Source organism: Apodemus sylvaticus, chromosome 3 (genome assembly GCF_947179515.1).
Source record: "Apodemus sylvaticus chromosome 3, mApoSyl1.1, whole genome shotgun sequence".
Lineage (NCBI taxonomy): Eukaryota > Metazoa > Chordata > Mammalia > Rodentia > Muridae > Apodemus > Apodemus sylvaticus.
This window is the reverse complement of record NC_067474.1, coordinates 151892391-151963475: the sequence shown is the minus strand read 5'-3', so window position 1 is coordinate 151963475 and position 71085 is coordinate 151892391. Positions and strand designations below refer to the sequence as shown.

Here is a 71085-nt window from a genome sequence, read left to right as displayed (position 1 = left end):
CATACATTGCAGGGCCCCAACAGCCAGTGGGGTCCCAATATTCAGCCATCCAAGAGGTCCCCAGGGGGTCCCCAATATCCAGCCATTCAACAGTTACCCAGCAGAGCCCCTATATCCAACCATCTAGCAGGTGTCCAGCGGGGCCCCAACATCCAACTTACTAGAACTCAGTATCAAAAACTCACTTAGTCAAATGTATCCTGACCCTTCCATGTCTCTTCATGCCCCACCCCTACCCTCAGCCACTGCCGCCACCACCACCACCACCACCACGTCTCCACTATCTCTGGGACTCCTTAATACTCCTCCTTTAAACACCCCCCTGCTTTGCTTCCGGTCTCAGAACATTCTATGAGCAGGATCTCCAAACACTAGTGGCTTCCAATGCCAGGCCTGGGGCTCTTCTCTTCCCCAGCCGTACATTACCACATAGAGACCCTGCCTTACTTAGGTTACTATTGCTATGATGAAATACCATGGAGAAAAGCAAGGTGGGGAGCAAAAGGTTAATCTGGCTTCCCCTTCCGCATCACCACGGTCGGTCCACCAGTAAAGGAAGTGAGGGCAGGAGCTGGAGTCAGGAGCTGATGCAGAGGCATGGCGGGTGCTGCGTACTGGCTTGTGCCTGCTTGTGGCTTGCTTACACCAATCATCCTGGACCACCAGCCCAGGGACGGCCCTTCCCTGCCAATCACTAATTAAGAAAATGCCCTATAGCCTGATCTTAGGAAGGCCTTTCCTTAATTCAGGCTCCATGCTGTCAAATAACTTTAGCTTGTGCCAAGGTGACATAAAACTGGCCAGGACACCCCACCCCAACACCTATTACATTCAAGAGTAACCTAAAGAAGTAACCCCTGCAGCAGAAGCTCCTCAAGAACTGGGGTCCTGGGGCTGGAGAGACGGCTCAGCAGTTAAGAGCTGGTCTTCCAGAGGTCCTGAGTTCAATTCCCAGCACCCACATGGTGGCTCACAGCCACCTATAACAGGATCTGGTGCTCTCTTCTCTTGCTTGGTCGCTAGAAACAGTATACCTGAGCAGGTTTCTGAGCCTTCATCTACAAAAAGAGGGAGGTTAATAAAGCCCACGTTATACAAAGAATTTGATCAGACTGTGCCTGGGGCACAGCCATTCTTACAAGCCTCCTTGGCGGTCTCCCCAGGCTTCCTGGCTTCTGCCTCTGACCTGAGGCAGTACCTGTGTGGGTGTCTAACTTGTTCCTAACTCACTGTATTCCCACAGAGATAAATGAAATGGGGTGCTATCCCGGGAGGAGCTGTAGCATTCCCAGGAGATCCAGGAAATCAATCACCAGAATTGGGGTAAAAGGTACAGTGTGGGAGGGGGCAGCTCAGGATGCTGGGCTTAGTTAAGAAGATTTCCTAGAGGGGAGCACCCCAAGCCAGTCCTCAGGGATGACTTAATATCAGGAGGGAAGAGAAAAAAAGAGGAAGGGTCTGGGGAGGAGGGGACAATGTCCCAGGAATGAAAGCAAACCTGGTCCCGTACAGGAAGTGCAGTCTACTTGGATAACCAGAGCAGAAGGCGATGGTGAAAGGGACCAGGGACCAGCTAGAGCTAAACAGAGGTCAGACCATTGCCAAGGGTTTCTGGTACCCACTTGACAAGTCAGTCTGGTGTCCTGACCCGAACCTTAGACAGAAACAAGACAACCCTGGAAACGCTGGTGAGGTGTGGGTAACATATGCCATCAGCATCTTTCCTGGGTGTTTAGTGAAAGGCAGGCCGGGGTCTGGTTGAGCAAGGCTTACTCCGGAGACCCAGTAGAATATTCTACAAGAGATGGGACCAGTGAGCCGTGCTCCCAGATACTCAGGCTCACACTCCCGGCTCCTCAGCTCCATACTCCTGTGGCCATCAGTCACGAGGCGCCAGCCCCTACTCCACCCCCACAGTCACCTGGCTACAGCCAGGTTCCCCACCCCCTTGCCCCACAGTTACCTGGCAACAGCCAGGTAACCCAGCCCACATTATAAGGGGGTGCCAGGCCCCTCCTCGCTCTCTTGTTTTTCTCTCTTGCCCTTGCTCTTGTCCCCCTGTCCCCCCTCTCTCCCCATTCTTCTCCCCTCTTTCCATGTGGCCATGGCCAGTTCTCACCCCTCTGTCTCTTCTTTCTCTCTTTACTTTTCTATCTCTTTTTCTCTTCCTACTTCTCTATAATAAAGCTTTGAAACTATGGACTGTCTCTTCTTATCAAAACCCGTTGTGTAGGAGCATGGAGCAGGCCTCAGCATCTCCAGCCACCGGAAAGGACCAAGACTCTTCCCAGCCAGGCTTCCTCTACAGGTACCCGGGGCCATGAAAGAACGGCCCAGCCTTCTGGGCAAAGACCTTGTTCCCAGCAGCTGAGCAGGTTCCCCTCCGTAGGTATATGGGCACCCGCCATCCCTATATGGGTACTCGGGCCCTGCTCGTTTTCCCTACAGGTGTTCATTCTGATTTTTTGCTTTTGATGACCACACCACACTTGTATAAGAAGGCGGCACTGGGGAGAGCCGGGTAAAGAGCCATAAATTCAAAATGAATGAGAAACTGGAAGGGAGGCGTGGGGGTTTGGGAACCGTGGCTTGGGGGTTAAAAACACCTGCTGTTCTTGCAGAGGACCCAGATTTGGTTCCCAGCACCTACATGTTGGCTCACAGCTCCTTAAGCCTCATTCCAAAGGATGTGATGGCCTCTTCTGCCTTCCACAGGCACGTGACACGAATGTGGTGCATATGCATACATACAGACAAAACACTCATACACATAAACTAAAAATTACTACGCGATTTTAATGAGACGCAGACGCATTAAAGGCTGGTGAGATGACTCTGTCCGTAAAGAGCTGCCATCAAGCATGAAGATGTGACCTCAGATCCCCCCAATAGTCACATATAAAGCCAGGCACATAACTGTGATCCCAGGGATGGACAGGACAGAGGCAGGAAGATCCCTGGACTCATCTGTCAGCCAACTTAGATAAATGGATGCGTTTCGGGGTCAATGAGAGAACCCTGCTTCAAAAAATAAGATGAAGGGCAAAATTGAAAAAGACATATGATATTAACCTTTATCCTCTGTGTGCGCGCGCGCGCGCGCACACACACACACACACATGTGCATACACATTTGCATGTATGCACCACACACGTGTTCAAACAAATTTGCTTGTATGAACCACAAACATGTGCATACATATTTGCATGTATGTACCACACACATGTTCAAACAAATTTGCATGTATGAACCACACACATATGTGTGTGCATACACATTTGCATATATGCACCATACACGTGTGTGCACACACATTTGCATGTATGAACCACACACAGATATATGCATGCATACACTTTTGCATATATGCACCACATACATATGTACATGCATGCACATTTGCATGTGTGCACCACACACATATGTACATGCATACACATTTGCATGTGTGCATTACACACACAAAGTATACACCACACACACATATATGCAAACATGCACATTTGCCTGTATGCACCACACACACAAAGTGAGGCAAGCTAAAAAGTTGAGAAATTAAAGTGACATGAGAAAGAGGGAAAGCCCTTCACTCTGGGATCTAGCTTGTGTTTCCTGTTGGCTGAGAATCAAGAAACTTCAGCACAAGTGATCAAATCAAGCTGTCCAGGGAGAGGGAATTTCTGCCCTAAAGACATCTCAAATAAGGGCGCACCAAGTGACGGGTGAGCTGTGATTTCTCAGGGCCCAAATGCGTGACCCTGAGTTTCAGTAAATTAATGCACCTCTCTCCTCTCTAAATCGAAACGACGCATGTTCTAAAAGTACATTACAGTTTAGGAAAGTCTTTAAGATAGAGAAAGCTGCCTCATATGTTTTTACTTAATTTTTAAACTTTGCTTAAGATTCAAACCACTGCTGGGGTTTTTGTTCGTTTTGTTTTGTCTTGTCTTTTGTACTATTAGTTTGGAGTTTGTTTTTTTGTTTTGTTTTGTTTTGTTTTTTTAGGTTTAATCGTTTATTTTATGTGTATGCGTGTTTCTTTAAAGATTTATTCATTATACAGTGTTCTGCCTGCATGTGTGCCTGTATGCCAGAAGAGGGCGTTCAGATGGTTCCGAACCTGTGGTTGCTGGGAATCAAACACAGGGCCTCTAGAGCCCTCTGAGCCATCTCTCCAGCCCAGGTATGCGTGTTTGGCCTGTAAATAAGTATGTGCCTATAAGTATGTCTCAGTTTGTGTGTGTATGGTACATTCATGCAAAGGTGTACGCACATACATACCTGTGTATTTGTAGAGTTGACATTAGGCGTCTTCTTCAGTTGCCCTTCATCTTATTATCTGGGTAAGTCCATCACATGTCTCCCTGGCGGTAACAGAGGCTAGAAGAGGGTGTCGGGTCCTCTGGAACTGGAGCTGCAGAGTTAGTTGTTAGCTGTGTGTTAAGAGTACTCTGTAGTGGCGCACACCTTTAATCCCAGCACTTGGGAAGCAGAGGCAGGCAGATTTCTGAGTTAAAGGCTACCCTGGTCTACAGAGTGAGTTCCAGGACAGCCAGGCTACACAGAGAAACCAGCCCCACAGTACAGAGTACTCTGCCAGCCCCACAGTTACTCTTAACCCGAGCCATCTTTTTAGCCCCTGCACTTTATTTTATTTGTGTGGTTGGTTTGCTTTGGTCTGGGAGGTTTTTGTTTGTTGGATTAGTTGTTGTTGTTTTGAGACAATCTTACTGTGTAGCTCCCGGATAGCATGGCACGAAACTTGCTATGTAAACCAAACCGGCCTTGAGCTCACAGAGATCCACCTTCTTCTCTACCTCTATCTCCCAGGTGCTGAGATAAAATTATACACTACCACAACCAACTAAAAATTCATTTCTTAAAGGCAGGCTTTACCTTAAGAATAATGGGGAGATCTTCACGGGCGTACAGCATTATTATAACCAACAGGGTTATAATACTATTCAGCATAATCCAAGCATGAATACACACTCTATATGTGCTGAATACATATGGAGGGCAAGCCAGACCACAGAGAGAGGATCTCTGGGATTGCCGAGAGGAGTTTAAGAAACTGACGATACCTGGAGGGGCTGTGTATATATATTTAATCCCAGGGCTCAGGAGACAGAGGCAAGTGGATCTCTGAGTTCACGGGTAGTTTGAGCAAATTCCAGAACAGCCAAGGTTACACAGAGAAACTCTGTCTTGAAAAGAGACGATAAAAAGGAAACTGAGTGTGGTGGGGTGCAGACATGTGTAGCCGTCCAGCGGCCATGGACGAACTGGGTTTACCTGAAAGAGAGGCTGAAAATGGGGGATGGGGGTGATGAGAGAAGGATGAAGCCAAGACAAGGTTCTGACCAAGGCTCCAAGTTTAATAATCGGCTCTGCGTTTATATAGGGAAAGCCACAGACCCATCCTTTGTTTCCGCTGGATTATGTTGCAAGCAAGCACAGCGGGCTGTCCATTCTTCCAAGTTCCTGTAGGAAGTTGCACATGCAACCAAGGCAGATGACTCCACCTAGGTCATTAAGCCCCTTGAGGCAAGCACTCGAGGTCTGTTCAGCTCGCTCAAGGCTGGGAAAGGGCACAGACTTGGAAGAAAGGGTAGGGCCAGACAAGGGCTGTGGAAGCCAGGATGCTCCACCTAAAAGGGACAGAGAGCCCCGTTTCAACCTCGAGAGAGAGGGCCAGTTGCCCACCCATCCCTGCCCTAAAAACAAACCAAGAGTATCTAAAGTGGCATTGACCCAGGAGCCCCTGGAACACTGGTTCTCAGGCTCCGTCAAGACACCCTCTCTCATTTTCGGTGTCTGCTCACTGCTCAGCTGTGAAGACCTCGCATCTCTGAAGGGCCGGGAAGCCTGTGAACAAGCAACAAAAAACCGACATTCTCCCATCTGCTGCATTTAGAAAGCCCACAGAAGGCCTGGTCAGAACCGGTGACATCTACCTTGATGCCACACCCAAATGTACTCTAAGGAACTACGGTTGGCCCAGTTGGGTGGTGACCCACCACCTACCTGGAGTTAGAACCAGAATAAGATAGGAACAATTGCCCCACCACCAAAAAAAGGAGTCGCTGCTATCCAGACTCAGGAAAGTAGGGCGGGCAAATGAACAAGACATCATTCATGAGGAAATGAGCAGAGGATGTCGGGAGGCACAGCAAACAGGAAGTGGACTTACTGCTGGCTGTAAGAAGTGGAAGGTACCTCCAGGATGAGCTCTGCTGCCTCCTCTTGGCTGTAAAGTGGTCCAAGTTCTATTTGCCAGCACCCCGAGGCTTCCAGGTCCACAGGTCTTGGCATTGGTGGGTGTTCCAGGCCTTCCCTGGTACAGTGGCCTGGCCCCAAGCACAGGAACTGCATAGTTGGTAAGAGAGGTGCAAGGCTATGACGTTCCCCAGAGGAGACTCAACGAGAAGGAAGCAGGATTTTTTTCAAGGGTGGGAAGGGGTGCAGGCTGTCCTGGGAAAAGAGAGAAGACTGAAGGAGTAGAGGGAGGGGACGGTAACATCAGAATCTATTGATGAGGGAAGAATAAACTTTAAAATGTTCTGTAAAGACTGAAGTGGGGCGAAGGAAGCAGCCATTGGCCTGCATAGAGAGTTTTCTTCCTCCCACTGGCTGCATGACTGCTGGTCTCCTAGCTCTTCTCCCCTCCTGTCCCCAGGGGGAGCAAACTGATAATAGGCTCTGTAATCAGAAGCCAGTCTTTGAAGATCCCCCTTAAAGATGAGCTTGGTGACTAGAGAACCAGTTCCCAAGAGTTGTCTCTGACCTCCACATATACACCGTGGCACACATGTGCCCACACATGTGCAAACACACACACAACAAATGAATAAACAAACAAATAAAAATTCAAAGATGACCTTGGACAACTCACCCCCAAGTTTTCTGATTGCTTTCCTCAAATGAAATATGTGGATAGCAACCTCACTTCACAGAGTCTTCAGGAGTCTTAGGGTTCATTACCTTATTGGTCAATATTTTTCTTTTTTCTTTCTTTCTTTTTCTTTTTGCAAGTAGCACAGGACTTGGAACAAAGTAAACACTGGGGAAATGTATCTACTCTCTTGTTTGCTGCAGTTAGGTAGCTTTCTGTGGCTTTGAAAGGGTGAATAGATAGAGAAGGTTTCATTTTGGGTGATTTCATAGACACATAGTTGTATGAATAGTTGGTTTGGCAAATACCTGGATATAGATGAGCATGGGTGGACAGGACTAAGCACTAGGCTAGAGAGGAATTTGGTTGGGTGGATATTTTGTTTGGTAGTAGAAGACAAAAGACTTGTTGGATGGGTGGATGGCATGTGGATGCTTGGATGGACATTGGGCTGAGTGTGTATTCAGCTGGTGGGATGTTTGGCTTATTGGTGGATGGACGACTTATAAAATGGATGGATGCTCAGATGATCCGTGTATGATATATGTACTGACTGTGATCATGTATGATGTATGTACTGAACTGTGATCCATGTATGATATATATACTGACTGAGATCCATGTATAAGTACTGACTGTGATCCATGTATGATGTATGTACTGACTGTGATCATGTATGATGTGTGTACTGACTGAGATCCATGTATGATGTATGTACTGACTGTGATCCATGTATGATGTATGTACTGACTGTGATCCATGTATGATGTATGTACTGACTGAGATCCATGTATGATGTATGTACTGACTGAGATCCATGTATGATGTATGTACTGACTGTGATCCATGTATGATGTATGTACTGACTGTGATCCATGTATATGTACTGATTGTGATCCATGTATGATATAAGTACTGAGGTTCATGTATGATATATGTACTGATTGTGATCCATATATGATATAAGTACTGACTGAGATCTATGTATGATATATGTACTGACTGAGATCCATGTATGATATATGTATTGACTGTGATCCATGTATGATGTATGTACTGACTGTGATCCATGTATGATGTATGTACTGACTGTGATCCATGTATGATATATGTACTGACTGTGATCCATGTATAATGTATGTACTGACTATGATCCATGTATGATATATGTACTGACTGTGATTCGTGTATGATGTATGTACTGATTGTGATCCATGTATGATATAAGTACTAACTGAGATCCATGTATGATATATGCACTGACTGAGATCACACTTCTATGAAGAACAAAGGCACAGACACAGAACATTTCAACCAAGGACCCAGCTGGGGAGGGGAGCTGGGCGTAAGTGGGAGTTAGCCCTTCAGAAAACCGGAACAACAAAGGCATTTCCTGCCTTGAAGGAGCTCATGATCTGATTGAATAATTACCCGCTTTGGAATCTTTTTGAAACGGAGCCAGGTATAAATAAATCCATAAACACAACTGTTAAGTAAACACGGTGTTCTTTAAAAAGCTTCGGGCACAGACGGATAATAACTCTTGATTCCAAACATCATTTTCTCCTTGGAGCAACCTCAGAGCTTAATTCCCCCAATTCCCCAGAACACACACACTTCTTCATCCCTGCTGCTGGGCCTGCCATCCTCCCTGGCCCCCTGTGCAACTGTGAGAGGAAAATAAATACAAGAGCCTGTCTCCACCTCACAGGCCCACAGCTTGATTTGCTTGCAGGGTGAACTGGCCTAATATTCTGCTCAAGTTCTGCCTCAGCCAAACGGGCAATCAGAACCAGGGGTTTCTGCATAGCCTCTCTTCCATCTGACAGAGAACCACATGCATTCTTATTCATGTGCCTCGTGTGTGTTTGGGGGAGGGGAATGCATGTACATGTGTGTACCTGTAATGCAGAAGCCAGAGGCCAGTGATGAGTGCTTTCTCAGTTATTCTCTACCATTTTTGAGACAGAGTCCCTTACTGAGCTTGTAACACACCAAATGCAGCCAACTGACTGGCCCGCCAGCCCCAGACATCCTCCTGGGTCCATCTCCGGGGGGCTGGGACCACGAGTGTGTGCCATCATGCATGGCTTTTTATGTAAGTGCTGGGTACCTGAACTCAGACCTTCAGGCTAGCAAGGCAAGTACTTTAGCCCCTGGGCGATCTCTCCAGAGCTTTTCCACAGACTAAATGTAACTTAAGAGAGAGCTTTTCCATTTTCTTTGTCTGGTCTTAGCATCGCACACAAGAAAGCCATCCTGTGGGCCTCCGCCTATGGCTGTGGACCATGTCTGTCCAGATGGGTAACCAACGACAGAGCTCTGCGCCCCTTCTCATGTGCGAGGAACAACGGATGATCCCACATGAAGATAAGCCCCTCACATCAGCCTGCAAGACCCCTAGCCACCCACTGGCTACCTCTAAAAGGAAATCTGCTCCCCCTCCCCATCCAATGCCATTCCACCGAGCTCAGGTCTTATCACAGGCAGGACTCTACCTGTCCTAGCTCAGGCTTGGCCAGAGACCTGGGTTCTGGGAGGAAGGGGGTGGGGAGGAGAGGACTGGGCTCGCTCAGAGTGCTCTAAAGGAGGGTGAGATCACATTCAGAGTCTCTTCTCTTCTCCTCAGCAGGTTTCGCAGCTGCTCCATCCACATGTGAGGCAGAGCACAGGCGAAGACACCACCCACCTCGATTGGCCGTGGTAACAATGGTGTTGGAGAAGCAGCTGGGGAGTGGGCGGCTGGCGGAGGTGTTGTTTTCCACGGAGATGCTGGCACGCTGGGAGGGGCTGGAAGACTGCTGCGGCTGCTACTATCTTGGCTACTGGCATGACTGGAGGGCACAGGGACTCAGGGAACGTGGCAGGGATCCACACCGAGCCACCCTCAACTATAATGCCGATAACATCATCCTTGCTGACTGCTTGTCATTGGCTGGGCCCCGCATGCACGCACGCACGCACACATGCACGCACACACACATGCACGGCAGCTAGGAGCTGAGATTCAAGACCACCATGTTCAAATCCAGACTCCATTGGCTCTTCCCAGTGCGGCTGCAAACAGATTGATTGAAGCTCTTTCCTCTGTGGTTTACAAGTACTTGGTGCCTCTGTCAAATGGCTGTTAAGAGGGTCACATGACACTGGACGGGCTAAGAGCCATGCTAGGTGTCATCAGCACACAGAAAGCTCATCAGAAAGGGCTCTTAGAAAGCACTTAGTAGAGTAGAGGAACAGGGCGGAGCAGAGGGATGCTTGGAATGTCTTCACCATGCTACAAATGAGCTTGGGGCAGAAACCAACAAAGACTGTGTGCAGCCAAGGAGTGTGGCTTTGACTTTAACCAAAGACAACCCCAGGGAGACACTCATTAGACAACTCCTGGAGACTGCGGGGGTGGGGGGGGGTGGGAGCTCATTCCTAACAAGGGGCTGCAGCAGTGTACAGCACCCTCCACTAAATGTTTACAAACAAGTGTTGGTATCTCCACCACCTCAACATCACCCCAGTCACCACCATCATCACCTTCTCTATCACCACCTCCACTGGCAGCAGCACCACATGACCATAACCTTCACCATCATCATGACCGCTACTATCACCATAATCACCATCGTGATCATCACCATCACTAGCGACACCACCATCGCTGCATCACCATAACTACAAGCATTACCATCGCCAACCAGCTCCATGTCTTCCACCATCATCAATATCATCACCATTACCACCTACACCATCTTTATTATAACAGCTATCACAACCGCCACCATCAGCAACATTACTATCACCACAATCAAAACCAGCATCATCACCACCATCTATTTAACCTCCAAAATCACCTTGGGAAGTAGATGCAAGAAACATCGTTTTACAAAGAAAGCAACCAGGGCTCAAAGAGATCAGCTGGCTTTCCTAAGGACGCACAGTTGGACATGATAGAGCAGCCTTAGGGAGCTGGACTTATCCCATGATGACTCTGGTCCTCATGCCTCTTCACCTCGAGGTCCAAGTCCATCCGTCCCTTCCTTCCAGGGCTGCAGAGCCATCCGACTCTTCCATGCTCAGACACTTGCTCCCACCGGGTGAGCTCCAGCATGGCAACACTGTTACAGAGACAAAGTCTGCCGATGCGGATGCCCTAGGTACAAGCCAGGGGAGTCGAGCTCCCACACACACATACGTTCTAAACCTGATTGTGCTTACTTCCCGGAAGCAAAAAAATGGCACTGTGGAACAGAGGCATTAAGAACCTGGGTGACGTGGAGGCACCCAAAGTCCTGAGATGTCCCAGACCAATCTTCCTAGTGAGATGCTACTGAGACCACTGAGGGCTCCAAGTAACAAGGCGTGGACTCCTCTCCACCCACATAGTCCCACCGCTTTCCATCACAACACCAGTCTTCACTCCCATTCGGCCTGAAAGCTCTCTCGTCTCCTCTCTGCAGAAGTCCCCTCCTCCTCCATCCCTGCTCCTTCCCCTGACTATAACTCTTTGGGCCTGTCCTGGCTTGCTTTCTGTCGCTGTGATAGACACGATACCCAGAACAGTCTGAGGAGAAAAGGGTTTATTGGTTTAATTGTCCCATTTGATCACAGTCCATCAGGGCAGGAATTCAGGGCAGGAACCGGAAATCAGGAATTGAGGCAGAGACCATAAAGGGCACACTTACTAGCTGCCCAGGGCTTCCCTAGCTTGCTTTGTTTGTATAATCCAGGACCATCTGCCCAGGGCTGGCACTACCCATAGTAGCCTGGGCCCTCCCATGTCAATCATTAGTCAAAAAAAAAAAAAAAAAAAAAAAAAAAAAAAACCACCCCAACACACGTGCCTACAGGCCAGTCTAATGGAGACGTTTTCTCAATTGAGATTCCCTATCCCCAGATAACCCGAGCTAGTGTCAAATCGACAAAAAATAAATTGACAGGAAGCACAGGGTCCCAGATAGATACCAGCTTCCCTAGGAAGCCTCCTTTGAGCGCCCCTTGTGGTCCCAGTACCCTCTGCTTGCCCCTTTCCTGATACCCTGAAGGCTTTGTGAGGGCAGCAGCCAGTAAGGAAGGGACAGCCTTTTCCAGAAGCAGGATCAAGGGAGCTCAGAATACAAACTCTTTTTTTGAGCTCCTAGATACCCCTCTGCCTTACCTGTACAACCCTAGCATGGTGTCCTGAGGATATCTGTGGCTAATGTGAGTGGATGGATGAATGGTGTGGATGTTAAAGGGATGGGAGAGGGGGATCCGGTATGATTGACCCCAGTACCATGAGATGGTCTCATGGGAGAAAACCCTTGATCCAGTCAGTGCCTGGATCCTTCAGCCAGAGGAAGGTGAGCTTGGCATGGTGGTGCATAAAGCCAGCCTTGGCTACGTGGTGAGTTACAGGCTATATAAGACCCTCTCTGAAAGGAGGGAAGGAAGGAAGGAAGGAAGGAAAGAAGGAAGGAAGGAAGGAAGGAAGGAAGGAAGGAAGGAAGGAAGGAAGGAAGGAAGGAAGGAAGGAAGGAAGCTAACCATCAAGGTCCAACAGCTACCTCAGATCACACAGCAAACTCTGTGTCAAGCTTGCCCACTTCTCCTAGCTGCCCACAGAGCTTAAATCTGTGCAAACCTTCTTTGGAAAAGCAGGTGGAGGATTCGCCTCCTCCCTGAATTCCTGCCAAGAGGAATTACAGGTCCTCCAGAAGTTTCAGGAGCCTTCAGGTCCCACTGCTCCCCACTTGTCAGCCTTCCCCCCACCATGTGCCCCGCCTCTGGGCAGCTCTGCTCTGCTGGGGTGGTGAGCGTGGGAGGCTGGCACCAGGGAGGTTGCAGGTTGGAAGTAAAATTCTAATCAAATACAGAATCCCTCGGTCTTCTCCCTCTGTGCTGAGGAAGGTGTTTTGACTGAGTTATTACTAGTTTGTTCTCAGAGAACTCTCTGTGGCTTTGGAGTTTAAGGGGAACTTGCAAGGTTGGGGGAGGATAAAAATCTCTTCCCTGCCCCCCTCCCCCGGGCTGCTTCTTGCTTTTATTGTTGCCTCTGTCTGTCTCTCATTGTGGCAGGACTTCCAAGGAGATGGCTGCATTTGGCCCATCTTTAAAGGCACAAGTGGCTGGAGGTGCCAAGCTGTTAGAATCCACTGCTGGGGACAGCTCCGGGTGAGGGGTCATCTCAGTGAGCCTGTCACACTGGGGAAGTTGCCAGGGCCACTGGGGAAGGGACAGCCTTTCTCGGAAGCAAATATCAAAGGGGTTTGAGATGAAAGCTGTCTCTTTGTTGTTTGCTTTTGGAACAGTCTTCTATGTCTAGAACTCACAACATACCTGAGGATGACCTTGAACTCCTGACCCCCACCTCCACGCCCACTAAGTATTGAAATCACAAGGACTCATCACTATCCCTGGCTTATGTCACTGTTGAAAGTCAAACCCAGGCACTCTACCAATAGAGGTACATCTCTAACCCCTCCCCCAAACCAAGAAGCCCTTGAGAGTCCTATCTTCACAGATCTACCTTGATCTGAGTCACCTTTGAAGTCCCTCCTAGATCTGGGCACCCCAGTTTCCAGTCTTACCCTGACACCCACTCCCTAGTCTACCCAGGAGGCTCAAATGAGCTTCAGAAAGCTTACAACATGGCCCGCGTTAACCTCTCCCCACTGAGGCCAGAACTGAATCCAGGGTCCTGGCCTGGCCTGGCCGGTACTGCCTGTCAGGCTCCTCTCAGACCTGACTCTCTCAGACTCCCTCTCGGTCCTCACCTGACTCCAAGCCGGAGATGCCCCATTTCTTCCTGTGCCCAGAACATGCCAACTCTCTTCCTCAGGTCTTGTTGCAAAAGCCACTTCCAAAAGGGGCTTTCTCCCACCCACCTGTTCTAAAGTGACACCGATTTGTCACCATGGGCCTGGTTACTCGTCCCCAACACTGGGCTCGATTTGCATAGCATCGGTAAGACTCACAGAGTGAAATGAATTAACTAAGTTGGAGTCATATTCCCTAAATACCCTTCCCTGGGTGGTACAGGGGCGGAGCACGGGCTGGAGGGAGAGGGTGTGCAGCTTTGAGACAACATTTGTGTGAGATCAGGGAGCAGAGTGAAGGGACAACAGCTAGGTTTGCAAGTCACTACTCTTGTTGGCCCGTCAGCAAATGCCCCACCCCCACCGGCCATCTCTCCCTTCCATTGCCCAGCCCTGGTAAGTAAGTGGAGCTCTGTGGTAAAGGGTGTCAGGAGATCACCTGGGAAGAGGTTGGAGGTCACACGAGACATGTGCAGCAGGTTCCCATTTGTGAGGTTTTGTCAGCTTGTCCCCGATCTAGATATACCTGGGAAGAAGGAACCTGGATGGAAGTGTGACCTCCATCAGATTGGCCTGCTGCCTCCATTAGATTGGCCTGTGCACATGTGATGTGTATAGGGCTTTTTGTTGATTACCGATGGATGTGGCCAGGCCCAGCCCACTGCGGGTGGTACCATTCCCTAGGCAAGTGGCCCTGTGGCCTCTGCTTCAGTCGCTGCCTCCAGGCTCCTGCCTTGGCTTCCGCGATGATGGACATGTGAGCCAAATAAGCCCCTTTAGTCAGTGCTTATCACAGCAACAGAGAAGCCAGCTGGAACATCATTTTTCCTTCCCCTGCCACACCCAACTTTCCCTCCCTGCTGAACTGCAGCTACCCCTCCTAACCCCAGACACAGAGGCAGCTGCCTGCATAGCCACCCACTGGTTCCACATTCCAGTCAGCTCATAAGAAAGCCCAGATCCTGCCCCACCTGGGGTAACACCACAGGGCAGATGGGAGCCTCGGGCGGGGACGTGCCTTTCTGGCTAGCGTACAAGCGTGGTACTCCTTACTGCACTGTTGGTAAGGACCTTACCAGCAAAGGTCCCAGCTGCCTTTTCTCCACGGTGTCCCCAGCACTGAAAACGACATCTGGTACACAGCTGGATGCTCAATAGTTATGAAGGGCTGAGGAGTCCTGTGAGCTGGCACTCTGGTGACTAAAGCCACTGGGGAAGGGAAAGATGATCAATCTCAGACACACTGTGTACCAGCCTACCAGGTCCCCAGCCCCAGGGAGAGCTGCTCGTTCTGCTTCAGGCTGCATCCTTCTCAACGACGCTGGCCCTAGCTCTCGCTGCCTGTCCTCTCTAAGGAGCGGCTGTGGCCCCTGCCCCTTACTCCTTCTTCTCCCTCAGCGCGGTCCTCTGCAGATGTCCAGTCTTCCCTTTGAGTTTTCGCTTTTCATGGCACTTGAGATGGAACCCAGATGGAACCAGATGGTGCCAGGCAGGCAAGCGCTCTCCACGGAGCCGCACGCCCAGCCCCGGGTCTTTCCCTTGATTTCCCCCAGGTTCCTCCTTCCAGCCCTGCCCTACACGATAGACACCCCCCCCCTCTGCCCACCACCTGACCTATTGCCTACAAAGCCAATTTCAAAAGGAACTCCCGGTTTCTGCAGCTCTCCAGAGCCCCCCTGCTCCAACAGTCAAAGACAGCTGGGACTTGCTGACATCCTGAGACACAGATATGTCTAGTGGGGACCTGTTAGTGTAAGCTGATGTCCTAGCCATAAATCCCCATTCCTTATGCCGTTGCTGAGCTAAGCTGAGGCTTCAGAAAGATCTGTGGGTGGGAAGAGCCTAGAGCCATAGACTCTGTCGCCGGTGTCACCAGTGTCACCAGTGACTTAGACTCAGACATGGGAGGTGTCAGAGGCCTGCTGATTGAGTGTATGCCTGAATTAGCGCGAGAGGTAAGGGAGACCCATGCTTTTTTTCTTGCATAATCTAACCTGATAGACAGAGGCTGGGGTATTTGCTGGAAGCCAAAGCACACCTGAAGGCTGGGAACACTGCTGTCTCACACGTATATGACTTCTTTACTTCCCCAGGGGAGAAAGTAGGGGGGCATTCAGCAAAGGTGATGGAGACCCAAGGGACATCAGCACGGAAGCAGTGTTTGAAGATTTCCCTGAAAGGTCCTTGATAATTAGATCCAAGGGAGGGCAACCAAATGCCAATCAATCTATCTTAGCCCACTCTGTGGCAGGATGCTGTGCCCTAGACACCAGTCACAGCCCAGGGCGAGCTGGAAAAATCCCAGCTCACTACGAAGTGCTAACTCAGCCACCTGGGTCTCCGCCTCTGTGGAAGGGGACATCTGGTGGCCAGCAATCAGTGTTCCTGGCGTGGCACTTATACTCACCTGGTGCTTGGCAGTTTAAGGTAACCCTCTCTCATGCCCTGCACAGAAGAATCCCCATTTCTACCTAGCTGATGGGGAAAGGAAGCTCAGAAATGGCCAATGGCTGGACTAAGAACATAGAGCCTGTGAGAGGCGGGATCTAAACCAGGGCTGTCTGACTGGGACATGGCTCCACTCTCTCCCATCCTACCCTGCCTCCCTCCCTAGTAGGCTCCAATATTATACTTAATTTTTTTTAATTTTATCTTTATTAATGTATATGTGTCTGCGTGTATATATTATCAGGCATGATGTGTGTGTGTGTGTGTGTGTGTGTGTGTGTTCTCAGAGACTAGAGGAGGGTATCAGTGTTACTGGTGGTTGTAAGCTACCCAGGGTAGGTTCTCAGAACTGAACTTGGGTCCTCTGGAAAAGAAGCAAGTGCTTTCAACCACTGAGGCATCCCTCCAGCCCCACATGATGCCCCTGCAGCCTTCTTTAAGATTTGTGATGGATGTGTAACCCCTCCTCTCTGTGTCCATAGCATCTAGAACTTGCCCTGTGAGACCAGTGTCTGGCTGCCTGGCTGCCTCTAGGAATACAGGTGATGTAAAGATCAGACAGTCCCCCTAGAGGCCACTTACCTGGCAGCAGGTGACTGTTTCACAGTGGATAGATGGATAGATAGATAGATGGGCAGATGCATGACCTGTGTCTTAGTCAGGGCTTCTATTCCTGCACAAACATCATGACCAAGAAGCGAGTTGGGGAGGAAAGGGTTTATTCAGCTTACACTTCCACACAGCTGTTCATCACCAAAGGAAGTCAGGACTGGAACTCAAGCAGGTCATGAAGCAGGAGCTGATGCAGAGGCCATGGAGGGATGTTCCTTACTGTTTTGCTTCCCCTGGCTTGCTCAGCCTGCTCTCTTATAGAACCCAAGATCACCAGCCCAGGGATGGCCCCACCCACAAGGGGCCCTCCCTCCTTGATCACTAATTGAGAAAATGCCCCACAGCGGGATCACATGAAGGCGGTCCCTCAAGGGAGGCTCCTTTCTCTGTGATAACTCCAGCCTGGGTCAAGTTGACACACAAAACCAGCCAGTACAACCTGTACCCATGTATACGTAGAAAATGAGTGCATCTGTAAGTAGATGGATTCATGGATGGAAGGATGAATGAATGGATTCATGGATGCATAGATATGTGGGTGGAGTCAGTGGGTGCACACATGCATGTGTGCAAGGAAATGGAGGCTTACATGCATGCATAGGTAGGTAGATAGATGGATGAAAAATGAGGAAACGGTTACCCAGGCATAGTGACTCATATCTATAATCCAAGCTAAGTCAAGAGGCAGGGGCAATACTGTGCACAGGAGTTCAAGGCCAGCCTGAGCTACATGGCAATATCTTGTTTCCAAACAAAACAAGTTAAAAACCACTAAAGGTGGGAGACAACTGTTATCGTGGTTGTTTAAAGCAATATCCCAAGACAGGTCGAGAAAAGCTATATCCAAGTCTAAAGCAGACCCCTTGCACAGGGGCCACAAAAGTCTCAGAATCCACAGAAACCTTAGCAAAAAGGTCTGAAGGGGGCAGGGCTAGAGAGACTGCTTGAATTAAGAGTTAAGAGTGCTTCCTGCTCTTCCAGAGGACCTGAGTTCAAATCCCAGCATTCAGGTCAAGTGGCTCATAACCACCTGTAACTCTGGCTCCTGGTTATCTTGGGGGCCTGCTCCTGGCATCCTAGGGTGCCTGCTCTCATGGGCACATGCCCACATGCAGATACACGCACGCATACGTAATTTTAAAATAATAAAAAATAAATCCTTCAAAAAAAGAAGAACTACCTATGAGCATCGCTGTTCTTATGTCAGACAGACAGACTACCCAAGACAGACAGACTCACATGCACTGGATGCAAGTGACAAAATTCTAACTGGATTTGGTGAGGAGTCATTGCATGCCTACTATGTGCTTGGCACAGTAGTTTGCTGACCAGCTAGCCAGATGGCTGGCTTTCTCTGGCAGGCTGCCGGCCTGGCAAGCCAACAGATGAGGCCAGAATCACTTTCCCAGAAGTTGGCATTTCCTTCTCTGCCCATGCCCTTGTCTGCCCGGATCCTGGGAGTGTGAATGGCAGGAGTGGGCAGAGTGATTTAGTTTCATTTCTGGTCTGCTTGCCTAGGGAGCTGTCTCTGTCGTCAGGCGGTGACAGTTTATAGCTGTGGGTATTTAAACAGCCTGGCTATTTGTTTCAACAAGCATCGTTATAAAATTATTAAAGTGGCAGATGAGAGATGGAAGGCACAGCCCGGACTGTTTAGAGAAAGACTACCTGTGAGCTGTCATTCTGAAAAAGAAAAACATTGATGTGGGTGTGTTCCCGGGGTGTCCGGGTGCTGATGGCAGAGACACACCCCCTCTTACGTCTGAACAGAAGGTCCTCTCAAGTCTATCTTCCAGCAATTGTTGTGGGGGGGGGGGAGCTAAGGTTTATTCTTTCCTGATAATAAAGGCAATACACCCTCACCGTAGACAATCTAGAGAAGGCTATGATGTAGCTCGGCATGGAGGATGTGTCCAATACATGTGAGATACTGGGCTCCACCCCAGCACTGCAAAAAAAATTAAAAATAAAATATTTGGAATGGAGGGGAGATCAAGCTGCTTATTGTGGTGCACATATGTTACCTAACATTCAGGAAGCAGAGGCAAGAGGGCTAAAACTTCTAGGCAAGGGCCAATGAGAGAGCAGGTAAGGGTGCTTGCTACTAACCACCTGAGTTAGGTCCCCAGAACCCACTGATGGAAGAAGAGAACTGACTCAGGAGAGTCGTCCCCTGACCTCCACAAACCTGTGCCACACACACACTAAATAAATAAATAAAATAGCTACTGAAACATTTTCTCAGTCCCATTGTGATGATTTGACTTGAGAGCTCATTACAAGAAAGTAAATTTATTAAAACAAATTAATGAGTCAATGTTGCAGGCCCACCTGGGCTACATAGTGTTTTCCAGGCCAGCCTGGGCTATGAAACTGTCTCAAAGCTGGGTATAGTGGTAGGTGCCTCTAATTCCAGTACTTGAGAGGTAGAAGCAGGCGGATCTCTGTAATTCTGGTCTACTTACTGAGTTCCAGGACAGCCAGGGCTACATAGTGATACCCTGTCTACAAAACAAAAACAAAACCGTCCATCCCCACCCCCAATGAAAGTAAAAGAAAAAAAGAGAACAAAAACTATACATTAACACACACCCACAAAACTATGGCTGGCATTTCCCACCTCTTCATTTCTTCTTATACACATTTGACATAACTAAGATGAGAAATGTCATTTATAATACTGAATCTTAGCATGCAGTATGGAGTATCTTATATATCCTAACAAATAGTAACCCGTTTAATTTTAATGGTGCCCTTGGATAATTTTTTTCTCCATCCTTTACAAGAAGAAACTGAGGCACGGGGTAGCTGGGTTGTACAAGCGCAGGCAGCCGGCCTGTGACTTAGCCACCCCAATCACTGTTTCACCACAGGTGCCATCTGTTCCCCTTCACCCTGTACACACAACACACATATAGTGTGTCAACAGGCTTGTGTTTTTATTTATATTTTTTTCACACTAAAGATGGAACCCAGAGACTCCCACATTTTCAGCAAGCATCAGGCGCTAATTGACAACCTTGGCATCCATGTTTGAGGCAGGGTCACGTAGCCAAGGCTGTCCTCTAACTCATGAAGTAACTGAGGATAGCTTCAGGCTCCTGATCTTCCAGCTCCCAAGTACTGAGATTACAGGCGTGTACGACCTCTGGCTCTGCAATGTTATTTCTCCATTGTTGCCAATAATTCCGAGTGGATGCACTAGCTCATTTGGCCATCCACCCTCTTGTTCTGGGTTTTCCCCTGCATTTTTGGAATTCTGTGCCTTGCAATGACTGAACTGTCACAGAAGAGAGCCCCTGGCTCTTAAGGTGTGCATTCCTGAGAACACGCCCACTCTGGGCACCAGTTGGCAAAGCTGGCCCCAGCTCCTCCCCTGAGCCCTGAAAGCAAGAACTCCTGGCCTCCTCCCCACCCCCACCCTCCATGAAACAGCAAGCCTGGAATCAGAGCTCTGCAGAGACTCCCACTTGGAACTAAATATATTACAAGCATATCCCCGCCCACCTCCCGGGAGATGGGGGAGAAGGTGTGGGCAGTCAGCCTGTGCTGCAGGGGGCAAACACCTGATCCCCCACCGTACTTGCCCATCCCAAACCATGCTTCTTCTGTGAGCATCAGATGACAGGCATCTAAGAGGCTTTTGAAGCCAGAAAAGTACAGATGCAAGAGGTTGTTGTTGCTATAGCACAAACTCAACAGGATCCCCTGGGGAATGGCTCTGTGCCTGACATTTGTGCAAAGCCCCAAGGAAATAAAGACAAGCAAGAGAGAGTCCCAGCAACTGTCCCAAAGGGAAACACGGGCTGATGGTGGAGGACAGACCAGCAGCGAGGCATACCAAGGATGGGTACACAGGAGAGGGAGGCAATGGGCTTCCGGAGCCTAAGAAGAGACTCCATTCAGCTAGAGGGGATTCTTGAAAGGCTTCCTGGGGGCTGTGCTGTCTCGGCTGACACCAGCCCTTGATCTTACTTAGCCAGAAGGCTGAAAAACAATTCAATGAGCTCTAGAGGCCAAACCGGATTTAGCTGGATAGTAAGGGCAGGCAGGAGCTGAGACATAAGTAGGATATTCTAGAAAGAACAGTGTAGCCTGGGTATTGTAGACTCAATGAGAAGAAGAGAGAGATGAGGTAGATTGTTGTGTGACACCATTGCTGGGAGATTGGAATGAGTGTCTACCTACCCCAGATAAGTTAAGATAACCCAGGAGGTTAGGTCAGAAGACTTGTCCACTGTGGGTGGCATCATTCCCTAGCTGGGAGCCTGGACTGTAGAAGATGGAGAAGGGGCTAAGCAGCAGAGCATGCATTCAAAGACAAACCGAAGGATCCCACTCGTGAACCGATGAGCTTTGGAATGACAGCTCACATAAGCTAGAATCCTGGAGCACACCTTACGGTTTGACAGGTTGGAGAATGTGTCTTCCAGGCAGCTCACCTTGTCTGAGAGTGTTCCATCTGCTCTTGCTGCTTGAATAAGATTGGGGGAATAGAGGGATTAGTTCATATGATCAGTTTCAGGGAATTCCTGGGCCTTCTCACTCGTTTACTTCCTGCATCTTTTTTTTTCTTTATTAAACCATATTTCTTTTTTAAAAAAAACTCTTATTTTAATTATGTATATGAGGGACACATGGCCCTCAGAAGGCAGAGACACAGGACTGATCAGAGCTGAGGTTGTGAGCTACTCCATGTGAGTCCATTTGCTGGGAGTCAGATTTAAGTAGTCCTCCAAGAAGAGCAGTATATGCTCTTACAAAGGAACGCCTCTCCAGTCTGACTTCCTGATCTTAACAAGCTTGAGTCTTAACAAGTCTCCCTGCTGGATGGAATATTCCATCGCGCAGGAAATTACCACACTAATGAAGACCACACCCTCCCCATTTATCCCATTAACTGTGAGGAAAGCCTGCAAAAAGCACCACACGCTCCCTCCCCAGGCATTACCACTCTGTGGCCTAAGGTAGCCCAACACAGTGGAAAGGTTCACTGGACATCAGGGCCCTGGTTCATGGGACAGCCAAACCATCTCGGGAGGATCCCGCCTGACCTCTGATAGCTTCTGTGAAGGGTGGTGCTGTCAACCTGGAAGATGGGCCTCTTGAGCATACCCAGGGGGTTATCCTGATTGTGTTAATGGAGGTCAGCCGATCTGTCCACTGTGGGTGGCATCATTCCCTAGGTCGGATCCCGGACTGTAGAAGATGGAGAAGACGCTGAGCAGAGCATGCATTCATTCCTGATTGCTTCCAGATTGTGGGTGTGACCAGCTGCTTCACGCTCCAGCTTGCCTTCCCTTCCCTACCCTCGAACCTGAACCCCCTGAACCCTGAAATAAACCCTTCCTCCCTCAAGTTGTCTTTTTCACCCCCAAGCCCAGACCTAGGGATGGGTCCAAGAGCAGAGCCGATTATTCATTTTGTTGATGGTGCTGGACATCCATGATCATCGTGGTTCTTCAGACCTCTGAGGCTGGGGTCTATGGCTCTATTTCCCAGACGAGGATTAGGGACCTCAAATAGTAAGCCCCAACCATTCACACGCTGAGTTCAAGTTAATGGGCACATCAAGATGAATAGCTGGTCTTCAGCCTCCTCATGGATTCCCTTAGATAGAGCATTTCTCTAAGCTTCAACAAGTAACAATAGGACTGCCACCTCTGTGTGCTGCTGGCAGTGAGAGGCTCGCTGAGATGTCCGTCCAAAGGACACAGCATGGAGACTGCTTGGCATCTGAGTTAAATCTGGAAACTCTCCGAATTTTCACACTGCACTGACTGAGCTCCCTGCTTAGACTACAAGAAGCTCTGCTTTCCAGCTTGGTTGGGACTCCAGGAAGACCTACCCTGTAACCCTCTGAACATCTCAGACATGTCTCTCCGGCTGTGAGCCCCGCCCTGCCAGCGGTAGAAGCAGAGCCAGGTTCCAGTAGTCCAAGGAAACTGGCACTCCCGGGTATTCAGTAGGAAAACAAGGGAGAAGGTCCTGCGGCTGTGTGACTCCACAGGAGACCCTCCCCCTCTCTGTGCCTCCACTTCTTCACACTGACAGGAGATCTATGAACCCTGAAGCCATGGGGTTCATTTCCATCCCCACACGCACTGACTTAGACTCTGCTCTACAGACGGCCGCAAACAAGACACGCAGGTCTCCAAGAGTCTTCCAACAGGGCCTGTTTCCCTGAATGTCACATGGGGTTTACATCACTGAATCACTGTGAAGATCCTTAAGCGGGCAGGAACAGCTTAGTTCAGGGCCTGGCACCCCCTACACACCCACCTTTAAAGGCGTTCTTCCCTGGGAATAAGAATTAGAGGGCTGGAGAATGGCTCAGTTACATAGACGAGGCTCACTAGTGAAAATGTAGCAGTTGGGTAAGGGATCAAAGGGAAGGCATAGGGTATTTGGGTTAGAGCTGCACAAAGCGAGAGGGCCTGTCACAGCAGCCTGTGTCTGAGCAGACACGATCAATGGCCTTACTCCCATTGAAAAGTCTCCTAGACAGAATTTTCTTGTTGAGCACATGACTGGGGGGTAGCCTCTTGGTTCTGGGCATTATCCCTGTACTGAGATGTTTTCCCAGTGTCCCATAGTGGCCATTAGAAGCGTCTACAAACATTGACAAGTCCCCTGAAGGTGCCAGTCAGTCCCCACTGAGAACTACTGCTCCAGGACTCCCGAGGGTCTGGGGGATGTGGCGTCGGTAGAGTTCATACCTGGCGTACATAAAAGCCATACATAAAGGTTTGATCCCAGCATGTGTAAAATGGGTGTGCGGTGCATGACTGCATTATCAATGCTTGAGAAGTAGAGACAGGAGTTCAAGATAGTCCTCAGTCACATTGTAGGTACATAGCCATCCTGGGGTACAGGAGCCCCTGGAGATCGCACACCAACAGACAACCAACCGTCCCTTGAGCTCATATTTGAGAATCTCTGTGATCCATCCTCTTCCCCTCCAGAAACCCTGAGAGCCACCTTCATCTCCTCCAGAACCTCTCTGATCCACCTTCTTCCCCTCCAAAACTCCTGTGATCCACCCTCATCCCTCTAGAACCCCTGTGATCCACACCCTTCCTTTCCAAAACTCCTGTGATTCCCCCCTCATCCCTCCAGAACTCCAGTGGTCCACCCTTTCCCTTCCAGAACTCCTGTGATCAACCCTCATCCCTCTAGAACCCCTGTGATCCATCCTCATCCATCCAGAACCCCTGTGATCCTCTGTCATCCCTCCAGAACCCTGTGATTCACCCTCATCCCCTTTCCTCCCAATCCCTAAGGACCTGCCCTGGCTCAGGCTAGGCTCTGTCCTCTGTTCCTGGATGCTCCCACCAAGAGCTCCATTCCTACCTTTGCTCCCTTAAAGTTTTTTATTATTATACGTGAGACAGAGATTTACACACACACACACACACACACACACACACACACACACGTGTGGAGGTTAGAGGGCAGCGTTGGTTCTGCCTTCCCACCTTCTCATCCGGCTCACACAGCAAGCGCCTTTACCTACTGAGCCCCAAACTTTACCTGTGCCCTTCTGCCACCCTAGAGTGTCATCTCTGTGCAACCAGCCCTTTATCACACAAGGCACTAACTCCATCTTAAATGTAACTGTAGCAGGTGTCTGCCCTTTGCCTCCTGTCTCAGACACTGCCACCCCCACACTGCTACCAGTAGCAATTTGAAGAGGGGGGCAGGGAGCTCTTCTGGACTTCCTGGTGTCTATGTTGTGTTCCCAGCACTTAGGGCGGGTGTAGAGGCCAGCTGTGAGAATTGTAACTCACTCACACAGTGACATCTGTCACATTGTTACAGACAAAATGTAACTTGAATGCTCACACAGATACCAGGTACCAGCAAAGAAGCCTTGGAATCAGGGTTAAGCCCATAGAGGCGACAAAAGCATGAGTCCAGTCCAGCTGTTTCCATTTCTGGCTCCTTCCAGAGGACAGTCCCTCAACTTCTCCAAGCCTCAGTGCCTCGGTCACTGAAGAGCCGATCTATAGCATTCTCAGGCCGTAGGAATGCTAGGAGAATCTAGTGAAACACATGCAGAAAGCCCAGCGCTGTGGTGCATGTCCAAAACGAAAAGACACAGAATGGTGACATTGGGCTCGGGTACAATGCAAAGGCCACTTCTGATCAGCAGTCAGTCCTGGAAGCATCCGGAACAGGAATTACCATCCCGAGGCCACAGAAGAAGATGCTAGCATTCATAGGGAGCCAAGCGGTGCAGTCAATGCCCCTGGCACGAAGGGGACAGGGCAAAACTGCTTTGCCCGGGTTCCCCTTGGGGCCTAGCCCAGGAAACTTCTTGGACAGTGAGAAAGGGAAAAAAAAAAAAAAAAAAAAGGCTGCTGGAACCAGAAAGTGGAGACACAGCACGCGGGGGGAGGGGCGGGGAGGGCGGGAGGGAGGGAGGGAGGAGGGCGGAGGGCCCGCAGGGAGGCCTCCGGGGAGGCCGCCAGACGCGGTAAATAATTCACACAGAGGAACTGAAGATAGCCTTCAAGCTCAGGGGACTGGGCCAGGTCGCTGAAGCTCAGACGTCTGGAGGGGACTTGTGGTCTTTCCTGTCTGCGAGCCAAAAATTCTTGTGGCCTTAGCTGCCAGGAAAGCACTGTCCTAGGTGCCACTCCCCGCGCTGAGGGAGGGAGCTCCCCGGAACTGCCCTGGCGAGGCAACCTGCTTGCCTGGCCCACATCTCCGCCCAGCCGTCGCCATGGCAACCGCTTGGCCTGGTCCAGGGTTCATTGCCTAGTTGATCCTTGGCCTTCCCTTCCTCCGCTCCCCAGCACTGGGGTGAGGATGAGCCCCTCACAATCTATCCCTGAGCTCCGGGTGTGTGTGAGGGACGGCTGGGAGCCTCGAGCGTAAATAAACAAATATTAAATAGCCAGCTGCAATAACCCCTCCTTGCACTAGGCCTGTCGGAACCATGGGCATAAGGGACCAAACCTAGCTGTATTTCAGTCCCAGTGGGAAGGTAGGCAGCGCCATTCCTACTCCCAGCCTCAGTGTTCCTTATCTGTAGAATGGGGCTGAGAACAGTAACTACCTAGGAGAATTGCTGTAAAGATTCAGAAATTTTCATGGGGACAGACAGAGCAACCTTTGGTCTACAACTAGAGATGAGGAGAAAGTTTTGTTTTGTTTTTGTTTTTTGATGAGGGGGCAAAATATATTTTTTTCACATAGAGAAACGAGTCCCAGAGACAAGATACACTTGCCAGCGATGGTGGCCACACAGCCAGCCCTGGCCCTGAAACTCCTGAGCTCTTTGTGAAACTGCAAAGCTGTGTGCTGAGAGCAAGCTCCCTGGGACTCCCCTAGAGGTTGCCCACGCTTCCCCTGGGCCACCCTCACTCCCACCTTCTTGAAATTCAGTCACTGAAAGGTCACAGACCAGACACTGTGGTTTCTGAACCGGAAAAGGCCTCCCTCTAACAAGCACTGCCTCCCCAGTGCCAAGCGCAAGCCCCGCCCCCTCTCTGCCTGCCAGAAAAAAAAAATGGTTGAATGAATATGGACTTAATTAATGAATTCACTAAGTTCATTTCCTCCATAAAACACCCTCCCAGGGTAAACTCCTGAAACCCTTGGCCACCCAGCTGCGTCCCACAGGCCATCTCTTTCCCTGGCCATATCCTGGCTGTCCCTGTCCACCCTCCCCCCCACCTCTCCATCGGCTGCCCACCCCTCCCATCGACTATTCTCTTAGGATTTCCCAGGGCATACTTCCGGGTCCTCCCCAATACAGCCTGTCCTCCGGGTGACTTCCTCCCCTCTTGGTGACCCTTTGTCCTCAAAACAGCTGCCTCTAGGTCAAGGACCCTGTTCCAGGCTCTGGGGGTGTTCGTTCCAGGCCCCCCACCCCGAGTTAGGGACAAACGCTTCAGCATGAGGGGTGCCATGGTGAGGCAAAACTGTGGATCTGGGAACACTTGAGGGGAAGACTGGGGGCGGGGCATCTGTCTGTCTGTCTGTCTGTCCTCTTGGTCCCTCTGGGGTGGGGCCTGGGTCTTTGGACATAAGATCCTTGTCCCCGGGCCACCTAGCCCGCTTTAGTCCAGTTGCCAGGTTTCCTGGGTTACCGGCATTGCCTGAGATTTATTTTTGCATATCGTTTGGGAGAATCTCTGCTGTTGAATAAGGACAACGTGGTTTATTCCCCCTGCTCCTTCCCTCTGAGAGGCAGACGAGGCAGACTGTGTAGACCAGAGCAGCTGCCTGAGTTTCCAAGAAAAAGATTAGACGCTGCACAGTTTCTAACCAAGATGACAGTTTCTCTACAGGAAGTCGCTTCTATTAATTTGTTAAAAATCTTTTTTTTTTTTTTTTTGGATTTGGTTTTTTTGAGACAGGGTTTCTCTGTATAGCCCTGGCTGTCCTGGAACTCACTCTGTAGACCAGGCTGGCCTCGAACTCAGAAATCCGCCTGCCTCTGCCTCCCAGAGTGCTGGGATTACAGGCGTGCGCCACCACTGCCGGCCTAAAAATCATTTTTTTCTTTTTTCTTTTTTTTTTTTTTTTTGCACGTCTCCATCTACCGTCATCTCACTGCACCGTGGGGGAGGGTTGCAAACCCTGGGTCTTCTCCCACCCCGTGGTGGTGTGCGTGCCTGGAACTCATGGTTTCTCTGAACTTTTTGCCTCTTGCTGGACATGGAACTACTGGACAATGGCTCCCACGATAGCCCTGTGCAGAAGATCGCAAGACATGGCGGACTCCTGCTCCTAAAACATGCACTTTGCACAGTGATTGCCCTCCCAAAGAGGCAGTGTGCACAAAAGAAAACGGGGGAATTCTGCAACCCCAAATCCTGATGGACCGCACCGTCTCAGCCCAGACAACCCAGGCCAGTAACCTTAAGCGGCACCTCTCGCCTGTGCCTCTGATGTGATGTGGACAGCGGGACTCCCTGCCTCCTTCTAACCACCTATCACTCAAACCACTGGAAGGAAAATATCAGATCAGCCCTCCCTGAGGGGGTTGAGGACACAGCTTGATTGAAGCGTGTCTGCCTAGCGTGCACAAAGCCTTAGATTTTAAACTTGGACTTCAAAACCTGGAAATTGTGGTGCATGCTTATAATTCCAGCCCTTGGGAGGTGACAACAGGAAGATGAGAAGTACATGCTACCTGTTACACATTACATGCTACACGCTACATACTATATTCAAAACCAGCCTGTGCTTCATGAGAACTTTCTCAAAACAAACCACAGCACTGTAAGAAGGTACTTTATTTGGGGGCCAACCTACAAAACAGGTCTCCAGTGCTCCATCAGCAGGCAGGTCTAAGAAACTAACACAGTCAAGAGTTTCCCCGAGGAGACAGGCTGACTAACCATAACGTGCCCTCTGGTGTGGAATGCAGGAATACAAAGGGCTTACATAAAAACTAATATAGCCTAAATAAGCTGTGGGATTTAGCAACCGGCCATGGTCCCATATTGACTCCTTAGTTGGGCAAAATTTGCCAGAATGGCACCAAATGGTAGGAATAGAAGAAACTGAATCAGGATTATATATGCTGAGTTAACATTGTCTTCCCAACTTGTCTGCCATCATCATCATCATCATCATCATCATCACATTTCTTTATTGGAGGGTAGGAGCACACGCATGACACAGCATACATGTGAGGTCCAGAAGACAGCTTCTGAGAACTGGTTCTTCCCTTCTTCCGGTGCAGGTCCCGGGGATCAGACAGACTCTGTCCGGTTCTCAGACTCCATGGCCAGCGCCTTCACCTTGGTGAGCCTTCTTACCCACCATCTGTAGGTCACCTTAAACTAGTCTAGAGTTTTGCTGGTATTTTATGTTAAAGTGGGTCACAGGTTTGAGTGCCAGGCCATCCCCAAGACCCTGCTGTCCTTGATTCCCGTTGTTGACAGTACTAAGGAAGTGGACTGCTAAATCTTTAGAATCTCCAAGCTCCTGTCTCAGGGTTACAATCGTTGCAGCGAAACGCCATAACCAAAAAAAGCAACTTGGGGAGGAAAGAGGCTTTTTTTCTTGACTTACACATCCTGAGTCATAGTCTATTGAGGAAAGCTGAGGCAGGGACTGAAATAGGGCAGGAACCTGGAGGCAGGAGCAGATGCAGAGGCCATGGAGGGGTACTGCTGACTGACTTGCTCCTCACGGTTTGTCCAGCCTGCTTTCTTATAGAACCCAGGACCACCAACCCAGGGGTGGCCCCACCCACAGTGGGATGGACCCTCCCACATCAATCCCTAATTAAGAAAATGTCCTACGAGCTGGCCTACAGCTGGAGCTTATGGAGTCATTTTCCCCCCCAACGGAGGCTCCTTCCTGTCAGATGACTAGAGTTTGTGTCAAGTCGACATAAACCTAGTCAGCACAACCCCTCTGTCCCAGTCTCACGTCCCTGGAGGAGAACGATTATTTCTGAACCCAGGGCAAGCCCCTAGGTTGTTCTTCATTATACCAGGTAATACATGACAGGCACAAAATCAGTACTCACTAACTGAGGCCTGGGGGCTTGTCTAAGGAAGTGACGTATGCAGAGACCTAAGCTCATCCTTCCCCAGGGCAAGGCAGCCCCATGGCTCCCATCCAAAGAAGGAGGACTTCTGGCAGGCTGGGTGGAGGGGACAGCATAGCTTCTGGATACACAGCCTTTGGGGAGCAAGCGCAAACTCTATGTAGGAAACCTTGGGAAATGATGGAGGTCACGAAAGAAGCCGCCACCGCCGACGGATTCCCTCAAGCCATCCCCATCTCCTCAAGCAGACGCGTGCCCTTTCCACCCCCAGAGAGACCGTGTCTGTCTTTGAGTACAGAAGCTAAAACACGACACACGTCCTGTAAGAACTTCTCCAGGGATTTCGGCCACCCATTGCTTGCTGCATAGAAAGGACTTCCTGGATGCTCATACCGAGGACTGTCAGTTTCTGAGTATCAGGCCACAAACTGAGGAGATCGCACTTCCCGTTGACCCTTTCCTGATACTTCTTACCATCTTTATTTTATAGAAGAAGCAGAAAGGCAAAGACCTTGAGTCGTGCCCCAGCTCATAGCCAGGATAAACGGTTCAAATCCAAACCATCTAAGTCCTGAATCCACCTGCCACCTCAAGTCAGTTCTCCTCTCTTCTCCTGGGGTAGCCCTTGAACACCTAGAAATCGCTGCCTTCTCTGCAGAGGCATCCCAAGTTCATTCCTCCCTCTGTGGCAGACGGGAGTAATCTCCAAGCTTCTCTGTTTTCAAACTTAATTTGTCAGTTCTTTTTGTCAAGATACCTTTGATATTCCCGAAGCCCTGGACAGGCCACGGGATGTGGGATGCTTATTGGAAAATATTCAATTAGCTAAGTTTGAAGAACGCAGCCCTGGTTGCTTTGAGGTTTGGCGTCACCCTCCCCCCACCTCCATCTTTTAATAGCCTTTTCCATATTCATTGCTGCCCTCTCCAGCTACTTCAGACATACCCAGCACTCGGTATATCTGCTATCTGCACAGTCCCCAAAAAGTACCTTCTCAACAAAAGCTCACCCAATGCTATAGTATATTTAAGAGATTTCTTTTCCTTGTTACTGAATGGAGGCTTCTGGAAAGGCAGACTCACTCCGGGCTGAGGAGCTGCCTTCGCTGCCCAGAGGCCTCCAGCAGGAACATTTTAATCCATCACTTATTAAAATGGACCTTTAGTCTTGGCCCAGGGCGCCGGGCAGCTCCAGGCCACATCCACACGCTGCCCCCTTCTGACCCCTGATGCAGTCTGTTGTGCAGGATGATGGAGGCAGGCAGAGCTTGAGGAAAACACACCGACACAAGGACTTTTAAAGGCTGAAGGACAGCCCTTGACGCTGGGAACAGAGCCAAAGCCTGTCTGCATCCTTGTTCGTCCTGGATGGTGGACTCTGGGTTCCAATCCCGCCCTCGGAACTAACAAAACAAGGCACTTGGCAGGAATTACCCTGAGACTCACTTTCGACTGTGCCACCAGATAACAACAGCACCCATTGCTCGGGGTTGTTGTGAGCCTGGCGTTCAGGAACTGGCTTGAGTAATGCGAGTGGTCTTTGCTTCCCTGGGGTCTCAGCTTCCTTGGTGGCTGGTAAGCGAATGTCCCTTGGTTTCTCGAAGTGCTGAGACAACCCCATGAGACAGTATTCAGTGACTGTAGTACCAGAAACCACATCCCCAAAGCTACCTTTTGGCTTGGCCTCTGCCCCTCTTGGCAGATTATTTGAACAAAAAGTAGGCCTTAGCCCTAATCCTTTCTCCAGTAGCCCCCTTGGTCTTCTGAGGAGGGAACAGCACATTGCATTGCTTGGCTCTGTGGAGCCTATAGACCTTCTTCCAAAGGGAGTGCCTGGGGTCAAGAGGGAAGCCAGCCAGATTCAAGAAGAGGACCGTGTGCCTGGGGAAATGAAGTTGGCATCTGCCAGCATCCGCAGGCTGGGCACTGCCAGTTCCAGTTTCCCCCATCAGTCCCAGTAATGACCACAGGATGAAGAACTCCGGGCTGGGACCTGCTGAGGCTGTCAGACTTAAAAGGGGGGATGAGACATTCGCCCTCCCCTCCCTGCCCCCCTGGAGCCCCTCTTCTGCACCCCCCTCCTGTGGGGACTCTTACCTGATGTCTGAGTCACACTCGAGCTCCTGTCACTGTGAGCTGTGTTGTGACTCCTTGGCTGACAGCTTTACAACAAACACATTAGAAGCTCCAGGCAGTGGAGCATCTACATGCAAAACAGCCTAGGGGAGGGGGGCAGGCGGGACAGCACCTCTTCCTTGAGCCAAAAGCCTCCTCCCAAGTCCTCTCCCCACAGAACCCTGACCCATCACCCCCTCCAGCTTAACAAAAGCTGGAGCTACCCCCCCACCCCACCCAACAGGCTTTTCTAATGGGTGATTAGAGGCAGGTGTAGCAGGTGCATGGGACCTCCCCGCTATGCATCCCCAGAGAATAAACTCACCCTCAAGCTGGTGACAGTAAGCTCTAGAGGTTACAGAGAAGAGTCTATCCACAGCCCAGCCTCTAGTGATATTGAGTGGGTGCTACCGGTGGCCCAATATGGAAGGTTCTGGTGTACCAAGTACTGATATTCCTCTTCTTAGCCTATGGGGCGGAAGCTGAGTTCATCGGTCTTTGCAGATTAGGCAACTGAGGCTTACAAATGTTCCAGTTCTGAGAGTAAGGAAATCAGAGCTGGAACCTGCACCCATGTCCAGTCTCCTAGCTTCAGTCTCCACAGGCCCGGCAGCCTCCCAAGCCAAAGCCTCGGGGAAACCAGAAGGAGCCATCTGCAAAATTCAAAGTCAACCGATTCTGCCATTCTCAGGGGTATAGCCTGGCCCATCCAGCCCACTGGCTGGTACCTCCAACGCGCACAAACTGTTTCATTCTCCAGACCAAAGCTACCATCTCCTTATTCCAGTCAGATGGACAGCAAAGTCCCCGAAAAACAGGGCCAACAAAGAAGAGTAGACACAGGAAGAGATCTTTATTGTACATTGGAGAAATAGCCCTGTGTGCTGGTTCAAGGTGCAACATACAGAATATAGAATTAAGAAAAGAAGGAACTGGGAGGGAGGGATGGAACCTCTGGAGGTCCAAAGTTGCAAACAAATAAAAAAGAAAAAAAGTAAGATTCCTCACGCAAGAGGCATTTTTTTTTTTGCAAATATCATGCAAAACAGGCAGCTGGCGAGCCTTACGAGAACCCCTATAAATAACAGAAAAGACACTCCAAGCATTCCTATACAAGGACTCAGAGCACAGGAGAGAAAAGGAAACCAAAATGCCTTTTGGCGTTTCAAGGTATTTGGCACTCTTGTGATTACATGGTTGTTGTCGTTGTTGTTGTTGTTGTTTTACAGTCCATTAAAGAGAATGAATAAAGTGACACAAGATTGAAGAAGAAAGGGGTTCGTACAACAGACCCCGACGGAGAGGTTAGAAAAGGCTGAAGCATGGTCTTCTTCTTCTTCTTTTTCTTCTTCTTCTTCTCCTTCTCCTTCTTTCTGACATATAAAGCCCATCCATGGTGTTAAACTGGGCAAAGAGCTTTACTGCAACAAGGAAGCACCAGCTTTTCAGTTGTCTCTTGAAAAGAAGACAAGAAAGGGGCTTTCCCAAGCATCATTCCTTAGAAAAACTGACTTTTTGCTTTTAAAATGGGTTTCATTTCCGGGGAACTTCAAAGATGGCCAAAGTATAACAGTATCTACAGAGATCATCCCCCCTCCCCCAATTTTCTTTTGTACATCCAAGAATAAACAACATTTAAAAAAATAGAACTGGACTAGACGGCATGTCACATCCAAGTACACAGGATCAGTTTTGCAAGATTAAATAATGTAAACATTGGGGACAGCCAAATCAGCAAAGAGCACAAGCACCTTTCATGTGGTGCTGCTTTCAAAATCCAGACCTATAATTGCACAATATTTACCATATATAAAAAGAAACAGGTATTAATTTCGACAAATAGCTGCAACTGAGACTTTTTTCTTTTATATGTGTGTGTATATAGTGATTTTTATTTTTTATTTTATTTTTTTAACTTTTTGTGTGTTTTTTTTAAACTTTTATTTTTGTAGAGGAGCCCAGAGCTGCTGCCGCCGCCGCCGCCGCCGCCGCCTCCTCCTCCTCCTCCTCCTCCTCCTCCTCCTCCTCCTCCCCCCACCTCATCTGTCTCTGTCTCCCGGCCTGACTTGAGACACAGGTTGTCGATTTCATCGCAGGTAGCAGGCTAATAATGAATTTCAAAGTGCTTTCTCCTCCTCATGCTTTTTGTCAGTAACTGTCACAGCCCCTTCACTCTTCTTACGCTTTCCCTCAACACATTGTCTTTGGGGCAGTTAGACACCAGGAGGTGCCTTGTCGGTCATGGTTTTCAGCACGTCATCAATCCTATCATCTTCAATAACAACTGAAAAAAAAAAAAAAAGAGGGGAAGGGAAAGAAAGGTGAGATTGTAGCTTGGGCTAGCCAGGGGTCACAGATACCTTGTCTGTCTCCACTATGGGGGTGCAGGGGAGGGCGAGAAAGGAAGGCTGTCTGCTCCAGGTGGGTGAACAGCCCCATAGCCCTAGGCTCCCTTCCCTGCCTGGTTCTGAACTGCCCCACTGCCTAACCCCTCATCCTAGCTGGATTCTAAGAGCAAGCAAGAGGGAGCCATTGCCTGCAGCCCGATGCAACCATTCACAAAAAAGTCTTCTAGGCTTCTTAAGGAGAGGAAAGGGAAACTGAGGTCTTCAGGTCACTGGTGGCAGTAGCCCAGGCCGGGCTTGAAGAAGCCTGGAGCATGAAGGGAGACTGGAGTAGGTGGTGAGTTTAGGCCTGGCCTGCACGGGTGTCCCCATTCCGTGGTGCTCCCTTCTCTGTGCCCGGGGCCGGTGGCCTCCTCCTCTCCGCTCCCTGTACCACCGCAAAGGGCAGAGTCTCCCTTCGCTGCCGCCTAGGGCTTTGCCTCCAGCTGCCTCTTCCGCCTGCCTCACTGTCTCCACTTGGCCTCTCTCGGTCCCTCCACCGGTCCCAGTACTGTATGATCGATCAGATCACCTGTCCAAGACTCTGGGTCTCAACCCGTACGTAGGTCTCCCTGTCAGTCACCCTCATTGGCTTCAGCGTCCTCCCTAGACTTGAGTCCCAGGCTCGCTACAGCTCCCTCGCTGTAGTTCTCAGCCCACCTCGGTCCCCCACCCCCAACTATCTCCCCCCTTCACCTCGGCACCCCAGTCTTTTCCGGCAGCACCCTGCGTCTCGGTTTCTCTGGGGCTTCTCCAACTCAATATCCCAGGCTAGACCACCCTTTTCCCCTCTGGCAAATGACAGTGAAAAGCCTGTGCGACCTGAATGGGTCCTCGTCTTCCCCGCGGCGGTTAAGGTTCTTCCCCTGCAGCTCCCCACGCAGACCCCTAAGAAGCTCCGGGACCCCTTACCCCAGGGTGGCAGAGCAGAAAGAGTGCAGATGCGACTCCACTGCGCAAAAGGGGGGAGGGGTGTGAAATCTAAAAGCAAACTTTGCTGCGGTCGAGGACGCGGGAATAACCTTTGGGCCTCGGCTGCAAGTGAGGCTACCACGCCCCCGGGTGACCCCCCTGGTGGCCCGAGGCCCGATCCAGCTTCCGCCGCAGGAGGGATCCCTAGATCCCGCAGATGGTCCCCCCCCCACTACCGCGGGGACCCCTGCGCCCCTGCCAGGCTGCAGCACCAGCACTGCAGGGGGTAAGGGGCGGGGAACTCACCGCGCTTGCTCCGGCCGATCTGGCCCAGCTTGGGCGGCCGCTTGCTCTGCCCGGCGCCGAAGAAGTTGTTGGTGTCTTGCAGGCGGCACGAGAAGATCTGGCCCACGTCTCCGCCGTCGCCGTAGGGGCTCAGCTTCTCGTCGCCGTAGGGCAGGACCTCCGACATGGTCGCGTCCGGGGGCTCCGAGGCGGCACCTCCTCCGCCCGCGTCCCCGCCCGCGGAGGACAGGGTCAGCGGCGCTGGGGCCGGGGATGGCCGGCCGGGGACGGCCCTCGGGGCTGCCGCGGCGCTGGGGCCGGCGAGAGGCCGGGGAGGGACACCGCTTGGGGCAGGAGCGCGCAGCCCGCGCGAGCGACCCAACGAGCGCCCGCAGCTGAGCTGCGCTGCGCTCGGGCTCCGCGCGCGAGTGGCTGCTGCTCCGGCAGCGGCGGGCAGGACTCACATCCTCGGCGCTCTCGGGCGCGGGGCGGGGGCCGAGCCGGGCGGGGCCGCGACGCGCGGGGAGGAGGGTGTCCCTGCGAGCCCGGAGGGCGCGGGACCGAGGTGGGCGCACCCCGGGGAGCGCGCGGGCCGGTCCAGCCGCGGGTGCGGGCGGCGGCAGCGGCGACGACTCGGGGACTGGGAAGCAGCGAGCGGCTGAGGGGGAGGGGAGCGAGGAGGAGGGAGGGCAGGGGGAGGAAACCCGGAGGGAGGGAGGGAGGGAAGAAACCGAGAGGGCGACGGGGAGAAAAACAGAAAGACAGAAGAAGGCAAGGGACGCGGCGGGAGGAGGGAGGGTGAGGAAGGAGGGAGAAAAAGAAAAGGTGGGGAGACTAGAGCTGGATCGGAGAGGCAGAGCGGAGAAGCGAAAGGAGGGAAAAATAGAGGGTCGGAGAAGGAAGGAGGAGAGGGGGGGAGAAAGAGGGAGGCAGGGACCAAGGAGCAGCCTGCGAGCTGCTAGCGAGAATGCCAGCCCAGGCTGAAAGCGAGGCGCCGGAGGAGGGAGGGAGGAGGGGACCCGTGGGCCTCGGGGAGAGATCCCTGGAAGCTTAGCGACGTCACGGGGCCGCGCCGGACCGCGGTTGGCTTCCTGCCCCCGCCCCCTGTCCCCTCCGTCCGGACCGCGCTGAGAGGCCCCCGGTGCGCCCCGCCCCGCCCCGCACGGCCCGCGCCCCTCCCGCGCGGTGTTTACCCGACCCGGAGCCTGTGCGCGCCGGCTGGGCTGGCTGTGACTCCCGAGGGGAACCCGAAGCAGTGGGAGGGGAGGGGACCGAGGACGCAGAAGCCGGGAAGGACACGGATGCTGACCTCCCTGAAGGCCAGTTACAGAGGTCAAGGATCGGAGCGCACTGAGGGACCCGCGGGCACTCCTCTCCCTTCCCCCACCACACTTGTGCCCCACTTAGACCCTGCCGGGCATTCCTCTGCCCCCGTGCCCACTGGATCTGCCAGGAAGACTTTTTTTCTCACTTCTCGTCCCTCTGTGCTGGGCCCTGGCTCTCCACCCCCACCCCCCACCCCGGGGACCAGAAGGAGGGGAGGAGTGGGCAGCCCCGCCTCCCGCGGGATAGGGGAGAGCCTCATTACTCTGGGCTTGCCCGGGATGCCCGGCGCCTAGTGCCCTCTGACTCGCTGGGGACGCCCCAGGCCTGCGGCCCTCTGCCCTCCGGGACCTCTCTTACAAAAACAGCCTTAATAAAGCTCTTGGGAGATAGTGCGGCCTCGAAACCAGGAGCGTGCTCCTGCACCCTGGGAGGGAGACGGGGAAGCCCGACAGGTCTGGGAGGCGCATCTGTCTGCCAGATGGTACCTTCAAGGGGGCAAGGTGCGTGAGGAGCGCTCATTATCCTCACCAGAGCCTGGAGCACCTGCTCTCCCCAAGGAGACCAGACCTGCTCAGCAGAGCTGGCCTAACCCCAGAGAGGGGTAACCAGTCCAAGGTCAGCAGCCTGCAGGGGAAAGGCAGGGCAAGAAAGCTAATCTTTATCAGTAGGCTTCTAACTCACCTAGCACCCCACCCCACCCCCGCCGGAGAGCAGGGGAGGGGGTTGCCATAGAACCCACCACCCCCCAAATGTTAAAGGGCTGGCTGGTTTCCAGAAGCCGGCCCTTGGGATGAGAAGGGGTGGAGAACTCGATTGTGACAGGCGGAGTAAGCTTGTCTTCTGAGTACAGGCCCGATCTTGAGCCCCAACGCTGAACTTCCCTAGCAGTGACACTTTGGGCAAGTGGGGTCTATCCTCTATGAACCCCGGTAGTCCCCTCTGTCATGACAGGGCAGAAGTTCAACTGCCTAACGGCTGGTGTGCCCCTCAAGACAGTTAAAGAGGAGGGAGGCTCCTGGGGCGGAGCTTAGTGGATGTGCGTTAGTTGAACAAGAAATGGTTCCCTCTGAGACATGGTGCATCTCTTTAACCGGTCCCCCACTTCAGAGCCGCCTGGACCGGGAAGCCTCCCTAAACTCACCTAACCCAAGCCTGCAATCCACACATAAGAAACTAAAGCCAAAACCAAAGAGGGCCTGGACTGGCTCGGAGTCCTGTGGCTTGTCAACGGTAAAAGCAGCAGGTCCTCAGACTGGCGGATGCTCTCTCCAGAAGCTGCCTGTCTCCATTCATTAAGGCCCTGCTGCGAGTCAGCTGTGAGGTTAGCTCTCCGTGCTGAGAGAGATGACAAAGGTCTAAGACACGGGGTGGTATACACTTACATTTGCGCTAGGCTTTCTGGGTTTGCCCCAAAGCGCTTTTCACATCCATTATTGACCTGGTGTCTCCCTTTGACAAGGGAGCCTTTGTAGGTAGAAAGAGGAGAGGCAGCTTCTGTGTGTAACCGATGAGGCAGGGAAGGAGTGAGTGACTTGGCCAAGGTCACAGTCTAGGGATGGCAGGGCCAGGGCCTGTCTTGTCCTTGCTGCAGACCAACACAAAGCAACTTACAAGTTCAGTGCCTACCAGGAACCCCCCCCCACCCCCAACCCCCCCCCCCCCGTGAAGAAGATAAAGTCACACGGGAGCCTAAGACTCTGCACCCAGACAGTGAGCCAGGAGAGAAGGCCGAAGGCAGTTATAAATCTGAGCCCTTGACGGCTACCTTGCCTTGGGCAAATAAAGTTGGAGGTGGCAGCACCCCCTTTTCCAGCCCAGCACCCAGCTCTGTGAGCATGCCTGTCTTCTAAGTGCATGGACACTGACAGCCTGAAAACCTGCACCGCACCAAGGCCTGGGAATGTAGCTGGGCGGTAGAACACTTGCCTAACCATGCACGGCGCCCGGGTTCTCGATCCAGTCCTGAAAAAGAGCCCCATGATTATTGTCTAAAATTGAGCCTTCGCTGGGCGGTGGTGGCGCACGCCTTTAATCCCATCCCTGGGAGGCAGAGGCAGGGGGGTTTCTGAGTTTGAGGCCAGCCTGGTCTACAGAGTGAGTTCCAGGACAGCCAGGGCTACACAGAGAAACCCTGTCTCGGAAAAAGAAAAAGAAAAAAAAGAGAGAAAAAAAGAAAAGAAAAAGAAAGAAAACTGAGCTTTCATAAGAAGGTAGAGCTAGTGGGGAATGGTCAGGCCCAGTTTTCAGAACAGGAAGCTAAGTGCTCTCTCTGTCTGAGGTTGCATGCATGGAAGTTCTCCAAGGGACGCTGAGAGTCGGGAGGGGTCCATTCTCTGCCTGGCGCATAGTATGCCCTCCATAAACGTTGTCACAACTGCCTTTCTTTGTGGCTTTGTTGTTTTGGTTTTTGCTTTGTCTGTCGGTCTGCCTGGTGTTTGGAGACAGGGTCTCACTATGTAGCCTAGGCTGGCCTAGAACTCAGAGATCTGCCTCTTGAGTGCTGGGATTAAAAGTGAGTGCTGCTATTCCTGGCTGTGTGTGTGTATGTATGTAGATATGTATATATACATATACACACATACGCATTTACATACTTACATATAATATATATTTCATACATATATACATTTATATACTTATTATAATATATATACATATATACTTACATATAATAGATATTATATAAACATGCATACATGTATATACTAACATATTGTATTTATTTGTTTTGACAGGATCTTACTATGTAGCCCAGGCTGGCTGAAGTTCATGCTCCTGCCTCAGCGTCCTGAGTGCTGGGGTTGCAGGGGAGTATCTCCCAGCTCTCTTTGTGGCTTTTAAATAAATTGTCTCTCACGCCAGGCCTCTGACTAGACCATAAACTGGGAAATCTAGGGAAGAGGAGAGTCCATTCCTTTGCATTCTCCACAATCTATAAGTACAGGGCTGGGATTCTTCTAGGCCCCTTGCTTCAATTCCCAGGACTAAAACGAGGGCAGGAGCAGCAAATCCCAAGTAGACAAAAAGTGCTTAAAGCAAAGGCCCTAGAGCCCCCTCTCAGCGTCCTCTGAGATGTCACCTGAAATTTCTTCACCAGGCTCGTACATTTCCACGAGTGATTCTAGCACATTCTACCACTGTAAGTTTATACATCTAAAGCCCCTGCTGTGTCCTGGGCTCCTGGAACTGGTAAGGCCCAGGAAGGGTCAGTCGAGAGGCTTCTTCTGTCTCCATCTCCATCTGTCTAGACGGGGAACTGAAGCAGAGTCAGCAGTGTGAGAAGGCAAGCGTGGAGAAGAATATGGCTGCATAGCCTCTGGTGTGAGCACCTGCCAGCAGGCCGAACCCAGGCCTCCACAGAGGTGTGTGCCGGGTGTGTCACAGCTTGCCACGGCTGGCTCAGACCCTTCACCATCCTCAGGGAGAAAGGCCTGGGATCTGCGTCATGTGGCTGATGAGCTGGTCCTGTCCAGAGAGGTGAGCTGGCTGTCCAGCAGGAACGATGGCTCTGAGCCAAGGTAGATTTCACCACACTCCCCACCACTGCCCTAACTCAGTGGGAGGGTTCCAGGACGGTGAGCTGTATTTCCTGAAAGATAGGTCTCTGACCCCCCTCAACACATATGCATGCACACACATGCTCACACACATATGCACACACAGATGTGCACATGTGCAAAGGCTTCGTCTAATCACTAAGGTTCTTTATTCAAATGAAATCTTGCAAAGCAGGGCTCAGGAGCACTAGGAAACTCCAGCTGCCTCCCGGGCTAGGATAGTAAAGGCAGACTAGTGGACAAGCCCAGGATGATCACACCGTGATGATAATGTGTGCGACCTGTTCTACCACCCTGGGACACAAGAGAGGGTGGGACTTGAATTCCTGTGACATTCTGCCTGGAGCCTTGGAAATTTTGAGGCTTCTGAGGCCTGGTGCCTGAAAGCTATCAAGTGCCTGTCCAGTGTTCCCTGTCCAGGGCTCCCAAGAAGCTCCTGTCCTTTAAGAACCCTGACTCGTGGACTGGACAGATGGTTCAGCAATTAAGAATACTAGCTGCTGGGTAAGGTGGTAAGGTGGCTCAGCAGTTAAGAGCACTGAGGTCGTGAGTTCAAATCCCAGCAACCACATGGTGGCTCACAACCATCCATAATAAGAAACAAAGAACATAAGGACCCGAGAGAGCAGGGCCGGAGCAAGAAGGAGGAAGGGAAGGGGGTAAAAAAAGAATATTAGCTGCTCTTGTCAGGGGCCTAGGTTAGGTTCCCCAAATCCAAATGGTATCCCACACCTTTAATTCCATCTCCAGAAAATTTAATGCTCTCTTCCCCCACCAGAAAAACACTTGGTTCACAAACAGACAGAAACACCCATACACCTTAAAAAAAAAAAAAAGCCTTGATTTCAACAAGAATGGAGTCAAAACATGGCTGGTAAAGGGGCGGGGGGACAAAGAGAAGCTGACCCCGTCCCAGCTCTGCGAGGCCACAGAGCTCTAGTCCCAAGCTCCATCTCACCCAGAGATTACCTGGGTTACCTGCTATGCTCAAGTCCTGCTAACCACACTACGCATATGTCCACCCCCAGGCCCCTGGTAAATGGCTGTCAACTGTCACCTCAGTCTTACAGTTGAGAGCATCCAGGCCAGAAAAGCAGAGGGACAGCCTAGGGCCACCTTGACAAGGACAGCCGGCAGGAGACTCCAGGCCGAAGGCCAAGCTCTGCCCCTGCTGGGTGGCAGTGCCTCCCTGAGGATTTCAGGAGTCAGGAAAGTGGGTGCAAATTCTTTCCTCCCCTTGCTGTAACCATGGAAACCTGTCCCAGGCCAAAGGCGGCTATGAAAGAGATAACTCTCTTCCCAAGGTGCAAAACCTTGTGTGCAAGATTTCTAGGAACCTGAAGAAGTGCCTTTGGATGATGAAGAGAAGGCTGTGTCCTAGAAACAGCACTGTGGCATCTCCTTCCAGCGTGTCCTTGGGACGACACGGCATCAAATCGGCTTGCACTCCCAGCCCATAATAAGCCAAGGAACGGACACACCCAGGCAGTAGATCACCCAGGAGCTAAGGAGAGCCCTGGATCTGAGCTCAAAACAGAGAGCTCTCAACCCTGACAAGAGAGAGATGCCCACTAGCTACTGAGCCCAGTTTCCATACAGAAAGCCCATGACGCGCGATGCTCAGGACGGCCCCAGAGTTCTGTCAGTGAGAAAGGGATTCTTTCCATCCCGTGGAGAGACATCCCGGGAGCTTGCGAAGCACCGGTTAGTGGGAGCAAAGCAGGAGCCCAGCCCTAGCTCCACACCCTACCTCCCCGCTGTGTAACCTGGAGATAGCACTGTCCTCTCCGAGCCAGAATTCCTCTCAGCCATCAAATGAGTGAGGCTCAGGCAAGGGACGGACAGACGGACAGATGGACAGAGTCTGTACCTTAAAGCAAGGGCAGGGAACAACAGTCCCTGCAGGGGGTCCCTCTGCCCTCGGCCCCTGGGGTCTGCAGAGATGGACAAAACTTCCTGCAGCCCATGCAGGGTTAGGGAGGACCTGCCTGGTCCCGGGGGCAGGGGCGGGGGTGGGGGTGGGGAGGTGGGGTACAGAAAGCTATTTGGTCCAGGGGGCGGGGCCAGATCAGAACACTGGCAATGAGGGAGATTCACAGAAACCAAAGGGAGCTAAAAAGCCAGTCGGGGGAGAAAACCAATCCAACCATCGGAAGGATGGGAAGGGTCATAAAGAAAAGGGCCAGGGCATAGGAGGAAGCTGAGAAAAGGAGGCAGCTGGGGGAGGGGAGAGAGAACAGGAGAGATGGGAATGAGAGCTGGCAAAGAGTCAGGCTGGGGAGAAATAAAAATTTTTCCCAGAAAAAAAAAATCAAAAGCTAAAAATCTGTGTCATAAGGGTTTTTTTCCCCCAGCATCCCTCCCCTGTGTGAAGTCATGCGCATATTTTAAGACATCTGATGCATTATGCATATCTAGTTGAGTAAGGGAAAGATGGCTAGCGCATTTAAAGCCGTGAGCGCCTGGGAAACCACAGCGGGAGTAATGTGAGGACCCCTGCGAGGACCCTTCCCCCCTGCAGCACTTTGCAGAGTGTCTCCAAATTCTCACACTTTCAGCCAGTGTCCCTGGTGAGTTGGGCAAGGAAGGTGGAAACTATGGAATTTCAGTTTCATCCTTACCAGGGTGTGCCGAGGTGGTCCTGGGATTGGCAACCCGGGGTCCTCCCTTGAGTCTTCTCTCGGACCTCCGAGGTCTGCTCCCCAGGCCTCCTAGTCGAGAAAATTGCACAGGCCTCTGGTCATAACCTGTTTCTCTTCCAAGGGCCCCGGAAGTCCTCAACTGTGGGCGCACAGCACCACCTGGTGGTCATATCAGACCTTGCGCCGTGGGAGGCGGCTGCCCCTGAGCAGAACCCGGGGAAGGGTGGCAGAGAAGGAAGAGGATAAATAAAACATTTCAAGCATGCTTGAAGCGCTTCCTGAGGAGAGAAGGCCGTGAAGAGCAGGAACGTGCACTCATTTGTGCCCTCAGGCACTCAGATGCCAGCCACATCAAAGGCTCCATAAATACGTGTTGAGCTTTTCTGTGGCCATCACGCGCCCGCCTCAACCCAGAACTATAGGTATCTGCTTTAAGGCCCCTAATGTGAGGTGGTGGTGGCCGCCCCGGAAGGCATGAGGAGGAAGAGCAAAAGCTGCAAAACCCCTCCCTGCGATGCCCGCCTGTGTTCCCAGCGCAGCCTTGCCCACTCCAATCAGGGAAGGGAAATGCCAAGTCCCTGGGCTGGCATCTGGAAAACAATAAGGCAGCTGCAGGGAAGTGACTAATGAATGCTTCGGGGAGCAACTCGGGACATCACTCATGGAAACTTATCTCATTCAAAATGGTTACGCTAACGCTATCTAATTAGAGAGGAAATGCGCTGCTCTCCCCGGCTTTCCACAAACGCCATCCTGCGGCTGTGGCGCAGCTAGGCCACTCAGAAAGAAGCCACTCAGCTCCCAGATGCCTAGCCCACGGGAGGGACCCCGAGCACCTCTTCCACTCTCTGTCTTGTGGACACGCAAAGTGGCGGAGCTGGATGGAGCTTTGGAGTGTCTTAATCCCACCTGCTGCTTTTCTAGTTAGAACTGGAGGTCAGAGAGTTCCGCCACTGGACGGAGATCGCACAGCAGCCAGGCACGGATGAAATCACCATTCTGGAGGCTGAGGCAAAGGGCCTGAGATCAAGGCCATTCTGGGCTGTATTGTAAGACTTTCTTTCTTTCTTTCTTTCTTTCTTTCTTTCTTTCTTTCTTTCTTTCTTTCTTTCTTTCTTTCTTTCTTTCTTTCTTTCTCTCTCTCTCTCTCTTCCTCTGTATCTCTCCCTTCCTCCCTCCTTCCCTTCCTTCCTTCCTTTCTTACCTTCTTTCTTTCTTTCTAATGGATTCAGGACCAGAGAACCAGACTTTGAATCTTTGAGCTCTCTGTTTGGGTCCGTTTAGTTACCACAGTCTGATAATGATGCCCTGGTGTTCCTGTGTGTAATCTTCAACTCTCTGGGCAGGTCACTTCACATGATGTCCCTCCTATACGAGTCACCCCTCTGGAGACACAGGCCGTAAAAGAGCCCTTCTTCCCATCACATAGCATCCGAGTTGCTGCTTTATCTGTGGCCCAGAGGTCAGCGCCTCCAGGCAGCGTCCCTCCTGTCCCTTTCCCTGAGATCCTCATTCCATCCATGGGCAGGTATGAGGTTGATCTTTCTCTCTTGGATTTAGAATTACCTAGGGCTGGGCGGTGGTGGCGCACGCCTGTAATCCCAGCACTTGGGAGGCAGAGGCAGGCAGATTTCTGAGTTTAATGCCAGCCTGGTCTACCAAGTGAGTTCCAGGACAGCCAGGGCTACACAGAGAAACCCTGTCTCGAAAAACAAAAACAAAAACAAACAAAAAAAAAACAACAACAACAAAAAAAAAATTACTTAGGGCAGTGGTTCTCGGCCTTCATAATGCTTCAACCTTTTAGTGCAGCTCCTCATGTTGTGGTAACTCTTAACCACAAAATTATTTTCATCGCTACTTCATAACTGCGATTTTGCTACTGTTATGAATTGTGATGTATACAGCTGTGTTTTCGGATGGCCTGAGGAGAGCCCTGTGAAAGGGTCATTCAACCCCCAAAGGGGTCACCCACCCACAGGTGGAGAACCGCTGATCTACTGCCTGGGTGTGTCTGTGACCCTCCGGGATGTTGGTATCACTATCCCACAGACCAGGCTCTTGGACGGAATAAGAATGGGAAAGGGAGAAAGGGAGTTGAGCTTCCGTGTTTCCCTGCTTTGTAATCTGCACCCGTAAGCAAAACACTCACCATCATTGTGGACTGTGTGCCCTTTAAACCGTGAGCCAAGATAAACTCTCCCCTTTAAACTGCTCCTGTTGGGTGTTTGGTTACAGCAGTAGGAAAGGTAACTGATACAGGGATGCTGTACCAGGAGCAGGGAACCATCGCTGTGATAGGCCAGGCCCTGTGGTCCACAGGCCGCTGGGCTGGTTTGTAGATGTGGAAGAGCCGGGGCCTACGAGCTAGAAATGCCCTAGAATACTGGGAAAGGAGCTTCAGGGACACATACTGTGATGGGAATCTGGAAGAGCAGGATTTGGAGAGAGAAAAGACAACCAAGAAAGACTCTTGGCTCATGAGGTTTCAGAGGTGAGCAAGAACTCTACTGGGGACTTCGGCAGAGCCATCCACGTCTCACCCCTCTGGTTCTGACCATGCCCTGAGAACCTGAGCCAAGAAGACGTGAAAGGTAATGGGCTAATTCGTTTTTCCAAGAAAATCTCTAGATAGCTGTATTCAGTCAGTGCCATGGTTACAGCTCACTGCCGTCGGGTCCGCAGGAGAGAGAAGAGAAAGGTAAGGGAGATGGGCGGTCAGTTGGGCGAGTCTGCGAAGAAAGCAATTACATCATGGGGATTAGCGTGGCTGCAGAGAACCCCACACTCTGCCCTGGGACGGTGGGGAAGGAGCCCTGTGGACAAGAGCCTCCCCATCAAAGGCTCCGGCTGTGAAAATGTGACGCAGTCATTTGGAGATTGGACAGGAATGCAGCTGAAGAGGTTTCTTAGCAGCTGGGGCCAAGAGGTCAGAAGTACATCTCCAGCAGGCAGCAGAACCTCCCAGGGTTGTCAGTGTGATGCTGTATAGACATACAAACGTGCAAGAGAGGAGTCACAGGGCCACGGAGGCTTGCAGCAAAGTTCCAGGAAGCAAGTGAATGCAGCCAGCGTGTGTGGCGGGTTTGGGTTCTGCGTGGACCCTGAGAAGACTTTGTGTGAAAGCAGAGGAGACTCCAGGATGCTGGAGATGCCGGGACCATGGGCCAAACTGAAAGGTTGCATGCAGCAGGTGACAGAGCTGGAGAGACACAGCTGTTCAAGCCTTTGATGATACCATCAGTCGCAGATGCTGGACCAGGACTCCAGCGTTGGGTCTGTCTGTCTGCCTGCCTGTCTGTCCTGCAGGCTTTGATCTGGCTTTCTTTGTTGTGCCTCCATTCCCTCCCACACTGACTCTGTGTGGTCATATATCAGAAATATGGATGGCAATTTTTTATAGGGGCTCATGCTTGAAGGGTTTGTCTCAAGTCTTAGAAGAGACTTTGAATTTGGACTTTTGAACAATGTTGGTATTGTTCAGACTTTGGGGACTTTTAGAGATTAACTAAACATGTTTTGCATTGAGATGTCCACAAGGGGCAAATATTCATTTAAAGCTATACATGTACCGTGTCCGGTTGACAGGGATTGAGCTAATCTTCATTGCCAATTTCTCAGGATTTAGAATTGCCTAGAAACACATCCCTGAGTCTAGGAGGTCATTTCTAGAGAGGCCCCACCCCGTGGAGAACGAAGCTAGGTACCAGTGTTCATTTTCCTCCACTTTCTAATTTGTGAACAAGCCACCATGACAGTTCCTCTGTCAACTGAGAACTTGTTCCTCTTTCCAAGTTGTTTTCTGTTCAGTATTTAGTTACAGCAAGGAGAGAAGTAACCAACACGGCATCTATAGCTAAGAGCTTGGGCACTGGGAGTGCTTCAGCTCAGTCCTACCACTCCCCATGTATTTGGTTGAGACACTCCACCTCTCTGGGCCTTGGTTTCCTTTAAGAACTGTGGTACAGGCATACATGCTGCATTCCTAGCACTTGGGAGGCTCAGGCAAGATCAACGATTCAAGTCACGCCTTTGCTCCATAACCCTGCCTCAGAATACAACAAAAGAGAAGCACAGCTTACTCCCGGGTGAAGAAGGGAGGAGGACACCTCTTAGTGACAATGTAAGATCACACTACTGAAGGGAACTAGAGAGCACAGTCTGTATCCTACGCCTGGGCCCGAGTACTAGGAGCAGTAATAGCTAAGTGTCCTGAGAAAGATGAAGGACGCCTAACCCAGCCCAGTGCAGGATACAGGAGGGTATGAAGGAGACAGACCAGAGATCCCAGGGTGGACAGATGGGAGGAGCGGAAGGATGGACGGGGACTCCAGGGTCAGCATGAACAAGGCCAAGGAGCAGCAGGTATGGTTAAGGCAAGTGGCTCAGAAACTCGGTCAGGGAAAGGATCTTGGAGAGATGGCTTCACATGCCTCAGAAGGGGGCAAGAACTTAAGAGCTTAGAGGAGGAACATAAGTAATTTAAATCCATCACTCCAGACTCCAAACTTTTCACAATAACATGCTGATTTGCCCTGGGATGTTTGCTTCTAATGGTCAGAGGATCTGTTCCAGCCAGAAAAACCACGAACTACTGTAGTGGTGGTGGTGGTGGTGGTGGGAGTATATAATTATTTTTTTGTGGTTATATATGCATATATCATGTGTATGCCTGGTGCCCTCAAAGGCAGAGAGGACATCAGCTCCCCCTGAAACTGGAGTTAGAGATGGCTGAGGGGCATCATGTGGGTGCTAGGAATTGAACCTGGGTCCTCTGGAAGACCAGCCAGTGCTTTTAGCCTCCGAGCCATCTCTTTTGCACCCCACTATAGCCTAAATGTTCTCTCCCAAACCCACATTGATATCTTAGTGCCACTATCACAGGATAAAGAGGTGGCAATTGTCAAAATTCGAGGCCATATATTTAATAAGGCCATTGTGTGTGTGTGTGTGTGGGGGGGAGATGTAAGCTGGTTTTTCAAATGACTGCATCTCTCCCCATCCTGAGCATGAGATGCTCTCTGCTATTACCACACAGGATAAAGATCCTCTGCAGGTGTCATGCTCCTGGATTCCCCAATCTCTAAAATTACTAGAAACCCACCTACTTTTCACGAATTACCCAGCCTCAAATTTCCTCCTACAGGAACAGAAAACAGACTAAGAAAAATGTCCTTCTGTGGTAGCCAATGAACCAAAGAACTGTATCTCCTGTCCCTGCCACGTCACTCCTTGACAAATACTAGCTTGCAATGAAGCACTCTTCCCTTTTAGGACAGAGCTGGGAGTCACAAAAATGTACGTTTGATGGGACGAACAAATGCCCTTCTGTGACATGGAACTGCACAGGCTCTCCCTCCTGCCCTGTGGGATTCCTCAGCATCAGGACCACAGCCCGGAAGGCCTTTCCATGACTTTGAATGCAGCTTCTGAAGGGCATCTGAGTTTGGTCTACCGTTTCATGGTTTATTGGCATTTGAGATGTTCTACTAGACTTTTGAATGAATTGGGATTTTGAAGCCTGCTTTCCAGCCCGCCCACCACCAGGTCTGCTGGGGAGGGGTTGGCTGGTGGTTGGAATGCTGCCTGCCTGGTAAACGTGCCGTTTATGGCAACAGACAGAGAGGGCTCTCTTACTCCACGGGTTCTACACCTGTGAACTTATCCAGCCACAATCAATAGTACTCATGAAAGAAATCAAACTGAGCACGTACACATTTATTTTCCTATTCCCCAAACAGCAGTCACCCTCTCACCCAGGCACCTGGGACCTGCCTTGTATCAGGATAATCTAGAGATGACATCGTGTGCACAGGAAGATTCATGAGGAACTAAGCAGACTCTAGGTCCTGTTCATAAGGGCTGAGGCACCTGTAGATCAATCAATCTCTGAGAAGGTCCTAGAACCCAGGACCATGGACAAAGGGCAGGTCTGCCTGTAGACAACTTCTCTGACTGGGTTCCCGCGTCTCAGGTGCTCCCAGCAAAGGCTGCAGGCTTTATAATGAGGCTGAGTTCAAGTACTGGAAATGAACTAGGGGTACCAATACCAAATGTGGGGGGCTGAAGCCTTAGCATGTACAGGGCCTGCACAGGTATTCCAAGCCAGCAGCAGTTATGCAAAATGGCTCCCACCTGTCTGCTGGAGATTAAAGGGCCTGAGAATGACAGGCACTCAGGACACCCAGTCCCACGGGCAGCTCCCTTCCTGGCTCCACTTTCTTAAGCACCCTTCAACCTAGTCTTAGTCCCACATACTGGTTTAGGTTGTTGGGGCCCCCACGAGGCCTCAGATACCTCCTGGAAGTGAGACTTGTAAAGCAGAAGGAAGGAGCAGAAAGAAGGAAGGGTGACAGCTGGGATAGCAAAAGCCAGCGGCAGGTCAGCTGTGCTAGGCTCAAGCAGGGACCTATACTGTGGCAAGGGACACACCCACTCCCAATGGCTGGGGGGGGGGAGGCTCTTCAGCTCCTGTCGTCCTTGGTGGGAGGCACCTGCAGGGGTCCACTGGGTGGGACAGACAAGTCCTTTCTCCTAATCCCTTTTGTTCTTGATTCTGGCATAGGTGGGCTCCAAAATCACCATCTAAGCCCCACTGTCCCTGCAGCTGCCTTACAGGTAGGCCAGGGAAGGGGGAAGGGCTTACCCTTACCCTGTCCAGCCAAGGTCTGCACACCTCACTAGGCAGGACCCTACTGGACTCAGACTCTGTCCCTCTAGTATGGTCATCTTCCTCTACAGACTTTGTTGGCACTGGACTGCGTGCAGTTTCCTGGCGGTTTGCAGTCTGCTCTTGAGGCTCTTTTCCCTGGAGTTTGGCATTGGGTGGCTGTAACTTTCAACCCTCATGAATCTCAGCTCTTCTGGCTCACGCACTCACTGGCACAGCCTGTGGGCTGTGCTGAGTGATGCCCCTTGCAAATGCAAAGGTTTCTTTTAGGTTTTCCAGGTTGTGTGCATGTGTGTTTTACCTGCATGTATGTCTGCAGAGCGTGCAGTCTATCTAGTGCCCTCAGAAGAAGGCACGGCACCCCCAGGAACTAGAGCTAGCCGGTTGGGACCACCCAGGTAGAGGGCTGGTCCTCACCACTGAGCTACCACCCCAGCCCAAGCTAGAGATTCTGAGATAGGGTCTCACTATGTAGACTAGCTTGCCACCAAGCCCAGCTTATGATAGCGGCTGGAACAATACCAGGCACACAGCACTGAATACTAATATCCCTTCACCGGGCCCCACACCACCTCAGCTTCTCCAGTGTTCCAAACAAGATACATTTTTTCAGACAACTATGTCAGCAAGGCCAGGTAGTACCTCAGGCCAGCTGTCTAGGGAAGTCGTCAGGCTCCCTACCGTCCCACTATGGGCCTGACAAGCATGGGGGCATCAACAATCATAAACTGGACCCCATTGTGGGGAGCTCAAAAAGAAAACAGAGGTCTCCAAGACCAACCTTCATCCTGTGGTGGTGGAGCATTAACTCCAACCCAGGAAGGCCTTAGCTCTTAATGTCAGTGAACTAAGCACCAGGCACACACGTGACAGTCTGACCTGTGCTCCTTCCCCTCACACAGGCAGCAGGGGTATGGGGGGGGGAGAACGGTCAAGGAAGAGAAGAGCCTTCTGGATGACCTGACAGTCTCTAATTTCTCTTGCACTCACCAGCTGGGGTCTGGGTGAGGAAGGGGGGCTGCTGGGGACAGTGAGGTGGTCTTCACAGGCTCAGTGTGGGTGCCTGCCAGCTACCTTTCTTTGGCAAAAGCAAGCAAAAAAGCTACAAAGGCCAGAGGCCAGGACAGCAGCCACCTTTGCTCTCTTTGAATGCGGTCTCTCTGTGAGAAACCAGAGCAGCCTGCAGCTCTAGTGCCTTCCCCATGTCAAAGGAAAACACCCAGGCTGCCTGCCAACCTAGAAACACCTAGAAAAGCCTCCTGTCTTCCTGCTGTCCTGTGCCCAACCCAGATGGGCCAAGCAGATAGCTGACGTCACTTCCTGTTGTCTTCACGCATGTGCAAACATTACTCAATAAGCAAGTCAGAGAGACACTGCGGCCTGCCCCCCTGCCAAACCTTAAATAGTTCCCTCCCCTGAGCAGAAGCTAGAGAAGGGGTCTGGACAGTTTCCTAAGAGGCCATATTGTAAGGCCCTCGGAGCTCGGCCCTCCTCCCAGGCCAACTGACTCACCCTTCCCATCCCCACTCCCAACCCCCAGGGAGCAAGAGTCGAGAGGACTGGCCCTGGAGCCTGGACAGTGAGCTGGTCTTATTCAGTCATACACACAGATCTAGTCCCAAGAGGCCCTCACCACAGCCCAGGGTGAAAAGCCACACCCAGCTGTGGGAGCTGTGAGGCTCGCCGGTGCCCCTCCATCATGTGAGGGTACAGCCACCCCACCAAAGGCCTCAGACAGACCTTGACAAGGGGAGGGTCACTTGCAGTGTGGGCACAAGAGCCCTAGCTGTTATACAGGGGTATCACCCTGGTGATCTCCCGCCGACAGATCGGGCACCTCTTGGGCTCTGGCAAGGCAAGGTAACACTGGCGGCAGGAACACACGTGCCCACACTCGAGGAAGACGCAGGACTTGAAGCTGCTCAGACAAACAACGCAGGCGCTCTTCAGACTCTCCCTGTCCTCCGGTGAGGCTTGGCTCAGCAGGTGGGCCTCGTGTTCAAGGAACTCTTCCTGGAGCTGCTGCTGGCGCAGGCGCTCCTGTCTCTGGAGGTACTGCTTCCGCAGGATGAAGAAGAGGGTGGCGCAGGTGGCAAAGCCGAACACCAGGACCAGAACCTTCCAGAGGCGGGCACTGGACTCCTGCCTGTGCAGCAGGCTGTCGAAGTCCTGGCTGCTCAGGTAGTACTGCATGCCTTGCTTGGGGGGCTGCAGGCGGACAGAGTTGTTGTCCAGGACCAGTTCGCCGATGCCAGTGAGGGTGGCTCCGACCTTCAGCATCTCCTCCGTCTCCTGGATGCCTTTGGGCCGCTCGCCACTGATGTAGTGGCCAATGGCATCAGTGAAGGACTGTACAGAGGGGTGGAACTTCTCATACACAGTCTCTAGACCCAGGTCCACAGAATCCAAGGGCTTCAGCACTCGCACGGACACAGCGCCATCGTCCTCGTGGGGCACAAGGTCAAAGGGCACGGTGTTAGTCCTCTGGTGAATGATCTTGGAATAGTCATTCCTAAAAAAATGCAAGGACCGAAGATGAACAAGAGAGGAGCGGGCACCTGACTCGCACACGTGGGGTCACCTTCACATGAGCACACATTCAGAATCCATAGAATGGACTCCACCACCTCAAACTGGAGGCCAGCCTCCAAATCGCTGAGTTCTATAGCACCGAGACCACAGCAAGGAGGGGCCTCTTTAAATGCTCAGGTCTCTGTGGACACCGGGGAGTGACAGGTCACCTTTAGTGTCTATGCCCTTATGTCACTGTCACAGAAGTGCCTAAGACAAAAGCCTGCTAGGAGCAGACAGGAAAATGGCTCCCTCTGTGTATGGGCACACAATTACTTAAACGACTCATCCACAGGTGAATGAGTCGTAAGTGAGTGGGTCTACACCTTCACAGTGCTAAGAATCAACAGATCCCAGGTCCCTTCTAAAACCAGGGTCTGTAATCAGGAAGTGGGCCTAGAAGCCTGCACTGTAAGCTGCCTCCTGGACTCTAAAGGAAGAAAGTGCACAGTACACACAGCAGGACTGAGGCATGGAGAGGCAGCTCTGCATCCAGTCCCTAAGAAGCCCAGGCCCAGGCCCCAGAGCAGTGCAAGTGCGGTGGTGGAGAGAGGCCAGAGGACACACACCAGAGGTGGGTGGTTCGGTTCCACACCATCTTGTGCTCCTGAAGCGAAAGCCGCTGGATCACACCCTTGCAGTTTTCCACAAACTGGCTGTTGAGCGTTTCTTTAACAGACCGCACGGCTCCTGCGGAGAAAGCAGTCACAGTCTCTGAAGGATGCTCGCCTCTCTTCAGGTCTCCCACATGTCCGCGGCTCTGTGGACACACTTGGAGAGCAGGCCGCAAACTGCCTCACACCACACCAAGTCTCTCTAAAACAATCACAGGTCCACAGTGGTTGGTCACCCTGCCCTACACCATTAGGGGGCTCTTAGGAGGGCCGGCAGGTTAAGGGCCTGAAGACCTGAACCCTGGAAACTTACAAAAAAGTGGAAAGAGAGACAACTTCCCCAAGTTGTCCTTTGACCTCTATCAGTGTGGAGCGAGAGGCACCTTCACCCTGCCCTCCCCCGCACAAGATAAACAAATGCATGTAAAAGGGAGTGTGTTTCTGTCAGCCAAGACGGTCACTAGGGGCCCCTGGGAGAGGCCGCTGCTGCCACTCACACTAAATATGCAAACGCACCTTCGATGACAGCATAAGGCACACACTTTCCTGGCGCTTCTGAAAGAATGCCCTTTAGATCTTCACCCAAATGAATCTTCTTAGCTCCCTAAACACAAAAATAAGCAGATATTAAATTGGCCACTGAATACTGACATGCTCTATCAGACTTAAGGTGTGGTGGGGAGAGCGGACAGGAGGGGGTCAGGAGGCTCTGGCTCTGGAGTCTGGCCCTGAAACTTGAACATGATTAGGCCAGGTGCTCTGGGCTCCTCTTCCCCAAGGCTGGAGGCGTCACCATCTGCTTTCCAGTTCAACGGAACACTGCTTCACGAGAACACTTCTCCATGGGAATGAATGTAAGAGGTGCTGGCCACGGGGCACACTGCGGGAGGAACCTCGGCAGAGACAGGGGCTCGTCCAAGCTGCAGCGGGTGCTCCATGAATTTGAACAACTTCACTCATCTGAGTCTGCTTCCAAAACAGTAAAGGGAGGGAGAAGACAATCTCATGGCATTTTTTAGGTAGAATAAATGAACTTTGAGGTATGGGAAAACACAGTCCAGAGCTGACACAGGGAAGTCACGAAATAATCAGGCATTCTCGTCACCAAGAAAGACACCAGGGCAAGGCACACTCAGCTCAGAAGCTCCGTGACCCGGCCAACAGGTGAAAGGCTAATATTAGGGCTCCCACAGCTTTTTCCACGGAGGGTTATTTCATCCTTTTAGAAACTAAGTCCCAAGTACAACAAGCTGGCCTAGAATTTAGTGTGCACCTGAGGGTGTCCTTCAACTAGTGTTGTTGTTGTTGTTGTTTGTTCTGGGGTTTTGTGGGTTTTTTTTTGGTTTTGTTTGGGATTTTTTTGGTTTTGCTTGTTTTTTTGGTTTTGTTTTTGAGATAAGATCTCATTATGTGGCCCTGGTTGGCCTCAAACTCACTCAGTAGACCAGACTACCCTTGAACTCAGAAATCTACCTGCCTCTGCCTTGTTAGCACTGGCAACTTCTGATCCAAACCTTTTCAGTGCAGGAACTCCACAGTCGTGTTTCTGAGTTCTTACTGAAATCAACCTGGTGATAAACAAACTTGGGTTCCAGAGTCTACCTTCGGTACAATTGCCAAAACAAGTCTTTGGCTGATGGACTGTGACACTCCAGCCAAAATAAAGCCACCACCATGTACTGAGCGCCCTGAGCACCCGCTACTTGTCAAATGCTGAGCTAGGGATCGAGATATGAAGACAGCCCTCACACGCCCTTTCGAAATCCACTCTCCAAGTCAGCTTGACAGGTGCCAAAAGCACTGCAGTCAACTAAGAAAGGAGGGGGAAAAAGTGTAGTGTTGCTGGAGTTACGGGCAGAGCTGTGCCGTGGTACGTGGTACCCATACCTTGCCAGCCTCAGCCGCCGGTCCTCAAGAAGTCAACTAAAAAAAGCTAAATTAATGATGAAAAGCAAACAAGGGCAAAGGCATCCAGTGCCTCTGCCCGGCTGGGTCTCCTCTACCCGCTGGGTCTCCTCTGCCCGGCCGGGTCTCCTCTGCCTGGCCAGGTCTCCTCTACCCCGCTGGGTCTCCTCTACCCGCTGGGTCTCCTCTGACCGGCTGGGTCACGGGTCCTAACACAGGAGGAAGGGCTTTTCAGTGCTTACCTTATTCCACTTTATCGTATGGTGGTTTTGCCTGCATACATGTCCTTGTACCACGTACATGCCTGGTACCCACAAAAGCCAAAAGATCCCCTGGGATTGGAGTCGGGAATGATCTGTGAACCGTCATTTGGGAGCTGATAATTTAATTGTTTCTAAAAAAGCAACCAGTACTCTTAAACTGAGCCGTCCCTCCTGCAGGAAGCAAGGCTTAAATGGCATAGCTGAGCATCAGGATGGGAAAAGGTCCTGCCCAGCACCACTGCCTCGGCCCCAGGCCTCCCTCCCACCACCCCTGGGGTCTCGGCTTCTTCCCCCAGCAGCAGGCACTTCCAGGGGGAGATTTCAATTTCTTGGAGTCTACTGCTTCAATAGTCTGATAAATCAACAGGAAGGACACAATAGAAATCTCCACTCCTGCCTGGCTAGTACGCTACCCTTGAACCCAAGGACCTAAATTTAAGTTCCAAACTGGCTTAGTTCCAATGCCTCTTGCTGTGATAAAATACTGGGAGGAAAACAAACTTAAGGAAGAAAGGGGTCATTTGGGTTTATCACTGTTCAAGGCTGCACTCAATCAACCTGGGCAAGTGGCTAGTTGTACATCAACTTGACACAAGCTGGAGTTATCTGAAAGGAGAGAACCTCAGTTGAGAAAAATTTCTCCCTAAGACTCAGCTTAACTAGAGATTGAGGGCAGAGGGCCCCAGTCCACTGTGCATGACTCTACCTTGGGCTAGCAATCTCCCCTTCTATAAGAAAGCAGGCTGAGCAGCCCATGAGGAACAAGGCTGTAAGCAGCATTCCTCCAGGACCTCTGCATCAGCTCCTGACTCCAGGCTCCTGCCCTGTTTCAGTTCCTTCGACTTCCTTCAGGGATGAACAGTGATGTGCAAGCATAAGCCAGATAAACCCTTTCGTCCCCAAGTTCACGTGGTCAGTGTCCCATCACATGAAGAGTGACCCTGACTAAGGCAGAGAGTCAAGGTAAAGGGGACTTAAAGCGACTGGTCACATGATAGCCATAATCAGAACACAGAGCCTTGGAGATCTGTGTTCTGCTCTCTCTCTCTCTCCCTTTCCTACAGTCAAGGACAGAAGCCCAGAGAATGGTACTGCCCACTTTTAGGGCAAATCTTGCCATCAAAATTAACCTAAGAGAGACAAGCCCTCACTGGTACACCCAGAGACTTGTCTCCTAGTTGGTTTCAGCTCCTGCTTAGTTGACAGTTAACACTAGCTGTGTGACATTTCCTTTCATTCTCAAATGTCTGGGTTTGCATTCATCGAGGAATAGCCACTGTTACCTATCTCAGGCAATTTTTGAGCTGACAAAAATAAATCAGGGTGGAAATGTATGGTGCAAGCTGTTATGAAGTGCAACCCTCAAATGAGAATGTAGTTTTAAAGTAACTATAACATGCAAAGAAATGATTGTAGAAACCAGGAGCCGAGTGGCTAAATAAATGAGCCTCTAAGTTTGCTGTTCTCCAAGTTGGAATCAGCCTGCCTTACATAACTTCACATCCTCCATCTCCACCCCAAATATCACCTTGTTTAAAATGGCGACGCCCCCTGTCAACCGGCCACGATCTAGAATCACTTGGAGTGTCTCAATAAGGAACTGTTTATATTGGGTCAGCCTGTGTAGGCAAAGCTGTTAAGACCTGTCTTGACAGCCCTAATTGAAGTGGGGGAAACTCGCTGTTGTGTTGTGAGTGACACCATTCCCTAGGTCTGGGCTCTGGACTGTACAGCAGTAGAAAAATCAAACTGAGCGCTAAGCATGCATGCGTTTGTTTCTCTTGACTCAGACATGATTTGACAGCGGCCTCAAGTTCCTGCCTGGTCTTCCCTGTGGTGATAGATGATAACCTGGAGTTGAAAACAAAGCAACCCTCTCCCTCTCCTCTGTTGCTTTCTGTCAGAGTATTTTACGTTAGCACAAGAAACGAAGTCACCGTTTCCCTATCCTTCCACTTTTCTCTGACCTACTCCAACCCGATTCTCGGTCCGATTACGTGTGACAGACGTTCTGTTGTCTTAGAATGGAATATTCACCAGGACAATGACCTGTTTTTCTCACTATCTGGTGCACAGCAGGTTTTCAAGAAAGTTTTACAGCACTGCGATGATATCCAGTGACGCTGACGCTGAGGATAAGTCGGGGGGCTTTGGAGAGAAAGGGCGGGGCAGCCTCGATGCAGCAGGTGGCCAGGGTTCCCTATGGCTGCGAGTCGTCTGGGGTCCTGCGGCTCCACGGTGCGCCCGGCGCGAGCTGCCAGTGAGGCCGGGCTGTTCCCCCCAAGCCCCACACTGACCTTGAGTTCCTGTGCGACCTGGGCCTTCTGCCGGTATATGGAGTACAGTACGGCGGTGACCATCGAACTGGTGCCCAGCAGGATGACTTGGCCGAGCGACGGTCGCGACCCGCTCTCCATGACGACCCCAAGCCGCACCAGCCGCCTCGAAATCACCGGCGACCCCCAAGCAGCGGCGCAGTGCTTCCCGGAAACCGTAGGCACGTCGCCCATCGATGACGTACATACAGGAAGTGGAGATCTGGGGGTGGGGCCGAGGGGACCGGAAGACGTTGCCTAGGTGGTTGCGACGTTACTGCGGCCTCGTGGGAAACCAGTGCGATCCCCGGAGGACCGTGAACGCTCCACGCGCTGGCTGTGGTCACGTGGGAGCGCACCCTCCGGGTTTCTAGACACTCTTGCTCTCTGTTATTGTTAAATGCCGTCTTATTTATGGGCAGGACTCTATGTATGAGAGTCCCGGTCTCTCCTACTGTATGGGTTTTAGGGATGGAACTCAAGTTCTTAGCTATAGTGGCAAGCGTCTTTACCCACTGGGCTATTTGATGTTGCTGCCATTAGATGGGGAGCCGAGTAAAATGTGTGGTAAGCTCTAAGACGTGTTCCGCTTTAAGCTCTCGGAGAGCCTTGTAACCTGGGTTTTAAAGATGAAGAAACTGCGGCCAGAGGAGATGGGGAACATGATCAGAGCCATACTGCTGAGGAGAGCCAGAGAGCAGTTAGTCCAGCTTCAAAGTCCTCAACCCCTACACCAGCTGAATCCGTAAAATAGCTCTTAGCTTACCACCACCACCCCAAAGCACATACTGCTTATTTAAGAACAGCAACTATTTTTATTGAGTGACTATTATATGTCATGTACTGTAATTCTGTTTCCTAGGTCTGCATTTCACTCTAATCTCAAGGGCCAAACCCAGCGCTTCAAGTGTTCATCCACTTAGCTCTATCCCAGCCCCTCCAGACCAGCATTTGATGCATTCAACACCTGAGGCTCGGGTTAAGAAATACATTCAGGGACTAAAAAGATGGCTCAGCGGTTAAGAGCACTGATTGCTCTTCTGAAGATCCTGAGTTTGAATCCCAGAAACCACATGGTGGCTCACAACCATTCAAAATGAGATCTGATGCCCTTTTCTGGTGTGTCTGAAAACAAGCTACAGTGTACTTACATATAATAATAAGAAAATCTTTTTTTTTAAAAGAAATACACTCAGTCCAGAACTCAGGAAGCAGAGGAAGGGGGACCTCTGAGTTCAAGGCCAGCCTGGTCTACAGAGCGAGTTCTAGTACAGCCAGGACTACACAGAGAAACCTTGTCTCAAAACAAAGCCAAAAAAAAAAAAAAAAGGGCAGCGGGGAGAATATAAATACACTCAGACCTTTAACTAAAAGTGATAACGGGCTTCAAACTCAGGTGACATATCAAAAACTCTTCCAGCTACTCTCAGAGATCTGCTTCCTAAAACAACCAGAAATGCTGCAAGTCTTGGCCAGCACATCTGCCTGCAAAGCCTGAGTTCTCCTTGCAGTGTCCTATAGGCTGTTCTTTAAAATCCTCAAAATAGATCTATTGACCCAAATCAATATTCACTGGAGTGTTTTTAATAGCAAAAGAATGAAAATTATCTAATGCCAGTAGTCAGTTGGTTGAATAAATTCTGAGATATTTGTTGAGGCATGAAACATGTTGGGACAGGAAAAAGCAGCCCCTTACTCAGTAGTTTGGTCAAAGCCTCTTGGCAGAAAAGAATTCCAGCACAAGGGTGGTAAGACAGCTAACCAGTAAAGCTTTGAGCTTGGTTTCGAGCCTGAGTTCATTCTCTGGACCCACGCAATGGAAGGAAAGAACCAACTGTCAAACGTTGTCCTCTGATCTCCACTCACAGGCTATGGTGTGTATATTCCCAACATGTACACGATAAATAAAGAAATAAATGTAAAAATATAATGCCAGCACAATTAACAATTGCCCAAGGCCTTCCTCCCTTCCCAGCTGTAAACCTGCAATTTTCCAGGAATCTCACTGGAAACCTCATTTACGGAAAACCTACCTGTACTAGCTCCCCTATGCAACCCTAGGGGTTCTAGATCATAATTCTGTCCAAGGCATCTGCAATCTCACATAATGACAGGGACGGGGCTTCTTAGCAACTGCTTGAGATGTAGCAGAAGAACCACCTGACTGGTCTAGCTAATGCTAAGCCAACCAACTGCCATGTTCTTCAAGGAACCTATTCACATACTTGGGCGTGTCTTCTCAGTGCTTCCTCTAACACGCACAATATCTGTAATAAAAATCTCCAACTCTGCCTCATTATACTGACTGACCCTGGAACACATTTTTTTTCTCGTTGAAGCCAAGAATCCATTTGGTCTGAGTTGAAGTCCCTAAAAGTGGAGGGAAACTCACGCTGCTGTGGGTGACAGTGGGGAGCTGTGTCTCTGTCCCCAGATCCCTGATATCTATGGGTTGGAAAGTGGGAAAGTGGACTGCAGATGTGTTTGAATATGATCCTGGTTTTGGTTTGGTTTGCTGTTGTCAAGACAAGACACTGTGTAGTGCTCGCTAGCTTAGGACTCACTACATAGACCAGGCTATCCTCAAACTCAGAGACCTCTCTACCTCTGCCTCCAGAACAATGGGGTAAAAGAATGCGCTCCTCCATGACCAACAACCCTGTTTACTTTTATTTATTTACTTATTTGTTTGTTTTTTAAAAATTTATGTATTTATTATATGTGAGTACACTGTAGCTGTCTTCGGACACTCCAGAAGAGGGCATCAGATCTCATTACAGATGGTTGTGAGCCACCATGTGGTTGCTGGGATTTGAACTCAGGACCTTCGGAGGAGCAGTCGGTGCTCTTAACAGCTGAGCCATCTCTCCAGCACCCCCCCCCATTTACTTTTAAAAGAAAGGAGAAGAATACTGTTTTTATGTTGTTTGTTTTTGAGACAGAAGCTCAGATAGTATAGTCCAGGCTTCAACTCTATAGGTAGCCAGGGATGACTTTGAACTCCTAATCTTTTAGCTAACATTCCAAGTGCAGGAATTACAGGTCTGTGTCACGCCTAGGTTAGAAGGGCATGCTTTTGGTTTCTGGCATGATTCACAAAGGCTGATCATTTAGTGGTTTTTCCCCCCATAGAAGGAAACTGGTGCTCGGAGAATGTTGGCCTCAACTTCATCCTCCTTTGGGAGGTAAGATCCAAAACCTTTTAAGATGAGGAAGGTCATGATCCAATGCGTTTAGTAACCAAAAGTCCTTTATCCTTGGGTCACTGCAAGGGAAAGAACAAAAGAGTGGTTACAAAACTGAAATCTAGGGAGTGTCTCCACTGCAGATTGGTTGGGGTCCTCGGTTACTGCGTCAAGCGTCCTTGCCTTCAGGTCCTTGTATGGCTTTCTTGGGAGGGTGTTAAAAAGCCCATCACTCTTAAAAGAGACAGGCTGGTTGAAAATAACCCTGCCTCTTTCTTTCTTTTCTTCTGCCAAAGGCTGAATTCCTTCGTGAGTGTTGCTGAGAATATCCTAGACAGGCTGAAGTTTACATCATGTGAGCCTCGTTAGGCACAAGAGTCAAACAATTTGGGCTGTGCCAGATGTCCCCAGGGAACCATTTCCAGCTGGGGATGGCTGTCCTCACTGAGTCACAGTGAAGGATGATCTCTGACCTGGAGACCCTGGGCTGGGCTCCAAAAGCAAAAGTGGGCAGAGAGGGTGACCTGGGACAGTACCACAGACTGACAGAACATTGCCTAAGACCTAAGTTCACAGTTCTCCTCAGAGAAGCAAAAATGGCCTGGTCGCTGTGTAAATGCCCTGAAGGCATTCACTAGGGTCTAGGGACCAAGCTGGCATGTTACACCTGCAGGGACACAGCCTGGTTAGTACTACAGGGAACAGGAAATAGAAAAGATAACAAGGGACTGAAGAGATAGGCTGCAGGCGGACAGAGTTGTTGTCCAGGACCAGTTTGTTCATCCTGGTGAGGGTGGCTCTGACCTTCAACATCTCCTCTGTCTCCTGGATGCCTTTGGGCCGCTCGCCACTGATGTAGTGGCCAATGGCATCAGTGAAGGACTGCACAGAGGGGTGGAACTTCTCGTACACGGTCTCAAGGCCCAGATCCACCGATTTTTTTCTATTGAATTTTTAAATTAAAAATTATTACTTTGTGGGGCGTGGTACATGCCTTTAATCTCAGCCCTCAGGAGGCAGAGGTAGGCAGATCTCTGTGAGGTCAAGGCCAGCATGGTCCAGGAGAGCCAGACCTGTTAGGAAGAGAAACCCTGCTCTACAAACAAACAAAAATTATTAATTTATTATTATCAGTAGTAGCAGCAGTATAAGAGGGGCATGGACACATGCTGGTGCATGTGTGGAAATAAGAAGACAACTTTTGGGAGTCAGTTCTCTCCTTCCAGTGGGTTCTGGGTTGAACTCAGACCATGAGCAGGAGGTTCACCCACTGAGCCATCTCACACCACTATGCCCCAAACATATTTTTAATGAGCACTTATCTCTTCCAGTATTCTCTCCCAGTACAGAGAGGGGGTTCAGAGGGCACAGGAATGACATTTTTCTTTTAACAACCAATTGAAAAAAATCAGAGTTCATTGTGGAGAGATTTGGGGGCTGCCTTGTAGAAATTTGGCAAGAATTTGACTTTGGGCTAGGACTCAGAAGTAGGCTCAGATCAGAATGTCTGCATCTGGGCTAATACAAAGATCAAAGTAAACTGAGCCCAGGAAGGTGTGGCGCTCCTTTGATCCTGGTCTTCCTGAGCCCCTAGAAACACTGATCACAGTCCTTGTTTATTGCCTTGTTCATACTGTGACTGTTCTTGTTTATCGCCTTGTTTGTTCCTTGACCTAGAACTGACCTTATTCTTGTATGTACTTAGAATGGCGTAAGAGCAGGCTGGGGAAAAATAAACCCACTCCAGCCTCAGCACTGACTGGAGTCATGTTTCGGTGTTGTCTGATTGTCTTTTTTTCTTTTCAGTCCTCCCTCCATCCCTTGAGAACTGGTTGACTGACTGAGCTGGCTTGGTCAGTTCATAAACTGGAATGTGCTATGAAACAGATTTACTATTTTTTAAGAGTATGTGTGTTTTACCCACTTGTCAGTGCATACACCATGTGTGTGCAGTGCTCCTGGAGGCCAGAAGAGGGCGGTGGGCACCGTGGAACTGGAGTTAGATACAGTGGTGAGCCACCTAATGTGAGCAGTGAGTGCTCTTTACTGATGAGCCAGCCCCCAAATGGATTTCTTTTCTAAAAATTAAAAATACCAATCTCAAAAACAAAATAAAAACAAAAAAATAACAAAAATAACAAAAGCTTAAAGGAGCAGTAACAAACATGCTATGGGCAGCTAGGATCAGTTAATCCTGTGGTTAGAGCTCAGCTTTGATGGAAATGTGTGGAAATACAATTAAGTGACAGCAAGTGAACAGCTAGAAGATTCCAATGCAGGGCTATTTGTGCAAGCCCTGAAAGGAAGCGGTCATTCCTTACAAGCTGCAGAGTCTGTCCAAGGCCCACCAATGGCAGCACTGCCATCAGAGCTCATAGGATTCAGGCTTTGAGGGGTTCCTGAAAGAAGAAGCATCCACGGAGGAACACCTATAGCCCACACCAGCACCTTTACAGCCCACACCAGCACCTTTAGAGCCCACACCAGCACCTTTAGAGCCCACACCAGCACCTTTAGAGCCCACACCAGCACCTTTAGAGCCCACACCAGCACCTTTAGAGCCCACACCAGCACCTTTAGAGCCCACACCAGCATCTTTATAGCCCACACCAGCATCTTTTTAAAATACTAATTACCACCAGGTGAAGCATCTGCTGAAATCTTTCCCTTATGTTTGTCTTGTTTGTTTTGTGTGGTGGTTGTTGCTATGTGACCCATGCTACCCACCAACTCCTTGCCTTGAGTGATCTTCTGCCCACTTGACCAAGCCAGCTCAATCAGTCAACAGGTTCTCCAGGGAGGGAGCAAAGACTAAAAAGAAAAAGACAATTAGACAACACTGTAGCATGACATCAACCTGTTCTGGGGCTGAAGCCGGTTTATTTTCCCCCAGTCTGCTTTTATTTCATTTTAAGTACATGCGAATAGGGCCAGTTCTAGGTTAGGGAACAAACAAGGCAGCAAACAAAGTCTGTGATCAATATTTCTAGGGGCTTAACAGGATGACCAAGACATCTGAGCCTACTTCCCTGTCCTAGCCTTGCCTGAAGTCAATTCTTGCCTGAAGCCCACTTCTTCATTTTAGCCCAAAGTCAGACTCCTCTCTGAGTTTACTTACGTGTCCTAGCCCAATGTCAAATTCAAACCAACCTACTGAGTAGCTGGAGCTACAGGTTCATGCCAAAGGAACTTCAAAGGAAGTTCCTGGCATCCTTTGTCTGTTTTGTTGTTGTTGTTGTTACTTTTGATTTGTTTGTGGAGCTGGGGAGTGAACCCAGGGCCTTGTGCATGCTAAGCAAGCACCCTACCACTAAGCTACACCCCCAGCCCTGGTTTCTGGTTACCAAGAGTTCTTGATAGATTCTTGGTCAGGCCCTTGACGAAATCCCATCTATGACTTGCTGACACTTCCTCGTGTCTCCAGCTTGACGTCTCATTCTCTAGACTGCCTTTTGGAGAATAGAGGGTCCGAGTTTTTATCAAACCCAGCAAAACCAGATCCCTTTTAGGGCTCCCGCTTTTGTTGGTCCATCTAAGAAACCTTTGCCTGTGGGTCGAAGGAGTGGTTTGAGAGAAAAGGGTGCTTGCTTTGCAAACACAAGGACCAGATTTCAAATCCTCAGCGGCTACATAAAAAGTCAGGTGGAGAGTGGGGGAACCCTGGGAGCTCTCTGGCCAGCCAGCCTAACCAAAAAAGTAGTAAACTTCTAGCGAGAGTGAGAGGCCTTGTCTCAAAGCAGTAAGGCAGGGAGTGGAAGGCACTCAGTGTCCTGCTCTGGCCTCCACAGAGAAGCACATAAGTGTTCATGCTTACACAGTCACCTATATACATCACACACACACACACACACACACACACACCACATATCCTACACACATGCATATATGCCACACACACACATACATCATACACAGACATACACACACACCACATATCCTACACACATGCATATATACCACACATACACATACACCATACACACACATACACACACACCACATATCCTACACACATGCATATATACCACACATACACATACACCACACACACACACATACACTCACCACACACATACACTATACACACACCACACACACATATGCACCACATGCATACACTATACACACACCACACACACATATTCATCACACACATACATGCACACATACACCACACATATATACACCACATACATGCACATATACAACACAAACACAACACACACACACACACACACACACACACACGCATTTTGTCTACATTAAAATCATAAAACTGGCCAGGCATGAAAGTCCTGGAGTCCCAGAATAGAAAGGTAAGGTCAAGGCTTGGGAAATGGGAGGCCAGTCCTGGATTACAAAGCAAGACCATCTCACACTGAAGCAAGTTGGGTGTGGTGATCCATGCCTTTAATCCTAGCACTCTGGAGGCAGAGGCAGGTGGATGTCTGTGAGTTGAGGCCAACCTAGTTAACACTGGGAGTTCCTGGCCAGCCACAGCTACATAGTGAGATCTTGTCTCAAAACCAATAGAGGACTCGTACACATTTCCTCTGTCTTCTCTCAAAAGTTGAGCAGGTTTAGGCATGTGGTTAACTTTGGCAGCTGGACTCGGCGTGGTTTCCCATGAAGCAGTTCATGCTATCTTCACATCACCGAGGCAAAGTGGCGAGGGCTTATGTTCCTCCCCAGCTCATGCATTGGTCACCAAGTCTCAGCCAGGAGACGTCTCAGGGCTTACCCACCTCCTCGTGCATGCTTCTGTAGAATGGAATGTTATGTATTTTTCTGAGACAGGGTCTCGTGTTCTAGATTCACTCGGAAATTACTGTGCAGGGGAGAATGGCCCTGCGCTCCCAATTCTCCTTGTCTCTATCTCTCGGTGTGAGGGACTGTGTCCAGTTTATGCTGTGCTGCGGAGCTAACCCAGGGTTTCACACATGCGAGGCAGTGACTCTGCCAACTAAGCTACATCCCAGCCAGTTAATATTGTTGGCCTCAGAAATGACCCGGCAATTGAGTCATTTCCATCTGTGAACCATATCGCTTGTATTCAAACGTTTATCACCACAGGCCTTCTGGAGAGCTAGTCTGGAAGCCAAAATTCCTGGATTCAAACCGAGGCTCAGGTCAGTCCATCACTAGGGAAATGCAAATGATTTGTTTGAATAAAATAAAAGCCTTTCAGTCATTTTACATCATGGGGAGCAGTCAATGGTTGTTGCAGTTGATAGTTTTGGCCACGTGGAGGCGCCAGGAGCATGGGATATAGAAGATCAGGGCACATGAGGGAGACCAGTTCTAGGGAAGTGAGGAAGGAAAGGAAAAAAAGACCTTGGTTGATTGGGTGGTTGGTTGGTTTGAGTCAGGGTCCCATGTATCCTAAGCTTGCCTTAACCTCACTATGAAGCCAAGGATGTGCTATGATGACTTCACCCAAGATGACTTCAGACTCCAGAAACTACTGCCTTCACCTCTCAAGTGCTGGGATCAGAGGCGTGCATCACCAGGGTCGCTTTCCATAATGCAGGGGATCAAACGCTGGTCTATTGCATGCTAGGTGAGCACTCTATCAGCTGGGAGGGAAACTTAATGAAGGCACTGACTAAATTATGATCCCTTGAGAGCCCAGGAAAGTCTCAGGTTCACTGCTCACCAGCAGGCCCTGTGGCAGTATCTGCAAATGGCCTTTACCCCTAGCCTCACCCGGAAACCACGGGAGCAACATAGCTCCTACAACCTGTTGGTAAGCTCTACAACCTGTTGATAAGGAAGGGAGGCTCACTCAAGTCAGGCTTGGGAGACAGGTGCCTGAGAGCTAGGTCAACCATGCCATCTCTGGTCAGGCCTGTCATCTACCTGAGCTTAAGAGGTGGTAGTGGTGTTTTGGCTTTCTTTGGTTTGGCTGGTTACTGAGACAAGATCTCTAGTAGCCCTAGATGGGTCTTGAACTCACTCTTCAGCTCAGGATAACCTTGAATTCCTATTCTCTCATCTTATCTCCCAAGCTCTGGGATCACAGGGTTGCTAAACTATGCCCAGCTAAGCCTCAGTCTCTCTGTCTGTATGCCTGTCTGTCTGTCTCCCCCCTCTCTCTAACTTTTTATTGATTCTTTGTGAATTTCACATCATGCACCCCAATCCCACTCATCTCCCCATCCCTCCATATTTGCCCTCTGCCCTTGCAACCTCCCTCCCCAAAGGAACACAAACAAAACAAAACAAAACAACAACAACAAAACATCTCACTGTAGAAGCTACGGTGTGTCACCATGTGTCACACAGTATACCCTTTTGCCCACATGGCTTTTCTTGCAAATGTTCATTGCAATGAGTCATTGGTTCAAGGCCTTAGGCTTCTGCTACATTATCAGTACGGATCCTCACTGGGACTCTTCTCTGACATCCTGTTGTTGCCCCACATCTTAGAGATCTTACAGCTCTAGTTCTGCAGGACCAGCCCTTCCTTGTGCTCCAGCAGTTTATAGATGGGGTAGACGCTGGGGTGAGCCAACTCAAACTCCCAGATCTAGGCCTGGGTGGTAACTGTTGGTGGCCCTGACAGCTCTTCCACACTCATACCACCTGAGCCAGCTCTCCAGCATGGCCCCTACAAGGGACAGAATAGTCCTCATGCCCTCAGAGCTGGCTCTACTGTGTTGTGGATGGGTCTGGTGCTGTTCTTGTGAACCAATCCCCTAATGAATAAAGGAGCCAATCGGGTGAGTAGGCGGGACTTCCGGGTTGGATGGAGGAAGAGAGGAAGCAGGATAGAGTGACTTCCTTTTGGAACCAGGACAGCAGAGGGTTAAGATGTAGCTGTGGGAGTTTCCTAGTATCATGGTGGATCCGCAAGGATCCATCACTGGAGGGATCAGATTTTTTTGTTTGTTTGTTTTTTGTTTTTTGGATGTGTTTTTTTCGAGACAGGGTTTCTCTGTATAGCCCTGGCTGTCCTGGAACTCAATCTATAGACCAGGCTGGCCTCAAACTCAGAAATCCGCCTGCCTCTGCCTCCCAGAGTGCTGGGATTACAGGTGTGCACCACCACCACCCAGCGGGATCAGATTTTAATAAGGTTTACAAGATTAGGTTTTAGTTGTTGTGCCCAGAGATTGAGTTACCATTATTTCTGAACTAAGTTTGTGTTGTGTTTTCCTTCACTCGGTTGGTGTGTTAGCAACCCACCACTGGGAACCTAGCAAGCTGCATAGAGATGTTTCTGGAGCTCCAGGCCAGTGAATCTCCATGAGATAAAAACAGGTTGCTTTTGGATAGCATTTTAGCCCAACAGTAAGAAGCAAATTAGGACTAGAAGTTAAGGATAAACAGGGAACCCCCAAGCTGAGTGTAAGTGTGAAAGGCATGTCAAGGCTGGCCTCAGTGTATGGACAATATTCTGATCATACCCTTTGGGCTAAGGGTTTGCACTGTGGTCCAGGGGCTGGAGTCTCAGGGCCGAGGGGAGGGTCTGACTGTCTAATAATTAGTCTGGAACATCCAAATCACACCTTTTACCTACTGAAGCATTACATATGCATATATATACACGTACACACACATATACATATACTGGCTGTTAGCCTTGGGCCAGTGAAATGACTCAGCTGGCAAAGGTGCTTGCTGCTTAGCTGTGGGATCCCCACGACCCCAGGGCCAAGGAGTAGTAGAAAACCCTAAAAGCCCAACTTCTAAAACAAAAGACAACCACCTTTCCCCACGCTAATGTATAATTAATGATAGCTCTGACTACACTAAACATAACATCTATAAAAACTCCAAACACCCTCCTATCTCCCTCCATTGGCATACACCAAAGCTAAACCCCCATCCTAGAATGATGACACGATCCTTTCAATGGAATTTGGAAGGGACCAGACCCTTTCCTTACAGCTGGGAGGGATTTTGCTTGTGTTTTCCCCCAGACCAAGCTAAGCCTATCTGGGTTCTCACCAGAAATGTCTGATACCACCTCTCACTGGCAGAAGAAGATGGCCGCCTCTCAATGGCAGATCAAGGATAAAAGAGGAGGAGGAAGAGGCAGAGGAACTTGGAGGCCCACTCCTGAGGGTGGTAGAACGCAGCCTAAGATGGGGGGGGTGTCCCAGTTGGGGTGAGAAACAGCATAGGCTGAGGCTGGGGTTCCCATACTCCCATGCATCCCAATGCTACTGGGAACCATGAGGAGTTAGTGTGTGTGTGTGTGGGGGGGGGGGGATGTTAAGCTGTGCACTGGTGATGAGCCTGGGGCGGGGGGGGGGGGGGGGAATCCGGCATAGCTCAGGGTGAGTGTACTGAGCGCTGAGGGGCCTTCTGCAAGAGACTTAGGCTGCATGGTTAAGGCTTCCCCCACAGCAGTCCTTGCCTGTTCAAACTATTCGTGATGAGAACGGTGAATACAACTTATTCAGGGTGGACCAGTGATTAAATACATTTTGCAGGAGGGAATGTCTGGGAAGGGAAGCTTATTGGCTAAACCCTTGGGGCCCTTCTAGATGCCTCATTAGCATGGAGAACTCTGGGCTCTATGCTATGGCACTACTAGTGCTCACAGTCTTCATGTGGGGTGTCATGGTCAAGTGCTCCAGGACAGGAACCGCATAGGGACAAATTCAAACACCTACCATTCTCAATTATGAGAATTGCCGGGGTTTCTTCTGTCTGGTGACACGGTTCCACTTGCTCCTCACTTAGCCTCCTAACCTGAGTTTGATCCCCAGAAACCACACAAAGGAAAGCTGACCCTCACATCAACACCACGACAAAGAGGCCACACGTACAAGCAGGTAACATAACCAAACAATTGTAAACAAGTTTTTAAATGAGTTTCTTGGGGGCTGGGGAGGTTGCTTGGTCAGTAAAATCCCACATGAATATGAAGACCGGGGGTCATTCAGCCACATAGAAAGCATACTTATAATTCTCATTTTGGGAGGGAGGAGGCAGGAAGGTCCCTGGAACTCAATGACCAGCTGATCTATCCTAATATATGAGATACCAGTTTCAGAGAGACCCTGCTGAAAGAAAGAAAGAAAGAAAGAAAGAAAGAAAGAAAGAAAGAAAGAAAGAAAGAAAGAAAGACAGACAGACAGAAAGAAAGAAAGAAAGAAAGAAAGAAAGAAAGAAAGAAAGAAAGAAAGAAAGAAAGAAAGAAAGAAGAAAAAGAAATGGGCAAGGCAGGTATGAAGGTGCACACCTTTAATCCTGGTACTCTGGAGGCGGGAGGCAGGAGAATCTCTAAGTCTGAAGCCAGCCTAATTTACAAAGCAAGTTCCAGGCCAATATAGTGAGACCCCACCAGAGTGTGTTGAGGGTGAAGGGAGGGAGGGAGGGGTATTCTTGATTCCTTACTGAATTTCACACACCCTGCTAAATCCTGAGGAAAGAGTTAGGAATAAGAAACTTCTTTCCTGAGCCATGTTGCCTTGGTGATTGCTCCCAATAGGACCTGACTTCAGCTGCCACGCCCACGCTGGCTCCCCCCAACCCCATCCCTGTTTAGCAGTCTCCAGAGCACCAATTACCATGTAAGCGATAGATCCAAATGACGAGTGGTTATCTCTGGAGATGTAAGTGTATTGAGACTAACAGATCATACCATTTGTCCACCTGTCACACCCTTAACTCTTTAATACCGCCTGGCGCACAGTAGGGGCTCAGGGTGTGCTTGTCACTGGATGAACTGAAGACAGCCCACCTGGCAGGCAAGTGGTATGATGGTCCTGAAGATGAGGATGCTGAAGAGGGGAGAGGTCCCATGACTGGAACACAGAGGCTCCAGAATTCAAACACACCACCAAAGGCAGGGACCACCCTGCAGAGTCCATCTAGCTGGACCCACAATGTGTCTTTGGTGGGGAAGGCCACACTTCTTCAGGGAAGTCACTCGTGTGTTCCTGACTCAAAGGTGTCACTGATAATACATGCAGCTGGAGATGGGAAACATTTAGCACATGGGAAATATTTAGCACAGACACCGATCTCAAGACACAGCCTGATTCAGCAACAGCGCAGCAGGACGAGCACCAGCCCCCGACACTTTGGAGAGACTTCGTGGAGACCATTTTTCCAACCCCAGGAGATGAATACGGTTCGGCCTACCTTTTCCTCGAAAGAAACTAAAATGAGGCTGAGTTGTTGGGCTCACACCCCCAGTAGCATCTCCCCAGTTAATCACCCCCTTCCTTCCCGAGACTCTTGGGTCCCGCCCCGTTCTTTCAGTCTGCAGCTCGACCTACATGTTTGTTTATCATCTGCCGGAGAGCGAGGAGCACACTGAGTCACGTCCTCTCTGCCTCCGAGGCCTGAATGCAGGCACAGTAGGCACTTGCTACTATGTTTATGGAGCGAGGACCCGATAAACGGGGACCCGTGAATGGTGTCGGGTACATTTGTTAGGGCTTCGGCTCACAGGAGCTTATGTTTGTCAATTTGTCCACGCCCATGTGTGTCCCTGATGGGGTACAAGTGAATGCCCAGAGATCTGAGCAGTATCAGAGGTGAGAGGGTGGGGGACAGATTCCTTCCCTGGGGGGAGGGATGCAGAGGTCTGGCACATGAACTTGAGAGTTCCCTTTGCACTGGGATCTAGCCTTGAACCTCATTATTTCTAAAATCCCCCTTATCATAATCCATTCTAGAAGGAATCCTGACTGCTCACCCCTCTCTCCCCACCCTAGCTCATGGGCAGAAAGACTGCAAGGCATACTCTCCCCCCTCACCTCCCTCCCCCCAAAAATGCAGAATGGCAGTTGCTATGAGCACCCGCATCCACATGGCACTTGACATCCACGGTTTTAGAAGTGCGGTTGCTATGGCAACAAATACCATGTTTTCCAGACTGAACACAAATCCGTGGTTCAAATCTGAGGGAAAGGAGGCTCTTTCTAGACATCTCCTGGAGTGGAAGGGCGGGACCGTGCCTTCCGCCGAGAATTCAATAAACATCAAGGAATTAAATCAAAGCTCACTGCACAGCGCGTGAACCAACTCCAGGCAAAGCCAGTTTAGGTTGAAGGGCAGCCCAAAGCCCTCTGGGAAGCTACTCTGTGCACTGTGGCCTCTGCCCAGCATGCGGG

The 71085-nt window shown here is 50.4% G+C and overlaps 2 protein-coding genes across 2 annotated transcripts; both read right to left on the bottom strand.

Annotated features, from left to right (window-relative positions):
• Positions 1 to 32212: 32212 nt before the first annotated feature.
• Positions 32213 to 35616, bottom strand: Camk2n1 (calcium/calmodulin dependent protein kinase II inhibitor 1). Its single transcript, XM_052177855.1, has 2 exons — positions 34981 to 35616; positions 32213 to 33662 (listed from the first exon to the last, which is right to left on the bottom strand). Exons 1-2 carry the CDS (start codon positions 35144 to 35146, stop codon positions 33592 to 33594), a joined length of 237 nt encoding a protein of 78 aa, XP_052033815.1. The 5' UTR covers positions 35147 to 35616; the 3' UTR covers positions 32213 to 33591.
• Positions 35617 to 48181: 12565 nt separating this feature from the next.
• Mul1 (mitochondrial E3 ubiquitin protein ligase 1) lies at positions 48182 to 57032 on the bottom strand. Its single transcript, XM_052177854.1, has 4 exons — positions 56805 to 57032; positions 52856 to 52943; positions 52295 to 52415; positions 48182 to 51666 (listed from the first exon to the last, which is right to left on the bottom strand). Exons 1-4 carry the CDS (start codon positions 57015 to 57017, stop codon positions 50937 to 50939), a joined length of 1152 nt encoding a protein of 383 aa, XP_052033814.1. The 5' UTR covers positions 57018 to 57032; the 3' UTR covers positions 48182 to 50936.
• Positions 57033 to 71085: the final 14053 nt, after the last annotated feature.

Coding starts and splice junctions, on each gene's coding strand:
- Camk2n1 (XM_052177855.1), bottom strand. CDS start 35,146: ATGTCGGAGGTCCTGCCCTACGGCGACGAGAAGCTGAGCCCCTACGGC. Junction 33,663..34,980: donor GATCGGCCGGAGCAAGCGCG/GTGAGTTCCCCG, acceptor TTTTTTTTTCAG/TTGTTATTGAAGATGATAGG.
- Mul1 (XM_052177854.1), bottom strand. CDS start 57,017: ATGGGCGACGTGCCTACGGTTTCCGGGAAGCACTGCGCCGCTGCTTGG. Junction 52,416..52,855: donor GCCTTATGCTGTCATCGAAG/GTGCGTTTGCAT, acceptor CTTTCTCCGCAG/GAGCCGTGCGGTCTGTTAAA. Junction 51,667..52,294: donor AACCGAACCACCCACCTCTG/GTGTGTGTCCTC, acceptor GCATTTTTTTAG/GAATGACTATTCCAAGATCA.